Below are 69,322 nucleotides of genomic sequence, written 5' to 3'. Positions count from 1 at the left end.
ACAAAACAAACAAACAAAAAAAATCAGTGTGGTGGCACACACCTTTAATCCCAGCACTCGAGAGGCAGAGGTAAGAGGATCACTGAGGGTTCAAGGCCACTCTGAGACTATAGTTAATTCCATGTCAACCTAAGCTAGAGCGAGACCCTACCTCAAAAAAAACAAAACAAGCAAAAAACACATATATGAAACAGCAATCAACTCCGGGCTGGAACACAACAATATTGGCCAACAGGCCACCTAAGTTGGGCCCTTTAAGTCTTCACCCTGGGCAAAGTGGTTGCGAGCCCTGTCACCGTGGCGTCAGGTCTGTGCTGCACCCAGCCAGGCCCACACCAAGCTCACCTTGCTGGGAGATCCGTTTCACCAACAAGTTAAGCTGCTCCACCACCACCTTCTTCTCGCTCCTCATCAGATGGGTAAAGCAGCTCCGCAGAGCAGAAGCCATGGCCTGGGAGTCGCTGCCCAGGCTCTGCCTCAGCTGTGTGGTAGCATCATCTCCAATCAGGAACTGGAACTCGGGTACCTCTGCAGGAAGGCCAGATCAAAGGCCATCTCAGGAGTGGTGAGAGGGAACCCTCAGAAGTGAACACTTGGAGAGCTGGAGAGATAGCTCAGTCAGTAAAGTGCTTGCTTTGCAAGCATGAGGATCTGAGTTCAACTCCTGGTACCCATGTGAAAATGCCACACATGGGATGTGTGCCTGTGAAGGGAGAGAGAGGCAGATACTGGGAGCCAATTGGCCTGACAGTCTAGTCTAATTGGCTTCCAGCCAATCACAGACCTTGACTTAAAAAAAAAAAAAATAGGGCTGGAGAGATGGCTTAGCGGTTAAGCGCTTGCCTGTGAAGCCTAAGGACCCCGGTTCGAGGCTCGGTTCCCCAGGTCCCACGTTAGCCAGATGCACAAGGGGGCGCACGCGTCTGGAGTTCGTTTGCAGAGGCTGGAAGCCCTGGCACGCCCATTCTCTCTCTCCCTCTATCTGTCTTTCTCTCTGTGTCTGTTGCTCTCAAATAAATAAATAAATAAATTTTTTTTAAAAAATAATAATAATTATGGGCTGGTGCTTGCCTGCAAAGCCAAAGGACCTCGGTTTGATTACCCAGGACCCACATAAGCCAGATGCACAAGGTGGCTCATGCATCTAGAGTTTGTTTGCAGTGACTGGAAGCCCTGGAACGCCCATTCTCTTTCTCTCTGCCTCTTTCCCTCTTGCAAATAAATAAATAAAAATAAAAATGTTTGAAAACAAATGGAAAAAACTAACTAAAGAAAAAAAATGGTGCTGGGCGTGGTGGCACATGCCTTACACGCCTTTAGTCCCTACAGGAGGATGAGGTAGGAGATCATTGTTGAGTTCAAGGCCAGCCTGAGACTAATGGTCAGCCTAGGAAAGAGCGAGACCCTACCTCAAAAAAAAAAAAAAAAAAATCTCCCGACATAAAAGGCCTGGATATCCATGACCTCATAGTGCCTGGCACTACCTAAACAAGATCATCATAAGAGGAGGAAAAGATCATGACATCAAAATAAAAGAGAGACTGATTGAGATGGGGAGGGGATATGATGGAGGATAGAGTTTGAAAGGGGAAAGTGGAGGGAGGGAAGGTATTACCATGGGATATTTTTTATAATCATGGAAAATGTTAATAAACATAGAGAAAAAAAAAAAGACTGAAGATATGGCTTAGTGGTTAAGGCTTCTGCCTGCAAAGCCTAAGGACCCAGGTTCAGTTTTCCAGAACCCATGTGAGCCAAATGCACAAGGTGGCACATGTATTTGGAGTTCTTTTGCAGTGGCTAAAGGCCCTGATACACCCATATTCTATTCTCTTTCCCTCTCTCTCTCAAATAAAGGCTGGAGAGATAGCTTAATGGTGAAGGTACTTGTTGGCAAAGCCTAGGGATCCAGGTTTGATTCCCTAGTACCTACCTAAACCAGATGCACAAGGTGGTACATGCGTACATGCAGAGGCTAGAGGCTCTGGTGCACCCATTCTCATTCTCTCTCTCTCTCTCTCTCTCTCTCTCTCTCTCTATATATATATATATATATATATATATATGCCTCTTTCTCTCAAATAAATGAATAAAATAGTAAAAATAAATAAATATTTAAAAGCTTTAAAAATAGAGGGGCTAGAGAGATTGCTCATCTGTTAAAAGCATTTGCTTGCAAAGCCTGACAACCCAGGGTTCCATTACCCAGTATCTATGCACAAAGTGGCATATGCATCTGGAGTTTGTTTGCAAGTGGCAAGAGGCCCTGGTGTGCCTGTAATCCTTCTCTCTCGGCTTGCAAGTAAATAAAATATTAAACAAAAAGAATGAGGACGGGGGGGGGGAGGGTGCTCTCAACCCATCCTTAGCCAAGGAGCCAATCCCGGGCAAACCCTGCAGTGCAAACCGTTCACCACCCGCACTCAGCAAGCACGCCTGAGTGCACTCTCACTCATCTGGCCCACTGGCTCCAAAAGCCATCTCACAAGGCCAAGCAACCTTCAGTTCCTGGGACATTCAGCCTCTGTTCTCTGTCACTGTTCCTTCCCACTCTGGCCTGGGCTCCTCACACATCGCAGGCCTGATTCAGATACATGCGCCTTCAGCATCGGCCCAACCTTACTCTTCAGGAAAGTCACAATCTCCTCAACTGGCCGGAAGCCACACAAGCCCTGGAAGGAGGTGAGAGCGATGGCCATCTCTGGCTTGTGGTTGGCATCAGGGTAGTGCTGGGGCGCCTGGTGGTGCAGTTTCTCTGCCAGCGCCTGTGGGTGGGCAGTAGAGGTCAGTCAGGGTGCAGCCATCACCCAACAGGAGTGCCAGTCCCACCAGTCCTTATTGAGTCCATTCCAGATGCCACACAGAGGTACTCATCTCTGCCCTGGACCTGGTAAAGGCATCATGCAGAAACTTGAGATTCAGCTAATTTGGGTGGGGAAATGGGCCAGAGCTAGACAGACCAAGAAGGCTGGCTTGTGGGTCAGAAAACCTAAACAAGAGGCCAACTCTGGCACAAGCTGTGTGAATTTGGGGAAATCCCCCCCCTTCTCTGGATGTTACTTTTGGGGAGATAGGGCCAGGAGGATTGACAATCAAAGTCATCTCAGCTATATTATATAGTGAATTTGAGGCCAGTGTGGGCTACATGAAATCCTGTCCCCAAAACCCCAAACAGGGCTGGAGAGATGGCTTAGGGGTTCAGGCATTTGCCTGCAAAGCCAAAGGACCTGGATTTGATTCCGCAGGACCCACATAAGCCAGATGCACAAGGTGGTGCATATGTCTAGAGTTCGTTTGCAGTGGCTGGAGGCCCTGGCACAGCCATCCTTTCTCAAATAAATAAATAAATAAACAAAGGCTGAAGAGATGGCTTAGTGGTTAAGGCACTTGCCTGCAAAGTCTAAAGACCTGGGTTCAATTCCCTAGTACACACGTAAGCCAGATACACAAGGTGGTGCATGTGTCTGGAATTCATGTGCTAGAGGTCCTGGCATGCCTATTCCCCTCTATATCTGCCTCTTTCCCTCCCTCTCTCAAAATAAATAAATAATAAAACATTAAAAGAAAAATCCCAGCCAAGCACGGTGGCACACACCTTTAATCCCAGCACTCGGGAGGCAGAGGTAGAAGGATCCCCATGAGTTCGAGGCCACCCTGAGACTACGTAGTGAATTCCAATTCCAGGTCAGCCTGGGCTAGAGTGAGACCCTACCTTGAAAAACAAAACAAAAAGAAAAAAGAGGGCTGGAGAGATGGCTTAGCGGTTAAGCGCTTGCCTGTGAAGCCTAAGGACCCCAGTTCTAGGCTTGGTTCCCCAGGTCCCACGTTAGCCAGATGCACAAGGGGGCGCACGCGTCTGGAGTTCGTTTGCAGAGGCTGGAAGCCCTGGCGCACCCATTCTCTCTCTCTCCCTCTATCTGTCTTTCTCTCTGTGTCTGTCGCTCTCAAATAAATAAATAAAAACAAATTAAAAAAAATAAAAAAAAGGAAAAGAAAAAAGAAAGAAAGAGAAAGAAAAAACCCAAACAAAAATAATAATAGGATAAGAGTTGGGGCAGATTGCTCAGGCTGGGCTGAGCCATGGGTGGAGTTAAGGCAACAGGTAGGGTGCCTTCCCTGCCCTAAAAGTTGAATTCATCCTAGACAAGGGGGGAAAGGGCAGATATGAATAGACCTGGATAGAGTAAGGAGAGGCCAGGAACAAGTCCCTAAGAATAAGCTTCGAGAAGCTCCTCTGGCATAGGCCAGTTAGCGTTCCAGTTAGGCTGTGCCATTTGTTACTAGCAGCTGGCCCTGAACAACCAAATTGGGAGTGGTCAGACCCGGATTTAGCCCTGGGCTGGAGCCTGGTATGGGCGGGGTGAAAGCTATGAAAGGGCCTCAACCTAAGCCTGTCTACTCTGACCTCTGCACCCCTCTGATCCTTTACCTTGTTAGGGTGTGCCTGGATAGACAGGGCTGTTTCCACCGAGAGCACTTTGAAAAGGAAGGGCAGCTTGCCATTAAAGGTCTCTTTGACCTTTGGACCCAAGCAGTCCTGGTTTTCGGCAATCCACTGGCCTAGGGTCTTCTGGGAGATGTGGTTGTCAAGGATCTTGGCATCCCCCCGGGGGTGTGTGCCCATCCACAACTGGAAAGACAGGAAAATTGAGAGAGGAGAAGGCAGGTGGCACTCCTGGTTTGCCTGTCCCAAGTCATACTGCACTTCCCACAGGGCAGCTGGGTCCTGAGACAGGCCTGGGCACATGTTCACACCATCTCACACACACAAAGGGAGAGAGGGGATCTAGGCCTTAGTCCAGGCCCCGCCTCTCACCAACCGTAGAGCCTTGGGCTAATTATGTCTCTTCTCTAGTGTTGGTGTTCTTATTTATTCACTTGTCTATTGTTGTGCTGGGAGTCAAACCCAGGGTCACACACAAGACTGGCAAGCACTCTACCACTGAGCCACACCACACTCTAGAGTTAGTTTCCCCATGTCCAGTGAGGAAAATGGTACCTTCACAGTCACTGAAAAGCCATATGCTTCTGACAGCTCAATGAGGCTGATCAGATTTGTGAGTTCAAGCTCATCTTTGGCTCTAAAGCAAGTTCGAGACTAGCCTGTACTGCATGAGACCTTGACTCTAAAAAGCAAACACAAATATTCAGTAAGGGGCTGTAGAGATAGCTTAGCAGTTTAAGGCACTTGCCTGCAAAGCCAAAGGACTCAGCTTCAATTTTCTAGTACCCACATAAAGCCAGATGCACAAGGTAGCGCATGTGTCTGGACTTTGTAGTGGCTAACAGCCCTAGAATGCCCATTCTCTCTCTCTCTCTTTCTCAAATAAATAAATAAAATATTTTAAAATATATTTATAAAAAAATATTTAACCAAGCGTGGTGGCACACACCTTTAATCCCAGCACTCAAGAAGCAGAGGTAGCAGTATCACCATGAGTTGGAGGTTACCCTGAGACTACATAATGAATTCCAGGTCAGCCTGAGCTAGAGTGAGACCCTACCTTGAAAAAACAAGAAAAAAAAAAAATCAATAAATGCTGAGACTTATTGGGCAAAGGAGGGTTCTAGTAATCTCAGACTTCTTTTTTTTCAAGGTAGGGTCTCACTCTAGCCCAGGCTGATCTGGAATTTACTATGCAGTCTCAAAGTGGCCTCAAACTCACTGTGATCCTCCTACCTCTGCCTCCCAAGTGCTGAGATTAAAAGAGTGTCACACTCAGCTCCTTTCTATTTTTTTAAAATATACTTTATTTATTTGACAGAGAGAAAGAGGCAGAGAGAGAGAGAATGGGCGAGCCAGGGCCTCCAGTCACTGCAAACGGAACTCTAGATGCGTGTGTCCCCTTATGCATCTGGCTTACGTGGGTCCTGGAGAGTCGAACTGGGATCCTTTGGCTTTGCAGGCAAACACCTTAACCACTAAGCCATCTCTCCAACCCCCTCTCTGTTGTTTTTGTTTTGTTTTGTTTTGTTTTTTTGAGATACAGTCTTGCTATAGAGACAAGGTTGGTCTTGAACTCTGTATGATCCTCCTGCTTTAAACTCCCCAGTGCTAGGATTATAGGGCCGATCACAAACTGTTAAAACTTTTGGCGTCCCAACTTGTCCATTAACTTGTACCGGTCTGAAGGGCCCAGCGGGCTTCCTCCAGCTGCCCAGGCCCTTCCCAGCTGATTCCTGTAGTTTTGTCTCAGGTCTCACCTCTGCATAGGGCTTGTCCTCTGCAATCTGGGCCAGCGGGTCACTGCTGGCCAGCAGGCGTGCCACTTCGCTGTTGGAGCCCGTCTTCCCCCAGGCATACTGCTGCACCACACAGGAAAGTGGGAACACTGTGGGTACAGACAGACCGTCAGCTTCCACTCAGCTCCTCCGACCTGGCTCTAGTGTTGGGAGAACTAGAAATGGGTGGGGCCGGGGAGGGGGAGGGATGGCTTAGCAGCTAAGGTGCTTGCTTGCAAAGCCAAAGGATGGGGTTCGATTCCCCAGGTCCCTCTTAAGCAGGGTGCACAAGGTGGCACATACGAGTTCGTTTGCAGGGGCAGGAGGCCCTGACATGATCATATTTTCTCCCTTTCTCTCTCAAATAAGTATTTTTTTTGTTGTTGTTGTTTTTGTTTTTCGTGGTAGGGTCTCACTCTAGCCCAGGCTGACCTGGAATTCACTATGGAGTCTCAGAGTGGCCTCGAACTCACAGCAATCCTCCTACCTCTGCCTCCCAATGCTGGGATTAAAAGGCATGCGCCACCACCCCCGGCCTCAAATAAACAAATTTAATTTTTTTTTTTTTTTAATGGAGCTGGGTGTGGTGGCACAGGCCTTTAATCCTAGCACTCGGGAGGCACAGGTATGGGATCGCTGTGAGTTCGAGGCCAGCCTGAGACTCCATAGTAAATTCCAGGTCAGCCTGGGGTATCCTACCTCGAAAAACCAAAAGAAGAAAGAAAAAGATCAGGAATGGGTGGAAGGTGCTGACTAGGGATGGAGCCAAACAAGGGCGCGCAGGTTGTTGGGTGGGACCCCTGTCTTCTACAATCCTGGAAGTTTTCATCTCTAAGAATGGTGAGCTCCGACAGGGCTGGTCTCCCTCCCGCGAGCTATCCATTGCACTGCACCCCGTCCCTCCCCACCGCACCCCGGGGCTGCAGTCCCATCACAGGTCCTCTCCTCTACCCAGAGCCCACAAATCTTCAGGCGAAGTCCCGTGGGTGGGCTCGACCTCGCAGGTCATGCCGGAATTAGCGTGTACCCCCCGCCCCGCCCCTGGACGCGAGCACCACCAAGCTCGTCGACATCTAGCCAACGGCTCACCTCGCTGACCTGCCATCCCAGCCGCCGAAGACCTAGCTCTGGGCACGTAGGTCCTTCCCAGCAGCCCCCGCTGCCTTTCACGCAGAGCTTCACGGGAATTGTAGTTCCTGGCGCCCGCCCCCCCCCCACTTCCACGGATCAGGATTCACCAGCAACCCAAGGCATCTTAAGTCTAACCATGCCTTTCTGCATCCTCACGGATTTACTGAGCTCATGATAAGTACCACACAAGATAGCACTTCCATGCCTTTCAGAGCTTTTCTTTCGGAGAAGAGAAAACAAACGGATGCAGTAAGTAAATCATACAGTCTTTTGCTTGTAAAGCCTGACGGACCCAGTTTGACTCCCCAGTACCCAAGTAAAGCCAGATACACGAAGTGGCACATGCATCTAGAGTTCATTTTCAGCCCATTCCCTCCATCTCCTCTCATCTTTCTCTCCGTCTCGCTTTCTCTCTCCTTGCAAATAATTAATTTAAAAATATTTTAGGGCTGGAGGGATGGCTTAGCAGTTAAGGTGTTTGCCTGCAAAGCCAAAGGAAGCCTCTACCATGTCCAAGGGAAAAGGAGTCTGCCAGGGTGTAGATATCAACCTCCCCTGGGGTCCTCTGGTTTATATAAATCAAACTACCCTTCAAAGAAAGCTTTCTCATACATACACTAGAAAAGTAATAAACTGGTAGAGGACTGGAAAGATGGCTCAGTGGATCAAAACACTTGCTAGCCCCTGCTCTTATCCCCAGTGCCCACATTAAGCCAGATGCACAAAGTGGCATATACATCTGGAGTTCATCTGGCCTGGCACACCCATATTCTCTCCTTCTCTTTCTCAAATAAATATATAAAATATTTTAAATATCTTATTTTATTTTTTATTTAAGAGAGAAAGAAGCAGATAGAGAGAATGGGTACACCATGGCCTCTAGCCACTGCAAAGGAACTCCAGATCCATGTGCCCCCCACATGCATCTGGTTTACATGGGTCCTGGGGAATTGGAGCTGGGTCCTTGGGCTTCACAAGCAAGCTCGTTAACTGCTAAGCTATCTCTCCAGCCCTAAATATGTAAAAATATTTTATAAAAAGAATTGTAGCCAGGCATGGTGGTACATGCCTTTAAACCCAGCACTAGGGAGGCAGAGGTAGGAGGATCACAGTGGGTTCAAGGCCACCCTGAAACTACATAGTGAATTCCCGGTTAGCCTGGGCTAGAGCAAGACCCTACCTTGAAAGCCAAAAGAAAAAAAAAGACATTTTGTTTTGTGAAACATGTATTTGATCTTCATCCGCCCTTTCTTGGTCTAAAATCCTTGGACTCTCTTAAGTGATAAGTGCCTTTTGTGATGCTAATGAATGTATATTCTGGATATTAATCCTCTGTCAGATGTATATCTGGCAAAGATTTGCCAAGGTCTCCTGGTATAAACCTGCTTAGGGCTGGTTCCCAGAAGAACCAGCCAAGTGATTAGAGGGTTGGAACTTTTAGCCCCAATCCCTGAGCCTCCAGGGCAGGGAGGCAGGCTGAAGACTGGGTTGATCACCAGGTGGTCGATGATGTGACCAAGCTAACCTACATAATACAGCCTCCATAAAACCCAAAATAAGAGCCGGGCATGGTGGCACATGCCTTTAATTTATCCCAGCACTCAGGAAGCTAAGGTAAGAGCTTTGAGTTTGAGGACAGCCTAAGACTACATAGTGAATTCCAGATCAGCATGGGCTACAGTGAGACTCTACCTTGAAAAACCAGCCCTCCCAAAGCCTACCCTCCCCAAAACAAATAAGGACTGGGTCTGGGGAGCTGAACCTGAAGAGGTTTTTGAAGGAAGGGTGCTTGACAGAGGACTTGGAAGCTCTGTAGCCTTTTCCACATGCCTTGTCCTGTGCATGAATTTCATCTGGTCATTACTATGAGATCCTCTATAATAAACTGAAAAATGGGAGATTTTCCTGGCTCTGTGAGCCACTCTAGCAAATCTATTAAACGCAATAAGGGGTTATGGGGCCCCTTATGTAAGACCAGTGTGTCAGAAGTACAGGTAACACAACCTGGGGTTTGTGGTTGGCATCAGAAGTGGTGGCCCATCTTGTGGGACTGACTGGCAGGGACTCACCTGGGACACCATTTATTTCCAGGCAAATAGCTTCAGAATTGGATTGGGTTATAGGACACATAATTGGTGTCTAGCGGGGTATTACTTAGTGTGCAAAGAAACAACTTCCAAAATCTGGTGTCAGAAGTATTGTGTTGAATGACTGGGAGAGTGAAGAGAGAAAAAAAGTTGCTTTTCTTCAATTTTTTTTTTGGGTTTTTTTTTTTTTTGGTTTTTTCGAGGTAGGGTCTCACTCTGGTCCAGGCTGACCTGGAATTAACTCTGTCATCTCAGGGTGGCCTTGAACTCATGGCAACCCACCTACCTCTGCCTCCCGAGTGCTGGGATTAAAGGCATGCACCACCATGCCCGGCTTTTTTGTTTTTTTTGAAGTAAGGTGTTGTTAATGATTCTTAAACTTTTTCATAAAATAGAAAAGGAAGGAATATTACTAAAGACCCTCTATGAAGTCAGCATCACCCTGATACCAAAACCAGACAAAGAAAGAACAAAAAAAAAAGAAAATTATAGACAAATCTCACTCATGAACATAGATGCAAAAATTCTGAACAAAAATATTAGCAAACAGAATATAAGAAATATCAGAAAGATCAATCACCCCAATCAAGTAGGCCTTATCCCAGAGATTCAGGGATGGTTTAACATATGCAAATCGATAAATGTAATATACTATATAAATGGACTGAAGGACAAAAATCACATGATCATCTCAATAGATACAGAAAAGGCATTTGACAAAATCCAACATCTCTTTATGGTAAAAGTCCTACAGAAACTGGCAATAGAAGGAACATATCTCACCATAATAAAGGCTATTTATGGCAAACCTACAGCCAACATAATACTAAATGGGGAACAACTTGAAGCTTTTCCACTAAATTCAGGAATAAGAAAAGGGTGTCCATTGTCACCACTTTTATTTAATATAGTTCTGGAAGTCTTAGCTATAGCAATAAGGCAAGAGACACTCATAAAAGGGATACAAATTGGAAAGGAAGAGATCAAGTCATCATTATTTGCAGATGATATGGTTCTATACATAAAGGACCCTAAAGACTCTACCAGCGAACTGTGAGAGCTGATAAACACTTAGCAATGTAGCAGAATACAAAATAAACAATCAGTTTATTGTATATAAAAATCAGTAGCTTTCCTATACACTAACAACAAACATGCTGAGGATGAAATCAGATAATCACTCCCATTCACAATTGCCTCAAAAAAAAAATTTAAAAAGTACCTTGGGCTGGAGAGATGGATTAGCGGCTGGGATGTTTGTCTGCAAAGCCAAAGGACCCAGGTTCAATTCCCCAGGACCCACATAAGCCACATGCACAAGGGGCACATGCATCTGGAGTTTGTTTGCAGTGGCTACAGGCCCTGGCGGGCCCATTATCTCTCTGTCTGTCTGTCTTTTCTGTCTTTCCTCTCTCTGCTTGCAAATAAATAAATAAAATTTAAAAAAATAATTAAGTACCTTGGAATAAACTTAACCAAGGAAGTGAAGGATCTCTACATTGAAAACTTTAAAACACTCAATCTTTCTCTCTGTGTCTGTTGCTCTCAAATAAATAAATAAATAATTTGAAAAAAAATGACTTTAAAAAAAAAAACACTCAAACTAGAAATTACAGAAGACACAAGGAAATGGAAAGACATCCCATGTTCTTAGATTGGAAGAATCAATATTGTGAAAATGTCAATCTTACCAAAAGCAATCTACACATTTAATGCAAACCCCATTAAAATTTCAATGGCATTCTTCACAGAAATAGAAATGTTTGGAAGCATAAAAAACCTTGAATAGGCCAGACATGGCAGTGCATACCTTTAATCCCAGCACTTGGGAGGCAGAAGTAGGAGGATCACCATGAGTTTGAGGCCACCCTGTGATGACATAGTGAATTCCATGTCAGCCTGAGCTAGAGTGAGACCCTACCTCAAAAAAATAAAATAAAATAAATAAATAAATAAAATAAACCTTTAATAGCTAAAACAAATTTCAGCAACAAAAATCAGGCTGGTAGCATCACCATACACAATTTTAAGCTATGTTACAAAGCCATAATAACAAAAACAGCATGGTACTGGCAACAAAGGCAGACATGCAGATCAATGGATCAGAATAGAAGACCCAGATCAGATGTTAATCCAGGCAGCTACAACCATCTGATTATTGAAAAAAGTGTCAAAATTATTTATTGGAGAAAAGACAGCCTCTTTAACAACTGGTTCTGGGAAAACTGGATATTTGTATGTAGAAGGATGAAAATAGACCCTTGTCTTTCTCCATGCACAAGAATCAAGTCTAAATGGATCAGGGACCTTAATATGAGACCTGAAACTCTGAAACTGCTACAGGAAAAGGTAGGGGAAATCCTTCAACATATTGGCATAGACAATGACTTTCTGAATATAACCCCAGTTGCTCAGGAAATAAAACCACTGTGATCTCATGAAATTACAAAGCTTTTGTACAGCAAAGAACACTGAATAGAGAGACAGCCTACAGAATGGGAGAAAATCTTTGCCAGATACACATCTGACAGAGGATTAATATCCAGAATATACAAAGAACTCAAAAAATAAAACAATAAGCAATCAAACAACCCAATTAGAAAAAAAAAAAAAAAAGGGCTGCCGGGCATGGTGGCGCATGCCTTTAATCCCAGCACTTGGGAGGCAGAAGGAGGAGGACTTCTGTGAGTTCGAGGCCACCCTGAGAATACAGAGTGAATTCCAGCTCAGCCTGGGCTAGAGTGAGACCCTACCTCGAAAAAACAAAAAAAGAAAAAAAAAAGTAAGGTGATGTGTTGCTGTAGTCTGGAATTCACTGAGTAGTCTCAGGGTGATCTAGAATATATGGCCAATTTACCTTCCTACCTCTGTCTCCTAAGTGCTGGAATTAAAAGCATGTGCCGCCATAACCAGCTTCAATTCTCTCTCTCTCTCTCTCTTTTTCTAAGATACGGTATTACTCTAGCCCTGGCTGACCTGGAATTCACTGTGTTGTCTCAGGATGGCCTCGAACTCATGGCGATCCTCCTACCTCTGCCTCCCGAATGCTGCAAATAAAGGTGTGCACCACTGTGCCCAGCAGATTTTTTTTTAAATGTATTTTTTTTGCAAGCAGGGAGACAGAGACAGAGAGAGAATGGATATGTCAGAACCTGTAGTCACTGCAGATGAACTCCAGACACATGTGCTACTTTGTGCATCTACTTTTTCAGGGGTGCTGGGGAATTGATCCGGGCCACTGCCAGGCAGTATAAGCAAGTGCAACTACTGGACCATCTCTCCAGTCCTTCCTTCCTCCCTCCCTTCCTTTCCTTTTTTTTTATTTTTCAATGTAGAGTCTTACTCTAGCCCAGGCTGACCTGGAATTCACTATGTAGTCTCAGGGCGGCCTCAAACTGACAGCAATCCTCCTGTCTCTGTGTCCTGAGTGCTGGGATTAAAGGCGTGCCCCACCATGCAGGGCTTCTTTCTTCCATTCTTTTTTAGATTTTATTTTAATTAATTTATTTATTCATTTATTTAAGAGAAAGGGAGAGAGAGAGGGAGGAAAATAAAGAGGGAGAGGAAGAGAGAGAGAAAATGGGCACGCCAAGGCCTTCAGCCACTGTAAACAAACTCCAGATGCATGTGTCACCTTGGGCATCTGGCTTACGTGGGTTCTGGGGAATTGGACCTGGGTTCTTTGGCTTTGCAGGCAAATGCTTTAACCACTAAGACATCTCTCCAGCCCTCCTTTCTTCAGTTGTTAAGACCACACTATCAGGTAGATACTGTCACAGCCTCATTTTAGAGATGTGAAAAATGGGGCTCTGTCAGGGGTAGTAACTGGTCCAAAGCATAGAGCTCCAAGTTGCTATATCCTTCCATGTTGAATGAATGAATGAATAACTACATGTATGTCACAGGGAAGTGGACAGATCCTAGGATTTTCAGAGGCAGATGGGTAGGTAGTCTTCACATTGGTTATAGTCAAATTCTATTCCTTCTCCCGCCCAGCGCTGTACTGGCCATGGCACATGAAGCGGGGGACAGACAGCCTCACGTCCTTTGGATGGACTGTTCTCCTCTGAGGATGTAGACAGCTACTGCAGCTGAAAGCTAGGGGACACACGTGGACCCCTTTCTCATCCTCCCACCTTCACGTGGACACTAAGGCCAGCCTGGATAATTAGGACTTGGACAGGGGAGAGGAAGGTAAGGCAACTTGATCAGAGGAATGATCAGTAGATGCCTACTAAATGCCTGTCATTCTGGCAGCAGCCAGAAATACAATAGTGAGCAAAATAGGCCCTTGTGGGGATTACTGACTGAGGAGGAGACATTTAGAAACAAATAAGCAGCTATACGAGTGTGCAATTACAGCCTGTAATAGGCATTACGAAGGAAAATGACAGGGCAATGTGAGAGTTTACGATGGAGGAGGGCTGATCAGATCTAGTGAAGGACAGCCACTTTTTTTTTTTTTTTTTTTGTCTTTTCAAGGTAGGGTTTCACTCTAGCCCAGGTTGACCTGGAATTCACTGTGTAGTCTCAGGGTGACCTTGAACTCATAGTGATCCTCTTACCTCTGCCTCCCGAGTGCTGGGATTAAAGGCGTGCGCCACCACGTTTGGCTTGGACGACCACTTCTTTTCTTGTATGTACGCATAGTGTGTGCAATGTGTGCATATGTGAGTGCAGACGCACATGCCATGTGCACATGCATGCAGAGGCCAGAGAACTCGGACAAGTGCCCTTATTTCTCTGAGATGGAGTCTCTCACTGAACTTGGGGTTCTCCATTTTTCAGTTAGACTGGCTTGTCCAGGGAGCCCCAGCAATTCTCTTGTCTTTGTGCCCCTCAGCACTTCGGTTACATGTCCTGGACTTTTTTTTTTTTTTTTTCAAGGTAGGGTTTCACTCTAGCTCAGGCTGACCTGGAATTCACTATGTAGCCTCAGGCTGGCCTCGAACTCACAGCGATCCTCCTACCTCTGCCTCCCAAGTGCTGGGATTAAAGGCATGCGCCACCACGCCCGGCTGTCCTGGACTTTTTACCTTTATGCTGGAGGCCAAGCTCAGGTCCTCCTGCTTGTGCAAGTGCTCTTACCTGCCGAACCATTCCCTCCACATTAATCTTTGCATTTCTTTTTATTTGCTTTTCATTTTTTTAAATATGTTTTTTCATTCATTCATTCATATATTTATTTAAGAGTGACAGACAGAGAAAGAGGCAGAGAGAGAGAAAGAGAGAGAAAATGGGCATGTCAGGGCCTCCAGCCACTGTAAACAAACTCCAGATGCCTGTGCCCCCTTGTGCATCTGGCTAACGTGGGTCCTGGGGAATTGAGCCTCGAACCGGGGTCTTTAGGCTTCACAGGCAAGCGCTTAACTGCCAAGCCATAGCTCCGGCCCTTTTTTCTTTTTTTTTGAGATAGGTTCTCACTCTAGCTCAGGTTGGCCTGGAATTTACTCTGTAGTCTCAGGGTGGCCTTGAACTTACTCACAGTGATACTCCTACCTCAGCCTCCCAAGTGCTGGGATTAAAGGCATGTACCACCACACCCAGAAATCTTCCCAGTTAAAAAAAAAAAAAAACTTAACTTGAGAGAGAGAGAGAGAGAGAGAGAGAGAGAGAGAGAGAGAGAGGGGAAGAGGCAGAGAGAAAGAGAGAATGGGCACACCAGCGGCTCCAGCCACTGCAAATGATGCATCTGGCTTATGTGGGTCCTGGGGAATCAAACCTGGGTCCTTAGGCTTCACAGGCAAATGCTTTAACCACTAAACCATTTTCCCAGGCTATTCTTCACATTTTTTTAAAAAACAAATCTGGGGCTGGAGAGATGGCTTAGTGGTTAAAGTGCTTGCCTGCAAAGCACAAGAACCCAGGTTCGATTCCCCAGATCTCACATAAGCCAGATGCACAGGTGGCACAAGCTTCTGGAGTTCACTTGTAGTGGTTAGGGGCCCTGGCATGCCCATTCTCTCTCTCTCTCTTTAATACTTAATTTTTTTGAAAAATCTGAGTATTGAACTCAGAGACTTGTGTATATTAGAAAGTGTCCTCCTACCCTAGAAAAGCCACTTCTGAAGAAGGGGCTTGAGCTTGTTTTTTTTTGTTTGTTTGGTTTTTGGGTTTTTTTTTTGTTGTTTTGTTTTTTTGGTTTTCAATGGTAGGGTCTCACTGTAGCTCAGACTGACCGGGAATTCACTGTGGAGTCTCAGGGTGGCCTCAGACTCATGGTGCTCCTCCTACTTCTGCCTCCCGAGCGCTGGATTAAAGGCATGCGCCTCCAAGCCCAGCCCTTGTATTTGAAGGATATGTCTAATAGAAGATAGGCATGGGTGTGTTAGAAGGAACAGTATGTGTAAGGGGGTAAGGGAGGCCGGAGGGATCTAGGAAAAAAAAAAAAAAAGCAGCAAAGAGCTGGGCATGGTGGCACACACCTTTAATCCCAGCACTCAGGGGCAGAGGTAGGATTGCCATGAGACTCCATAGTGAATTCCATCTCAGCCTGGGCTAGAGTGAGACCCTACCTTGAAAAAATAAAACAAAACAAAAAAGCAACAAAGCATGGAATGGAGAGAGAGATGGCCCAGTGTGTGTTGGCTTCCCAAGACCCTCATTAAATGCCAGGTAGCGCCCCCTGTAATTCTAGTGCTCAGGAAGCCCAGACAGGGAATCTCTGAATCCCTGGGGCTCATTCCCTTGCTAGTCTAGTCAAATCAGTGAGCTCTAGGTTCAGTGCAAGACGCTATTTTAAAGAATAAGGAAGACAGAGACTGAGGAAGACCACCAACATCAGCCTCTGGCCTACACACACACACGTGCACGCCCATTTGTACACACACATGGACACATGCAGCTACACACATATGAATACATGCATCACGCACATGCATGTACACGCAAAAAGAGAAAGAAGAAAAGCTGAAAGATACGGATGAATAATTGAGTTGGTGGGGAGTGGATCAGCTGCCTCATCCTCCAGTGTGGCTGTATTTCTGAACTTAGTGAAAGTTGATGACCACTTGAAAATCTCCACTCCCTGGGCCCAAGGATCTTCATCCCTAAACTTAACACCAGAGGGCGGAGCCTAAAAGAAGTGGGGCTCAGCAAGAGTAGGGAGCTGATGTTTCTGCAGCATGGTTCTTTTGAGAACTCTGCTTAACCAATCACCCCTGCCCTTTGCACCTACAAATATGTGGGCTTCCCAAAAAGGATCTCTAGTAAAGAAAGGCATTTAAATTTCTTTCCTCCTGTCTCTCTCTCTTTTTAATTTCTTTCTTTCTTTCTTTTCTTTTTTTTTTTTTTTCCTCGAGGCAGGGTCTCAATCTAGCTCAGGCTGACCTAGAATTCACTACGCAGTCTCAGGGTGGCCTGGAACTCACAACGATCCTTCTACCTCTGCCTCCTGAGTGCTGGGATTATGGTGTGCACCACCATGCCCGGCTTTTTTTTTTTCCAAGTGGAGAGAGAATGGGCCTGGGCTGGGAGAGATGCAGCAAACAACTCCAGATGCATGTGTCACTTTGTGTATCTGGCTTTGCATGGGTACTGGGGAATTGAACTCAGGCCGTCAGGCTTTTCAAGCAAGAGCGTTAATTGCTGAGCAATCTCTCCAGCCTGGTTTTTTTTTTTTTTGTTTTTTTTTTTTTTTGGTTTTACAAGGTAGGGTCTCACTCTGGTCCTGGCTGACTTGGAACTAACTATGTAGTCTCAGGGTAGCCTCGAACTCACTGCGATCCTCCTACCTCTGCCTCCCCAGTGCTGGGATTAAAGGCGTGCGCCACCACGCCCGGCTCGTTTAAATTTCTTGTTGTGTGCCTGTTTGGTGGATTTAGAAACATAAGTTGGAAGACATCAGACTGGCAGCGTTTGGGAACAGCTCCCAAATGCTTATAAGCTCTCCAGGGCTGGAGAGATGGCTCAGCCGTTAAGGCATTTGCTTGAGAAGTCTGCTGTCCAGGGTTCGATTCCCCAGTATCCACATAAAGCCAAATGCATCTGGAGTTCGTTTGCCTTGGCAGGAGGCCCTGGTGTGTCTGTCCTTCTCTCTCTCTCTCAATCTCTCCCACTTTCTCCTGGCCAGTAAACAAAGAAATAAGTAAAATTAAAAAACAGTCCATCTGTGCTCCTGAGACTCCCAGAGGTAAGTGGATGGAAAGGAGCCCAGTAGCCCAGCTATTGTGAGGTCCTGGGTTCCATCCGCAGCACTCGAATAACAACTTAAAACATAAACAAAACAGTGGATGGAAACAGAACGCCCACCAGCTGCCCTCCCGCGGGCTGGGCGGGGGGCGGAGCGGGCCTCTGTGACGTCACAGCGCCACGCCTCCTCGGAGGGTGCTGCGCCTGCGCCAGAACGGCTGCTTCGCTCCCGGAAGTGGAGGGTCCGCGCCGAGCGCCGCTGGGTCTGGGCGTCCGAAGGCAGCAGCGCTCGCGGAGCTCGCCGGCCGGCCCCCGATCATCATGTCGGCCTTCGATGCTAACCCCTTCGCGGACCCAGTGGATGTAAACCCCTTCCAGGTAGACCCTCCCCAGCTACTCCGCAGATCTCTTTAGGGCCACGGGCCGAGGCCCGAGCCTCTTTCGCCAGAGCCGGGAGACGTGGCGTAGGAGGGACAGACTGTCTGCCCAATGGAGAAGCGCGGGATGTGAAGGCGGGCCTATCATAGTGCGGAGGGGGCGGGACTAGCAACAGGTGGCACCGCGGCCAGGGGGGCGGGGTGCTGGAGCCTGGGAAGAAGTGGGGTCTTAAAGCACCTTGCGGTGTGGCCCCCTTTGGGTATTGCTGGGTAAGGGGACAAGTCACCCTCGGACTCTTGGAGGGCCCCTAGCGTCTGGAAGGGAGGCGAAATGTGAGTGTCACGTTTCTGGGAAGACACCTGTCTTGTCATCTTGAGAGAGGCCGACACAAACATAATGAGGAAGTCGAAGTCTGGTGGGATGGAGAAATGTGTCCACAGCCCAGCAGCCCTCCACCACCGGCAGCAGGGAGACTAGCATGTAAACGATAGGAAAGTCCCTGAGGTTTAGTAGAAAAAGAACCATGGTAAGAGGGTAAGGCCATAGCCCAAGCTGAAAATGGCCTGTATCAGAATTCTGCACCTCGGTCATGAGTGTCGTCTGGGGCGGTTTTTATTTTTATTTTTTGTTTTTTCGAGGTAGGGTCTCACTCTAGCCCAGGCTGACCTGGAATTCACTATGTCTGTGTGCCTATATGCCAGGCTGGTCTCGAACTCAGGGCGATCCTTCCTACCTGTAACTCCCGAGTGCTGGGATTAAAGGCATTTGCTACTATGCCCGCCTGGAGGCCAGATAGGAGAGCCCAGGTTGGGAGGAGGAGAGGCATCTCTTGAAGCCCAAGGAATGATCTACCTGGGGGTGGCCTGGTTGTTGAGATGCAGTGACCTGTTAGCTGGCCCGACCTTTGGAACAGGGAAGAAGAAACAAATCTTCTGACTCAAAGCCAAAACTTTCCTGTCTCTGAGAGAAAGGAAACACAGGAAGTATTTTTCTTTTGTTGTTTTGTTTTGTTTTTCGAGGTAGGGTCTCATTCTGGCTCAGGCTGACCTGGAATTCACTATGTAGTCTCAGGGTGGCCTCGAACTCTCGGAGATCCTCCTACCTCTGCCTCCCGAGTGCTGGGATTAAAGGCGTGCGCCACAACGCCCGGCTCAGTATTTTTTTTTAATATTTTCATTTGAGAGAGGGTGGGAGGAGATAGGCAGAGACAGGGAATATGGGCACACCAGGGCCTCTTGTCATTGCGAACAAACACCAGACACACCCGCCACTTTGTACATCTGACCTTACATGGGTACTGGGGAAATTGAATCCAGGCCTGCAGGCTTTGCAAGCAAAGCACCTTTAACTGCTGAGCCATCTCCCCAGCTCCCCTCTCCACTTTTTTTTTTTTTTATGGCGAAGGGCTGGAACTCCTGTTTGCGCCAAGAAATCTGCATCTCTTCTTTCATGACTGCTCAAAAACTCGTTTGAGGGAAGCGTGCTTGTGCTGACTGGTGATTTATTAACCAGCTGTTTCTCCTCAGTCAGGATGTCACCAAGCACATTAACTTGTCCTGCTGGTACTTTGTTGTTGTTGTTGTTTTTGAGGTAAGGTTTCACTCTAGCTCAGGCTGACCCGGAATTCACTATGCAGTCTCGGGGTGGCCTTGAACTCATGGTGCTCCTCCTACCTCTGCCTCCTGAGTGCTGGGATTAAAGACATGTGCCACCACGCCCTGCTCCTGCTGATACTTTTGTTTGGTCATCCACAGCTTCAGAGTTTCTTGCAAGTGTTGGGGAAGTCCTCCAAGGGACAGCCTCTCTCTCCCCAACACACACACAGCATAAGCTTTCCCACCCTGAATCCAGTCAAGGGTCAGAGCAAAGGCAAAGGGGACTTGAACTAAAAGAAAGTATGTACAGTCAAGAGAGTGGAAATTGTTATTTAGTAGTAGTAGGGATCGAACCCAGGACCCTGCACATGCTAGGAAGACACTACACATTTCAGAGTGGCACTGAGCTACATACCCAGCCCTTGGTTTATTTGAGACAGGCTCTCTCTGTGTAACTCAGACTAGCCTTGAACTCCCTATGTGTCTCACCATTGCCGTGAACTTCCTCTGCCTCCTGAGTACTGGGATTACAAACGTAGGCTTACATGCCCAACCTAGCCGAGAGTAGAAATTTTAAACTTCTTTCTTGGTTTCAAGGTGACTTAGCCAGTGGGTCCTCGTTCCTTGTGACACTGGGGAATTCTGAGCATTCCTCTTGTGGCTTAATGTTTCTTGACAGAGTCTTTGCAAGGACCTTGTCTCTTATGTAAGACAAACAAACAGTCATCTCTATTTAATTGAGTGAGGAAAGAGCATTTGCAGTTTTTTCCCGTTTAATGTGTTCTGGTAAGACTTTTGATTAATTACAATACTGTTCTCTAATACTTGGATTTGGGCCTTAGCAAGAATCTGGTGGACTTTGGAGTGTGTGGTATGTGACAGTATTTGGTGGGTTTTGTTCTGTCAGAATCTAACACAATTTCTGCTGACATCAGTGAGCTTTTCTTCAGTCCTAGTGGTGGACAGAATCTGCCTTAATAGCCCTACAGAAGTCTTAAAATACATCTCCTGCCCCAGAAATGATTGTGCAAAGTGTGGGAGAAGTAACTTCTGCATTTAAGGAAGACAGTCCGTCCGTCAGGCAGCCCCAGGATATGGGACAGGAAGCAACTGTTGGCCCGTAAACCAGCAACATCTGGTGGGGAATCCTGTGTGGAAAGAAGAGGGCTGGCTGACTGTGATATGCTCCCCCTCATCCTGGGTTGAATCGTCATAGTTGGCACCCAACTGTGGAGGGAGCGGACACTCCCGCGCTCCTCCTGGTCAGAGCTGCCCTCCCTTCCCTTAGGATAGAAGTGTCTGCTTCCTTGACTGCCAGGGCTGAGACACGGGGAGGGTGTAGTTCTTGGTGACCGGGTGTGAACCCAGCCTCATTTACTCAGGGTGTTGGCATAGAGCTCAGGAGGGAGCAGGTGGGGAGGTGGTAGACTCAGAAACGGTCACACCTAGTCAGTCTTGAGAACAGTCTCTTTTTTTTTTTTGTCACATCATATAATGGTACATTGCAAAAATATACTTAGTGTTCAGTCTGTGGCTGACTGTTAGAACTGGGAACATTCTTAGAATATCTCTTCTAACATTTTCAGTTCAATGATAAGGAAGCCAAGATCTTAGTGAGGATGGGGCATGCCGGAATTAGATCAGACCTGGATCTCATTCCCCCGACAGTGCTCTTTTAAACACTTTGCAATGTCAGACATTTGTGTTAAAAGGCCTTGGGGTTATTTTAGGCCAGCTTAGGAAAGAATGTACATTGTCACCCTGGTCATCATGTTTTGTGTTTGAGACAGAATCTTTCTTTGAAGCCCTGACTGGCCTCAGGCTTGCAGTAATCCTCTTGCCTCTGCATCCTGGGTATATACCAGGCTGTCCTTGTCATTCTTTTTTTTTTAAATTTTTTAAATTTTTTGGTTTTTCCAGGTAGGGTCTTACTCCAGCCCAGGCTGACCTGGAATTCACTATGGAGTCTCAGGGTGGCCTTGAACTCACGGCAATCCTCCTACCTCTGCCTCCCGAGTGCTGGGATTAAAGGCGTGCACCACCACGCCCGGCTGTCCTTGTCATTCTTGAAATGAAAGTGCTGGCATTCCCTAAAGTTCTTTCCCTACCTCCTGCCCTCCTCCCCATGTGTGCAGGGAGAGAATAATGACGATTTTACTGTTGTTTTTTTGTTTTGTTGCTGGGGATTGAACCTAGGGTCTCATGTATGCTAAGTAAGTGCTGTACCCCTGGGATACATCCCTAGACCCTTATAGCAAGTTTTTAGACAGTGCTTTGAAGCAATATGTGTTTTGTGCTGGAGAGATGGCTGTTGCAGTCAGGTTCGCATTGCTGCTAGAAATCACCCAACCAAAGCTGGGCGTGGTGGCACACACCTTTAATCCCAGCACTCTGGAGGCAGAGGTAGGAGGATTACTTTGAATTCAAGGCCACCCTGAGACTACATAGTGAATTCCAGGTCCAGCCTGGGCTAGATGGGCTAGAGCGAGTCTCTACCTCAAAAAAAAAAAAAAAAAAAAAAGAAAAAGAAAAAGAAAAGAAATCACCCAACCAAGAGCAGCTTGTGGGAAAAAGAGGTTTATTTTGGCTTTCAGGCTTGAGGGGAAGCCCCACAATGGCAGGGGAAAACGATGGCATGAGCAGAGGGTGGACATCACCCCCTTGCCCACATAAGGTGGACAAAAGGAACAGACAAGTGTGCCAAACCCTGGTGTGGGGAAACTGGCTATAACACCCATGAGCCCACCCTCAACAGTACACTGCCTCTAGGATGCTTTAATTTCCAATTGCATCAGCTGGGGAACCTGGCATCCAGAACACCTGAATCAAACCACTGCAATGGTTCAGTGGTTCAGGTACTTGTTCACACAGTCTACCATTCTGGATTCAATTCCCCACATAAAGCCAGACTCACAAAGTGGTACATACATTTGGAGCTCATTTGCAGTGACATGAGGCCCTGGCATACCCATTCTTTCTCACTTTCTCTCTCTCTTTCAGAGTTTTTAAAATTTATTATTTGAGAGAAAGAGGTGGGGGTAGGGGGAGAATGAGCATGCCAGGGCCTCCATATACGCCACCTTGTGCATCTGGCTTATGTGGGTACTGAGGAATGGAACCTGGGTCCTTTGGCTTTGAAGACAAGTACTTTAACCACTAAACCATTTCTCCAGCCCCCTTTCTTTTTAAAAATTTAAGTTTTTAAAAATTAATATTTTATTTTAGTTTTTTGAGGTAGGGTATCACTGTAGTCCAGGCTGACCTAGAATTTACTATGTACTATGTAGTCAAGGTTGGCCTTGAACTCACGGTGATTCTCCTACCTCTGCCTTCCAAGTGCTGGGTTTAAAGGTGTGTGCCACCTTGCCCAGATAAATTTATCTATTTATTTTTTTAAATATATATTTTTAAAATATTTTATTTTTATTTATTTGACAGAGAAAGAGGGAGAAAGAGATAGAGATAGAGAGAGAGAGGATGGGCACACCAGGGCCTCCAGCCACTGCAAACGAACTCCAGACGCATGTACCCCCTTGTGCATCTGGCTAATGTGAGTCCTGGGGAATCGAACCTTGGTCCTTTGGCTTTTCAGGCAAGTGCCTTAACCACTAAGCCATCCCTCCAGCCCTTATCTATTTATTTTATTGACAACTTCCATAATTATAGACAATAACCATGGTAATTCTCCCCCCATTTTCCCCTTCATAACTCCACTTTCCATCACATTCCCTCCCTCTCTCAATTAGTGCCTTTTTTATTTTGATGTCATCATCTTTTCCTCTTACTATACTGGTAGTATCAGGAACTGTGAGGTCATGGGTATCCAGTCTATTTTGTGTCTGGAAGAGTGTGCATTGTAAGAAGTGGTCCCCTTCCTTTGGCTCTTACATTCTTTCTGGCACTTCTAACGCAACGGACCCTGAGCCTTGGAAGTTGTGATAGAGATGTTTCAGTGCTGAGCACTCCTCTGTCACTTTTTCTCAGCACTGCGGTGCCATCTGAGACATCCCAAGGTCACTACCATCTAAAAAAAGAAGCTTCTCTAACCAGAAGTGAGAGTAATATTAACATATGGGTATGAACAATAAGAGAAGTGCTTACCAGGCAGTTTGGTGAGCATAGTATAAACATTTAGCCAGACACCTGCAAGCATTACACCCCTAGGGCTCATGACTTCCCCCATCACAGTTTTCAGTATGAGGCATGTATTCGCTCCTGTGGAGAGGGCCTCCAGTCCACTTAGAGAGTAATTGGTTTCTCCCATAACAGACATGCCCCTATTGCACCCATTGGCTCATTTGGCCTGACTGGCCACATTTAAGGCGTACAGTCTGTCTCTCTCTGTCTCTTGGATTTTCGATGCAGGGTCTCACTCTAGCCCAGGCTGATCTGGAATTCACTATGGAGTCTCAGGGTGGCCTTGAACTCATGGCAATCCTCCTACCTCTGCCTCTCGAGTGCTGGGATTAAAGCCGTGCACCACCACACCCGGCTTCTCTCTCTGTTTTTTAATATGTATTTATTTATTTGAGTGAGAGAGAATGGCACATCAGGGCCTCTAGCTACTGCAAACAAACTCCACATGCATGTGCCACCTTGTGTATTTGGCTTTACCAGGGCACTGGGGAATTGAACCTGGGTCCTTTGGTGTTGCTGGCAAGTGCCTTAACTGCTAATCCATCTCTCCAGCCCCCTCTCTTTTTTTTAAAAAATATATTTTTATTTATTTATTTATTTATTTATTTTATTAGAGGAAAAAAAAGAGGGAGGGAGGGAGAGAGAGAGAGAATGGGCACACCAAGGCTTCCAGATACTGCAAACAAACTCCAGATACATGTGCCCCCTTGTGCATCTGGCTTATGTGGGTCCTGGGGAATTGAACCAATATCCTTTGGCTTTGCAGGCAAATGCCTACATTGCTAAGCCATCTCTCCAGCTCCTTAAAAAATTTTTTTTTCCTTTATATATCCATTTTTATTGTTGGGCGTGGTGGCACACACCTGTAATCCCAGCACTTGGGAGGCAGAGGTTGGAGGATCTTCAAGAGTTCAAGGCCACCCTGAAAGTACATAGTGAATTCCAGGTCAGCCTGGGCTAAGTGAGACCCTACCTTGAAAAACAAACAAAACCAAACAATAAAAAAGAAGTGCTCCAAGAACTCCTACAGTGATATCTGTTCAACTTCACTTGACCCACCACTTCTCAAGAGTTGCTCAACAGTGGAGCCCTGACTCTGTTCACTTTGACAAAAGCTAGTGAAACTCCCAGGGCATCTTTTTAAAAGTTTATTATTATTATTATTATTATTATTATTATTATTATTATTATTTGAGAGAGACAGGGAGATAAGAGGAGGCAGATAGAGAGAATGGGCATGCCAGGGCCTTCAATCACTGCAAATGAACTCCAGACACATGCACCACCCTGTGCATCTGGCATGTGGGGAATTGAACCTGGGTCCTTTGGCTTTGCTGGCAACCGTCTTAACCACTAAGCCATCTCTCCAACCCCTGCTTTTAAGTTGACTTCCTCATCCAAGTTCTTTGTGAAGCCCTGATTCCCACCCCTGCTGCACAGTATGGTCGGCTGCTTGCTTGACTCCTTCCTTGCACACAGGTATAGTTGAGATTATTAGAAAACTTCCTGCAAAGTAAGAACTTTAAATGAAAAGTTAAGTCACAAGAGTGTGACAGAGGCTTACAAACTAGAGGAAGCAGGAAACTGAACTCCAAGCGTTAGCGATTTCTCAACCTCCACTGGCACGCCCAGGTCCCTCTGTTAACTGTGGCACATCTGCTCTTTCCCCCCTGGAAGTTTGGGTCCTTGCTTTGGAATGATTCCAGAAGTTTCTCACTAAGTCTTGTGAAGTGGTGCAGGGGTGGAAAGCTAAAGCGAAGCAGTGTACATTTTTATTTTATTTTATTTTTTAGCAGCCTACTGAAAATCAGACCACCCAGGCAAATGCCAGGGCTGCTTTCGTCTGCCAGATTAGCCCAGAGCACTGGTCCCATGAGGGGGCGTGGAAGGAGTGGTGGTGCTGAACAGAGGAAGTCTTTCAGGGTTCCGTGTTGCCAAGTCACACAATCACACTTTCACACATTGCCTCCTAGCAGTTTAAAGATAATCTCAGCACTGTGGCTGCTTCCCGAGGATTTGAAACATTTCTCTGCTGTGTGAGGCGGAAGTGATGGCAGAAACATGATTTGTGTATGAAGAACTTTACCTGAAGTTCCCTATGTAGGCACTGGGGAATTTTCTGCCTCCTACAGAGGGTCTGTGCTTCTAGCTTGACGATGACCTTGGGGATTCTCATAACCACTAGATGGACCTGGAAGAACATTTTATGGAACAGGAAGCATCGTATCAAGAAATTTAAAAATGGGGGTTGGAGGCCAGGCATGGTAGCTTTTAGTCACAGCACTTGGAAGGCAGAGGTAGGACGATCACTCACTCAAGTTCGAGGCCACCTTGAGGCTACATAGTGAATTCCAGGTCAGCCTGGGTTAGAGTGAGGTCCTTCCTCAAAACAAACAAACAAAAACATTTTTTAATGGGGGGGGGGACTGGAGAGATGGCTTAGCAGTTAAGATGCTTGCCTGTGAAACCTAAGGACCGAGGTTCAATTCTCCAGGTCCCACGTAAGCCAGATGCTCAATGGTGGCATCTGGTGGAGTTCATTTGCAGTGGCTATAGGCCGTGGCATGCCCATTCTATGTCTCCCTCTGTTTCTAATAAATAAATAAAATAAAAAAGATCACCTGCTGGAGAGATGGCTTAAAGTAACCTTAACAGGAGCTTGAATGTGAAGCCTAAAGAAGGACCCACATAAGCCGGATGCACAAGGTGGTGCATGTTTCTGGAGCTGGCAGTTGCTAGAGGTCCTGGTGTGCCCATTCTGACTCTCTCTCTCTCTCTCTCTCTCTCTCTCTCTCTCTGTCTCTAACATACAAAAAATAAAAAAAAAATTAAAAATTTTAACAAACAGGAAAAGTTGGGCGTGGTAGGCACTCGGGAGGCAGAGGTGGGAGGATCACCGTAAGTTCAGGGCTACCTTGAGACTACATAGTGAGTTCCAGGACAGCCTGGGCTAGAGTGAGACCCTACCTCGACCCCTCCCCCCCAAAAAAAATAGGGGAAGAAAGAGATTTATAAATGGCAAGAGTCTCAAAACTTAATGCTGACTATAGATAGCTACCCTGCCTTTATGCCTGGCACCTGGAGCCAGGCTGGATGTTAGAACTTGGCTAGGAAGCCATGCATGGTATTGTACGCCTTTAATCCCAGCTCTCGGGAGGCAGGGCCAGGAGGATCGCCGTGAATTCAAGGCCAGCCTGGGACTACAGAGTGAGTTCTGGGTTCGCCTGCCCTAGAATGAGACCCTACCTCGAAGAAAACCAAAAAACCAAAAACCTGGGGACTCAGTTGAGTTGGACTCTGCACTTCTGTTACATTTTTGTTGGCGTCACTACCCATAGATTTATACTCTGTTCAGAGGATGGTAATATTTAACGAGGACAGATTCATTCTGAGAAGAGAGCTTGTGCACTTAAGGTGTGGCCTGGCCTGGCAGGGGCAAGGGCAGCACAGCACGGGTGGGAGGGGGTGCAGAGGGTTGTGAGGGGTCTGGGGAGGAGGGGCAGAGCCCTGCACTGGAAGCTGTCTGAGCTGGGCGCAGTGAGCCCGACACATGGGAAGAAAGTGACAGCAAGACCTCAAAGTGACTCCTGCATGCTGTCTCCTCTGTCACCCCTACAGCCCCAGGCACACTTCCTCACTCGTAGATCTTGCAATCTCTTATCTCTTTTTCACCCTGTCTTTCTTTCTGGTTTCTTTTTCTTTTGAGACAAGATCTTACGTAGCCAGACTGCCTAGAACTTGATATGTAGCTGGAGATAAACCCAGAACCTCCCGATTCTCCTACCTCTGCTCAGGGCTGGGTTACACATGAACACCACCCTGACCCGCTCCACTGCTCTCTTGCCTGCCCATCCCTCTCAGAGGTCTCTCTAGATGATACCCTGCCTCTCTCAGCCTGTTTTGTTTTGACTTTTGTGGTAGGGTCTCACTCTAGTCCAGGCTAGCCTGGACTCTGTAATCCCAGGGTGGCCTCAAACTCACTGCGATTCTCCTACCTCTACCTAAGTATTGGAATTAAAGGTGTGCGCCACCATGCCCCACTCAGCCTGTTTTTTCTTTATACATATGTATTTCTCTACAGATTTTAAGTATTTTTAATTATTTACTTGCAAGCAGAGAGAGAGGGAGAGACAGAGAATGGGCATGCCAAGGCCTCCAGCTGCTGCAAATGAACTCTAGATGTGCCACTTTGTGCACTTGGCTTTCTTTTATTTTTTCAAATATATTTTATTTATTTGAGAGAGAAAGAGAGAAAGGGGGAAGAAGGGAGGGGGGAGAGAGAGAGGGGATGGATGCACCAGGGCCTCCAGTCACTGCAAACGAACTCCAGATGCATGTGCCCCCTTGTGCAGCTGGCTTACATGGGTCCTAGAGAGTCGAACCGGGATCCTTTGGCTTTGCAGGCAAATGCCTTAACCGCTAAGCCATCTCTCCAGCCCTTCATCTGGCTTTCTGAAGGTACTGGGGAACCAAACCCAGGTCTTCAGGCTTTGCAGGCAAGCACCTAAACCGCTGAGCCATCACGCCAGCCCCCTACCCCCCCCCCGTTTTCACTTCTTTTTTTTTTAATTTTCTTAACTTTATTTTATTTATTTTCTTTTTTTTTAATTTTTAATTTTTAAATTTTTATTAACATTTTCCATGATTATAAAAAAAATCCCATGGTAATCCCCTCCCTCCCCACCCCCACACTCTCCCCTTTGAAATTCCATTCTCCATCATATTACCTCCCCATCACAATCATTGTACTTACATATATACAATATCAACCTATTAAGTATCCTCCTCCCTTCCTTTCTCTTCCCTTTATGTCTCCTTTTTAACTTACTGGCCTCTGCTACCAAGGATTTTCCTTCTCAGGCAGAAGCCCAATCTTATGTAGCTGGGATCCACATATGAGAGAGAACATGTGGCGCTTGGCTTTCTGGGCCTGGGCCCGTTTTCACTTCTTGTCTCCTCCACTTAGTAGGACTTCAGAGTGCTCTCCTTGACCTTGTGCTCACTTTGACATTCGCCTCAGTGCTCTCAGAAGAGTGTCCACACACAGCTTGATCTAGATCTCTAGTTCTCAGCTCTCTCTTGAGCTTCTAACCAGTGTCCCCAGTCCTCAGCCTCACCTCTCCAGACATTGTAGCCAGATGTAGGGACAGAGATCTGGTCTGATGAAGTCTGCTCTGACCCTCCCACACCTGCCACACCCAGCCTGAAAAACCTGCTTCCCTCCCGGCGGGGCATCACCTCTCCTGTGATGGCAGCACTTGTACCAGTCACGGGGGCCAGCCCCACTGAACCCCTCCTGTCCTCTCCAGTCCCTGCCCTGCAGACTAGCCTCCCTTTCTTTCTTCTTCTTCTTTTCTTTTTAATAAATTTTTATTTATTTATTTGACAGCAACAGACAGAGAAAGAGGCACATAGAGAGAAATAGGGAGAATGGGCACACCAGGGCCTCCAGCCACTGCAAATGAACACCAGATGTGTGCGCGCCCCCCTTGTTCATCTGGCTAACATTGGTCCTGGGGAAAGGAGCCTTGAACCGGGGTCCATAGGTTTCACAGGCAAGCGCTTAACCACTAGGCCATCTCTCCAGCCCCACCCTGCAGACTTTTCATTCCCGACTACCCCAAAGTTGCCGAGCCTGTGACACTGACCCTAGAAGGTTTCTGAAGGCTCTTCCTCCTCCTTCCCAAGCTGCCATCCATCAGCTTAGTCCTGTTGCCCATATCAACAGTCAAGTCCCTGACGTTCACTGTCCTTTCTGTGTGTTACCTGCTAATCACTGGGACCAGCGCGGTCATGGAGTGACCTGCCTGCACTTCTGCAGCTGCGTCCTCTGCTGGTGAGGTCATGTCCAAGCTTCTCTGCTCTGGCTCTCGTCAGACTGCATCCTCTCTCTCTGTGTACCCACCTCCACAAGCCTCCCTAACCTTCTCTCAGGATGACTTTGGTGGTGCAAGCCAGTAATCCCAGCCCTTGGGGAGTAGAGACAAGAGGATCAGAAGTTCCTGGTCATCTTCAGCTACATACCAAATTTGAGATCAACCTGAGTGCAGGAGACTCAGTCTTTGTTGTTGTTGTTGAGGTAGGGTTTCACTGCAGCTCATGCTGACCAGGAATTCACTATCTGATTCAGTCTTTAAAAAAAAAAAAAAAAAGCCGGGCGTGGTGGCGCAGGCCTTTAATCCCAGCACTCGAGAGGCAGAGGTAGGAGGATCACTGTGAGTTTGAAGCCACCCTGAGACTCCATAGTGAATTCTAGGTCAGCCTGGGCTAGAGTGAGACCCTACCTCAAAAAATAAATCCAAAATAATAATAATAATAATAATAATAATAATAATAATAATAAAAAGCTAGAGACATGGCTTAGTTGTTAAGGCACTTGCCTACAAAGCCAAAGGACCCAGGTTGGATTCCCCAGGACCCACCTAAGCCAGATACACAAGGGGGCGCATGTGTCTGGAATTCATTTGCAGCGGCTGGAGGCTCTGGCATCCTATTCTCTCTCTCAAATAAATAAAAATTTAAAAATACATGTTTAATGGGCTGGAGAGATGGCTTAGCGGTTAAGCACTTGCCTGTGAAGCCTAAGGACCCCTGTTTGAGGCTTGATTCCCCAGGACCCATGTTAGCCAGATGTACAAGGAGACACACGCATCTGGAATTCGTTTGCAGTGGCTGGAGGCCCTGGCGCACCCATTCTCTCTCTCTCTCTCTCTCTCTCTCTCTCTCTCTGTGTGTGTGTGTGTGTCTGTCGTTCTCAAATAAATAAAAAATTAAAAAATATATTTTTAAAATGCATGTTTGATAAAAAGAGGTTGGGGTTAGCTCAGAGGATGAGCATTTGCCTAGCAAGCACAAGGCCCTGGGTTTGATCCTCCACTGGGGGGAAATAAGGCTCATTTGTAACCCTACCATTGGGTAGGCTGAGGTAGGAGGATTGCTGAGTTCAAGACTAGCTGGGCTACAGAGTGAGTTACAGGTCAGCCTGGGCTAGAGTGAGACTGTCTCAAAACAAAACAAAACAAAGCAAAGCAAAACAAAAAACCCAAGCCTGCGGTGGTGCTGCACGCCTTTAATCCCAGCACTCAAGAGGCAGAGGTAGGAGGATTGCTGTGAGTTCGAGGCCACCCTGAGACTACATAGTGAATTCCAGGTCAGCCTGGGCTAGGGCACACATCTGTAGTTCGATTGCAGTGGCTGGAGGCCCTGGCACACCAGTCCCCCATCCCCCCCCTTCCCCCCCTCCCCCCCGTTAAAAATAGAAATAATTTGAGCCGGGCGTGGTGGCACACGCCTTTAATCCCAGCACTCAGGAGGCAGAGGTAGGGGGATTGCTATGAGTTCAAGGCCACCCTGAGATGACAGAGTTAATTCCAGGTCAGCCTGAACCAGAGTGAGACCCTACCTTGAAAAACCAAAAAAAAAAAAAAAAAAAAATTAAAAATAAAAATAATTTAAAAAAACATTTCTTTATTTGACCCAAGATATTTATTTTTTTAAATTTTTATTTATTTATTTTGACAGTGACAGACAAAGAGAGAAAGAGGCAGATAGGGAGGGAGAGAGAGAATGGGCGCTCCAGGGCCTCCAGCCACTGCAAACGAACTCCAGACACGTGCGCCCCCTTGTGCATCTGGCTAACGTGGGTCCTGGGGAATCGAGCCTCGAACCAGGGTCCTTAGGCTTCACAGGCAAGTGCTTAACCACTAAGACATCTCTCCAGCCCTCGACCCAAGATATTTAATGTGCTTGTTTGGAGCCTGAAATCAGCCTCACGTTTAGAACTTGGGAGTGGAGCTTAATATCTCAGGCCTAGGCTCAGTCAAGACCTATAAAACACGTTAGTCCCCACACCTCGGAGGCAGAGGTAGGAGGATTGCTATGAATTTGAAGCCAGCCTGGAGCCTCAGAGCTCCAGCTCAGCCTGGACTAGAGTGAGACTCTAACTCAAAATAGCCCCCTGCTCCCCAAATACCCCCATAAAACACATGGAAAGAGATTTCCTTCCGGAATCAGTGAAGATGAGTACGTTCCATAGCCCCTCAGAACAGCGTCCTGCTTCCTTCCCCAGGGCCTCCACCCTAGCTGAATGGAAATGCTCCTCTGCCCTGCTGGGACCTCGCTGCCTGGACCTTTATTGCTTTCTTCCCTTGGAGGTATCTCTCCTCTTGTCATCACACTGCAGTTCACCCAGCACCCCCTTGGGATGTGTCCCCTTATCTCAGCTACTGAGGACTGTAGGAACTACAGGAGCTATGTCCTGGGCCTCTTGGTGTGTTACTTACATTGTGACTTCTCTGAATGAAAAGAGCTGCATTTAGGAGTTTTTTCCTTGTTATAAATTCAGTAAGGGGCATTAGCTAGCCTGAGCAGCCGAGGGAGTTTTAGGTTACTTTTCCTTTGTAGGTGAAACTTAGACCTCACTATCCTTTTAAATAACTACTTGACCCATTTAAGAGCCAGTTGAACTGGGGTGGTGGTGTATACCTTTAATCCCAGCAGTCAGGAGGCAGAAGCAGAAGGATTGCTGTGAGTTCGAGGCCACCCTGAGACTCCACAGTGAATTCCAGGTCAGCCTGAGCTAGAGTGAGACCCTACCTCGAAAAACAAACAAACAAACAAACAAACAAACAAACAAACAAACAAACAGCCAGTTGATACTGATGAGTGGAAAGGGTTAATGCTGGTGACTTCGTGTTTGTAACTTATAGTGAAAGTTCATGGTCATCTCCAGGCTGGTCACTGTGGTCCTTACTTGAAGGAGTCCCTGCATGTTTACTAATCAAAGATGTTCCTCAACAACCAGCTCTTTGAAGTCCTGTAAAGAAGCAAGTAGAAGTGCTTGTCAGTACCTTGCACTGGATGGGGCTTGGGGAACCTTGCTCTCTCCTGTTTTAGTGTCTCATGGCCCTGGAGACAGACAAGGGCTCAGGATCTGGCTTAGCTACTAGTCCTGAGATCTTAGATGAGCTACTGGCCCCCTCTGAGCTTCCGCTTTTCCAGCAGTTTCCAGAATGCCCATCTCTCATAGTCTCATAGGACTGTGGTGAGGGTTATAAGGAAGTTTGTGGCTTTCCTAGCTAGGACTTCTCAGCAGAGTCACTGAACACATAAGTTGACTGGAGTGGCTTTTCTTAAATCTTACCAGGATTAAATATGAGTACATTCTAGACATATAGAGTTGGGTACAGTTGCACATGCCTATAATCCCATCTCTGGCAAGGCCAGGGCAGAAAGTTTGTATGTTCAAAGCCAGCCTGGGTTGCTCAGAGACTGTCTTGGGGGGCGGAGGGGATGGCACATGGCTATAGATAGTGGATTCCTTCGGGCAGTGTAAGCATAAGTTTCTCATAGAACCAGCTGGAGACAGGATGGTCTGACCTTCCTTTCTTACGACTTAACACAGTGGCCTGTTCTGGGGGTAACTAGAACTTCATAGTAGCGTCATTGTGTGATAGACAATCAGTAAATTGTCCCTTCTTCCCTCAGTGTCCCCCTTCCATCCTTTCTGTCACCTGCTCGCAACCTTTCTTAAAGCCACCCACAGCTTCCAGGGACAGCCTGGGTTCCCTTAGATGGGAAGCATCCCATGAATCACAGAGTGTTTTAGGTTCCTCTTCCCCAGGCACGGTGCCTCTGTCTCCTTGGACCACTGCAGTGCTATAGGTCCTTAGCTTTAGTCAGTGTTTCTAGAGAAAGAACACGCCCTACAGTGTGTGACTTTTATTCCCAAACAGTCCCTGTGCTTGCTGCTCTGCCTCAAACCCCTCGCCTGAAGGATGGACTAGATCTTACATACACCTGACGCAGCGCAGTCCCAGCCTGCTAGTGGGGGACAGGATCTGTTAGTTTGAGCCTGGGAGGTCCCAGGACCATACCTTAAGACTTCAGCACAAGGAAGAGGGATCAGTGTGGATAGGGTAGTCAACCCCTCCCCCTCCATCCCACTTCCAGAATCTGCTCCCTGGCTGTCATTGGTGATGGGAATGATACCTTGCCATGGGCTACAGGTTGCCTGTTAAATGTGTACAGCTTGACCAGGTGTGTATGTGCCACCACCTGAGACTGCCAGAGCAACCCCTCAGTTCCTTGGTCCTGTGGTGATGCACACTGCAGCAACCAGTTCCCTGGCTGGTGGATCTGATTGAGCTCCACACTAGCGGGTATCTTCTGGCTCCAAAAGAGGAACAGATACCTAGCCGGTTCTTTCCTGCAGGCAGCCAGCTAGTTTTGGAGAAGACTGATAGTGGTTAAGTCAGGAAATAACCTCAGCACTAATCCCCTCCGCTTTGGATGACCTCCAAGACCTAACCTTGTCAGTTTGTAGGAGCCACCAGAGCAGAAGTAAGAGTCCAGCAGAAAAGATATGGTCACTGTGTCTGGTGAAGTGGAGGGTGGGCCAGTGGAAAAAGGGATGAAGGGCTGGAGAGATGGCTTAGCAATTGAGGCGCTTGCCTTTGAAGCCTAAGGACCCATGTGCAATTCTCCAGATCCCACATAAGCCAGGCTTACAAAGGTGAGGCAAGTGCAAGGTCCCACATGACCACTAGGTGGCACAAGCGTCTGGAGTTTGACTGTAATGGCTGAGGCCCTGGTGTGCCAATCCTCCCTCCCTCCCTCCCTCTCTCTCTCTCCCTCTCTAAAATAAATATAAATAAATAAATGAAAATGGGATGAAAGCTCCAGGCTAGAGACATGACTTAGTGGTTAAGAGCATTTCCTCTGCAAGCATGAGGATCTGAGGAGACCTAAGAAGGCTTGAATTTGAACCCCCAGTCCTACACAAACAGCTGGATGTGGCCATGCACATCTGTAATCCCAGAGGGAAGCAGAGAGCAGAGAACCAGCAAGCTCAAGCACAGACAGCAAGCTCCATGATCAGCTCTGGCTCAAGTAAGAATGGGTGGCCAGGTGTGGTGGCGCATGCCTTTAATCCCAGCATCCATGAGGCAGAGGTAGGAGGATTGCCATTAGTTCTAGGCCACCCTAAGACTATATGTGAATTCCAAGTCAGCCTGGGCTAGAGGGAGACTTTATCTTGAGAAAAGGAAAAAAAAAAAAAAAAAATGGGCAGGAGAGCCATGGAGTGGGTCACACAATATTCCCCTTTGGACATTCCAGGCATGGACACAGGACACAGGTGCATCTGCCGCACACAGACAAACACACACAAAAAATAATAATAACTGGGGGCTAGAGAGATGGCTTAGTGGTTAAGTCACTGGCCTACAAAGCCAAAGGACCCAGGATCCATTCCCCAGTGCCCATGTAAGCCAGATGCATAAAGTGGCATATAAATTGTAGTCTAGAGTTTGTTTACAGTGGCTACAGGCTGTGGTGCACCCATTCTCTCTCTCTCTCTTGTCTGTCTCTATCTGCCTCTTTCTCTCTCTTAAACAAACAATAATAACTGGGTGTGATGGTGGTGATAACTGCGTACATGCCTTTAGTCCCAGCATTTGGCAGGCTGAGGTATTAGGAGGATTGTAGTGAATTCAAGGCCATTTTGGAGCTATATAGAGTTGTAGGTCCGCCAGGGCTAGAGTGAGACCCTGCCTTGAAAAAATAAATAAGAGAAAATTCAGGACAAGGCAGTGTTCTGAGGACTTGACCTTGGTTTTGTTTGGTTTGTTGAGACAGGCTCTTATATGTCCTAGAACTTAATGTGCAGCCCAGGCTGGCCTCAAACTCTTAAGATCCTAATCCTCCTGCCTCAGCCTCAAGCGTTCTGGGATTATAGTCATGTGCTACCGCACCCAGCTGTGAGAACATTTTTTGAAAAGAATAAAAAAAAGATGTTCCTGGCTTTTCATCTGTGTCCTCCTTTTCTCCTAGCAAGTGTGCCTGATTTAATAAAATCAGCACTGGCAGCCAGCAGCGTGTTCTGATCCCAGGACCTTTAACTGTCCTCTAAAATAATAAGCGGAAGAAATGCTTTCTGTAGAATCAGAAATAAGCAGAGAGTTGGGAATTTAAGTGGTAGAATGCTTGCATAGTAAGCAAAAGGCCCTGGGTTCAATCCTAGCACTAGGAAAACAAGAGGAGGAGGAAAGGAAGGGACAAAGGAGGGAAACAGGAATGTTGTAAAGTGACAAGTCTCTACCTTCCCCACCCCTCTCACACCCCTCACAAGAAAAGCTCCCTGGAGGTGAGCCCTTTTGAGTCTGTAGGGGGCTGAGAGCATGGAGCTCCCCCCCCCCCCCCCGCCCCTCTGGATAGTCAAATTTGTTGCAAGCCAGTGGGGCTGCCTGTTTCCAGAAAAGGTGAAGGGATCTGGGCTGTGATACGGCAGGGTGGGTGAGAAACTTGTACAGAGCTGCCTGTTCGTTGGGAAGGTGATCAGCTTTCCTGTGGCTGGGTATCACAGGGTTTGCCTGCTGGCCACTGGCCAGGGCTGTCTCTTCTTGCCAGCGTCTCATGCCTTTTTTTTCCTTCCCAGGATCCCTCTGTGACCCAGCTGACCAATGCCTCTCAGGGTGGCCTGGCTGAATTCAATCCCTTCTCAGAGGTTGGTGAGCATGTCCTTTCTCTGAATTCTATGGTCATGCGTGTGTGTGTGGGGGGGGGGGTCAAGCAACATGACAGAATAAAGAGCAGCTCTAAGAAGTTGCAGTCCTCAAACAGACAGTCCGAATGTGAACCCGGGGTGAGGTAAGGGTAGGGATGGCATGAATGAAAGGTCTCTCAAGTTTTCTGTGGCTTGTTCTGTGACTTGGGCCCCTCCCTGGGGGCAGGGCTTGAATATTGGGTTAGGCACCATTGTGCCCTAGGCCTGATCCTGGTTGGTCAAGAAGGCACAGAAGTAGTCTTCTCTGTGGGGTTGCCACTGTAGAGCCCACTCATTTCCCTTCTTTGATCATCCCACACAGACAAATGCAGCGACAACGGTTCCTGTCACACACCCAGGGCCCTCACAGCCAGCAGTTCTCCAGCCCTCAGTGGAACCAACGCAACCATCACCCCAGGTACTGGGGACAAAAGAACCTTTTGGTCTCTCCTGTCTAGGGATGGAATTGAACCCTGAAACTAGAGGCAGTTATCAGGCCTTCATCTGTGGCTCCCCTTCATGGCCCCTTTTGTAAATTTCTTTGGAGCTGATCACTTGCAAGGGAAGTGGCTGTTTTGCCAACCAGTATCCTTACCCCCTGCTCCCATCTACTGCCAGTACCATGAATGAGAGCCAGGAGAGAATGGGTGTGCCAGGGCCTTTAGCCACTGCAGAGGAACTCCAGATGCTTGCTCCACCTTGTGCATCTGGCTTTATGTGGGTACTGGAGAATCAAACCAGGATCCTTAGGCTTCATAGGCAAGGGCCTTAACCACTAAGCCATCTCTCCAGCCTTTCCTCTCATTAAAAATTTATTTTTTTATTTATTTATTTATTTATTTATTTATTTCAAGGCAGGGTCTCACTCTAGCCCAGGCTGACCTGGAACTTCAAGCTGACCCCAATCCATCCCCGGTGCTGGGATTAAAGGCATGTGCTACCATGCCCCACTGACTTCATTTATTCCTGCCTTCATTCTTTTATGTATTTATTTTTATTTTTTGTTATTTTAAGTAGGGTCTTGCTCTAGCCCAGGCTGACATGGAATTCACTATGTCATCTCATGGTGGCCTTGAACTCAGGGCAGTCTTCCTATCTCTGCCTCCCAAATGTTGGGACTAAAGACCACCACACCCAGCCTCTCTTTTATGTATTTTTATTTTTCATGAGAGAGAGAGAGAGAATTGGTGCACTAGGGCCTCTAGGCACTGCAGTCGAATTCCAGATTGCGCACCACGTTGTGTGCATGCGTCACCTTGTGCGTCTGGCTTATGTGGGTTCTGGGGAGTTGAACCTAGGTCCTTAGACTTTGCAGGCAAGCGCCTTAACCACTAAGCCATCTCTCCAGGCCCCCTGTCTGCATTCTTACTTTCCTTTGTCCCTTCACCAAGTCTGCTGAGTCCTGTCTGTCGGTCTGTACACGATGCTCTCTTCTGTCACCTCCCCACGCCCCGTACCTCACACTCCTCCTTGTCCCAGTGAGCACGGCCCAAAGTGGAGTTGTGTGTTGCAGCTCCTGCTTAGGCAGGCCAGCAAGTTCCTGCCTGCCCGATTCCTGGCAGCGGGTGAGCCCTCAGAGAGGCAGATGCTGCTAGGAGGAGATAGTATGTCCAGAGACAGCTACATGCGAAAGCTTCCGAAGGTAGGCCCAGCATAGATGAGCAAGAGGGAGGGCTGGGTACCTGGAGCCTGTCCAGGCTGGGTCTCAGCACCCTGAGGTGAGACCAGTCCCACGTGCAGGGTGACTTTACATTTAGCGGGGCGGTGTGGGTTGCAGAGACCTTAGTTCTGCTCTACTTGAACGCATAGACTTGGGGAGAGGAGGCCAGGTCCTCAGTGTAGTACTGTGTGGTCCGTTCTGCCCCTGCGTCTGCCACCAGTGCCTCAAGTTCACCTCCGGGGGCAACCTTAGCTCTCTGAAGAACTCCTGCGGTGAGTTCTGGCGTGTGCACATGCCTAGCCTGGCCATGACAGACTATGCTGCCTGCCCCCTGAAGAGGACCCCAGTCTCCTTCAAGAAGAAGCCAAGCTAAACAGTGGTGGCAGGAGCAGGGTCCAGACCCATTCTGCTCAGCCGCACCCGGGAGTCGCTGAGCTGCCTCACTGGGAGGCTGGGCTTTGCCTGTAGAGACGAAGCTTGGCCTCTGCCCGCTATGGAAGCCAGGCAGAGCGGATCCATGCCCCATGGACTGTCCTCAGAGTGGCCAGTCACAGTTCTGGTGGACTGAACTTGGGGAGCAGCTCCTTGGGAGAAGCAGGTGGGGAGGGTCCTTCAGGAAGGATCCTTGGGGTCTGTGCCCATAGCTGCCTTCAGTGTCTCCCCTCTGCTCACTGCCGACAGCTTTGCTCCGTCCTCAGCTTGCACACTCTCCAGGCTTTTCCCATTGGCCTTAAGTCTCGGGGTTTCTGGCTTCAGGCTGGTCTCTTTGAGATCCTTCCCTCTTTGCGGTTACCTCAAAGGACACTATAACTCAACTCAGAATGGATGTGAACGACCAGAGAAGAAGCCATGGGGGTAGTTTTCCTATCTCGGGCTTTGGGGAAAGGGGAGAGAAGAGCCCTGGTATCGACTAAGGAACTAAAGGCCGCATAGGTGCGGAGGGTGATGGGTCACTTTAGCATCTCCATGGTGCTTATTGATACCCAAGATACTCTGTGGGGCTAGGACTGTCTTTGGCACTCCCTGCTGGCTCTCCCTGCCTGGGCGAGTCACCTTTATCCACCTGCCTAGGTTGATACTGTTTCTGTTTCGTGTCCGGCTGTCCCCTGTCCCTGTTCTCTGCAGGCGGTGGCCGCTGCCGCCCAGGCCGGCCTGCTCCGGCAGCAGGAGGAGTTAGACAGGAAGGCTGCCGAACTGGAACGCAAGGAGCGCGAGCTGCAGAACACCGCGGCCAGCTTGCATGGTAAGGGTCAGCCTGTCCTGCCCACACAGGGGGTGTCCTGAGCCCTGCACACGCCCCCTCAGCACCCACCTTTTTACTGGGGATGCTCCCGTGCTTGTGACTTCAGAAGGGTGCTGGCTCTAACAGCCTGGCATGGTGACAGTGCCTGTAATCTTAGCACTCGGGAGGCAGAGGCAAGAGGATCACTGTAAGTTCCAGGCTAGTCTAGATCATATACCGCAAAACCGTCTCAGAAAAAGAAGGCTCTCTCACTCTTTCTCTTTCTTTGTCTCTAATAAATAAATAAAAATAAAATCTTTAAAAAAGGGGGGGGGGCTGGAGAGTGGTTAAGGTACATGCCTGCGAAGCCTAAGGACCCAGGTTCAATTCCCCAGGACCCATGTAAGCCAGATGCACATGATGGCACATGCATCTGGAGTTTGTTTGCAGTGGCTAGAGGAGGCCCTGGTGCCTATTCTCTCTATGTGTGTCTAATAAATAAATGATAATAAAATCTTTTTTTTTTTTAATAAAAAAAGGAAGGACAGATCTGGTGTGGTAGAGCACACCTTTAGTTCCAGCCCTTGGGAAGCAGTGGTAGGAGGATCGCTGTGAGACTACACAGTGATACACAGTGAATTCCGGGCCACCCTGGACTAGCAAGACCCTACCTTGAAAAACCAAAAAAAAATAAAATAAAATAAAAGGAAAGGAGGGCCAGGCACAGTGGCACACACACCTTTAATCTCAGCATTTCGGAGGCAGAGAAGTTGGAGTATCGCTGTGAGTTTGAGGCCAGCCTGGAGCTATAGTGAGACCCTACCTAGGAAAAACCAAATAAATAAATGGGAGGGAGGGAGGGAAGGAGGAGACTGGTTTTAGGGGGAGAGCATTAAGGTCGAAGTAGGAGCCCTGTGCTGTAGTCCCAGCAAAGAGAGGGGTTTCCTCTGCATTCCTTCCCAACTCTGAAATCCTTTGATGCCATTGGAGACACTGGGCCCCATAATACTTTAATCATAGATCACTATGACTGTTTGTCCTGTTTATGGTCTAGTTGTTAATAAATATAATCACTTGGGGGCTGGAGAGATGGCTTAGCAGTTAAGGTGTTTGCCTGCAAAGCCAAAGGATCCTGGTTTGTTTCTCTAGGACCCATGTAAGCCAGATGCACAAGGGGCGCATGCATCTGGAGTTCTTTTGCAGTGGCTGAAGGCCCTGGTGCACCTATTCTCTCTCTCTCTCTCTCCCTCTCTCTCTCTCTCTCCCCCCCTCTTTCTCTCTCTCAAATAAATAAATAAAGGATATTTGAAAAATAATCACTTGGAACTGGGCATGGTGGTGCACGCCTTTAATCCCAGCACTCGGGAAGCAGAGGTAGGAGGATCACTATGAGTTCGAGGCCACCCTGAGACTACGTAGTGAATTCCAGGTCAGCCTGAGCTAGAGTGAGACCCTACCTTGAAAAACCAAAAAATAAAAATAAGAAAATAATCACTTGGACTGAAGAGTGGCTTAATGGGGAAAGTGCTTGGCTTGCTGTGCCAACATGAGGATTTGAGTTGAGATCCCCAGCACCCATTAAAAGCGGGGAATGGTGGTGCCCCCTGTCATTCCAGTGCTGGGGAGACAGAGGAGGAACCTTTGGCCTTGCTGGGAATCTGGTTTAGCTGAATAACTGAGCTTTAGGTTCAGTGTGAGAGAGGGCTAGGAAGATGGCTTAGTAGTTAGAAGCACTTGCTTGCAAAGCCTCTCAGCCAATGATTCGATTCCCCAGTACTCATGTAAGGCCAGATGCACAAAGTGACACATGGGTCTGGAGTTCATTTGCATTGGCAAAAGGTCTTGGCACACCCATACTTACACTTTCTCTTTCTGTCTCAAATAAATAAATAAATAAAAATACATTTTTTTTTCTGGGCATGGTGGTGCACACCTTTTAATCTTAGCACTTGGGAGGTGGAGGTAGGAGGGTCACCATAACTTTGAGGCCAGCCTGAGACTACTTTGTGAATTCCAGGTCAACCTGGGCTAGAACAAGATTTTACCTTGAAAAACAAAACAAAACAAAACAAAAAGCTTAGAACTTACAGCTATCCATCCTCCTACCTCCACCTCCTGAGTGCTAGGATTAAAGGCATGCCCCACCACACCCAGCTAAAAATACTTTTTTTAAAAAATTTTTTAAATTTATTTATTTGAGAGTGACAGACACAGAGAGAAAGACAGATAGAGGGAGAGAGAGAGAATGGGCACGCCAGGGCTTCCAGCCTCTGCAAACGAACTCCAGAAGCGTGCACCCCCTTGTGCATCTGGCTAACGTGGGACCTGGGGAACCGAGCCTCGAACTGGGGTCCTTAGGCTTCACAGGCAAGTGCTTAACTGCTAAGCCATCTCTCCAGCCCTAAAAATACTTTTTACAAGAAGATGTAGAGTAGGCTGGAGAGATGGCTCAGTGGCCAAGGCACTTACCTGCAAAGCCTAAGGACCTGGTTTCACTTCCCTAGTGCCCACATAAAGCCAGATGCACAAAGAGGTATATGTATCTAGGGTTCATTTGCAGGAACTGGAGGCCTTGGTGTACCCATTCTCTCTTTCTCTCTCTCTCAAATAAATATATAAATAAGGTATAGAGTGACTGAGGAGGACACCGGATGTTGACTTCTGACCCATATGTATACACACATGTACACATGTGCACTTACACATACATGTACACCCACACATGCAAGCATACATACATGTGTGTGTGCACAAGCTGATTAGGCCATGTAGCTCTCTATTGCCTGGTGCAATTGGGGTCCATTATCTTAGAGTAAGCTTTTGGTGTCTCTCTGGGTCCTTCTTCCATCCCACCTTAAGCTGTATGAACCCTTAAGCCCTTCTTGCTCAGGCCTCTGCAAGCAGGTCCTAGTTTGCCCATAAACCGGCCCCGGGTTGGTATGTGTTCTCCTCCACGCCACTTCTGAGGCCGGTTCCCTTTCCACAGTGCGAGACAACAACTGGCCGCCCCTGCCCTCGTGGTTCCCTGTCAAGCCCTGCTTCTACCAGGACTTCTCCACCGAGATCCCTGCTGACTACCAGCGGATATGCAAGATGCTCTACTACCTTTGGATGTGTGAGGCTCGGCTCCTGCTCTTGGGGTTCCAGGCTGCATTTGGTGTGGGGAGGGGGAGGGTGTTTGCTCTGGGCATTCCTCCTGGGGTGAAGACCTCCTGCAGACTCCGGCCTTCCCAGTGTGGGGTGGGGCTGATACCGGGAGGTCCCTTTTGCCCACAGGCGGTTCCCTGTATGGGAGTGTGCTCCAGAGGGACATCTGGACCACTGAGCAAGTGAGATGGCACTAGCCAGAGACTTTGAGTCCTTGTAGCATTTGTTACACTGGAAGACTCACCTTGGGTGAAGGCTTCCGCTCCCCACAGGCCACTTCTGCAGCTCCATTGTGAGCCATGCCACCCCCACCCCCAGACCTGGGTCTGTCACCTCTAGAGAACTTGGTTTGGTAGAAAGCTAGCCGTAAATAAGTACAGATGGAGGCGCTCCACCGTTTCGCAGCCACGCGCACAGTGTGCCCCTAGAGAGCAGCTCACCCTGTCTGGGAGCCTGCCCTTCCGCCATCTTGGCTCAAGTCTCTCTTCCTTCCGCCCTCCCCAGTGCATTCGTTGACTCTGTTTCTGAACCTGCTTGCGTGCCTGGCCTGGTTCACGAGCGATGCGGCCAATGGAACAGCCTTTGGCCTCTCCATCCTGTGGTTCCTGATCTTCACCCCCTGTGCTTTCCTTTGTTGGTACCGACCCATCTATAAGGCTTTCAGGTGAGTGGGTCCGTGCAAGGGATGAAGGGAGCATTGACATCTCACGAGCAGGCGATGAACCCCGGGTCCTCGGCTCCATCCTGGTCCTAGCGCACAATAGAAAGGAAGGGAACCCACTTTCCTGTTCCTACCCAGACAGAGCAGGCGGATCCGTACTGTTTTTTTTTCATCTGTAGCTGAAGTCAGCTCGGAGCCTGTTCTTGGACAAGCTTAGGAGAACCAGAGAGGAGACAGGGATCTCACTTGGCCCCACTGCTCGTAGGTGGGCTTGACAGGCAGGACTTTCAGTCGCTGGGAAGAGAGCCCCTTTCTGAGGCTCTGAGGGTGTCAGGCGAGTGCTGTCTGTGGCCCACCTTGCATGCTCGCCTGTGGGCTCAGGCACCCGTTGCATGCCAGTTCTAGACTAGCTCCTGTGAGCATAAGTTGATGGCCCTCACAGACCCTAGGGTTTTGGAATTGCACTCATGCTTGAAGCTTTTAGGACTGGGAACCTGGTAGGCCTGCAAAGAAAGGAGAGGAGGCGGCTGGATTACCTCATGCATCTAGTAGTCTTCAGTGGCATAGCCTTTGAGAAAATCCAGTTTCCCCAACTACCTTTTCCTGCACCCTGGCGTACAGAGTTTTGTTTTGTTTCTTTTGGTACTATGGATTAAACTCATGATCTTTACACAACCCCATCCCTAAACCTACAAGCAGACATTTGTGTCTTTGGCTTAGTTACTTGCTCCAGTGGATGGAGAGTTCAGCTCTTTATATTGCTCTCTGGGGGATTGGCTCAGTCAGCTCTCTGAGGAGGGAGTCAGGTCCTGCTCAGTGGAGAGGTAGTGAAAGGCAGCCCTTCCTGACTATGGTGGATGGAGGTCATGTAGTACTCGTGTGTCCATCCATCCTTACGGACAGTGTGGCTGGTCCCTGAGGTTCTCTACCTACTGACTGTCCCCTGGCTCTTAGGAAGATGTTGCACCAAGTGATGAATGCTGAGGAGCTTGTCCCAAGCTCTTGCCTCACTTATCTCTCTCTTTCTCTCTCTCCCCACAGGTCCGACAACTCTTTCAGCTTCTTCGTGTTCTTCTTTGTATTTTTTTGTCAAATAGGGATCTACTTCATCCAGTTGATTGGCTTGCCTAACCTGGGAACAAGGTGAGGCCTGGGCCCTTTCTGGGTTTTTACTTTTTTTTTGTTTTGTTGTGAGCTAGGTTCTCACTCCAGCCCAGGCTGACCTGGAATTCACTATGTAGTCTCCGGGTGGCCTCGAACTCTGTGATCCTCCTACCTCTGCCTCTTGAGTGCTGGGATTAAAGGTGTGCGCCACCATGCCCAGTGAAGTTTTTTTTTTTTTCAAGGTATGGTCTCTCTCTTGTCCAGGCTGACTGTGTAGTCTCAGGGTAGCCTCAAATTCGTGGTGATCCTCCTACCTCTGCCTCCCCAGGGCTAGGATTAAGGCGTGCACCACCATACCTGGCATTAAAATATATTTTTAAATTTTATTTATTTCATTTGGAGGAGGAGGGCAGGCAGATAGGGAGAATGGGCATGCCACAGCCTCTAGCTATCACAATGAAACTCCAAATGCATATGCCACCTTGTGCATCTGGCTTACATGGATACTAAGGAATCAAACCTGAGTCCTTAGGCTTTACAGACAAGTGCCTTAACCACTAAGCCATCTCTCTAAGCCCTTGAATTAAAAAAAAAATATTAAAAAATTTATTAACAACTTCCATGATTTTAAACAGTATCCCATGGTAATGTCCTTCCTCCCCCCACTTTCCCCATTGAAACTCCATTCTCCATCATACCCCCTCCCCCTCTCAAATTGGTCTCTTTTATTTTGATGTCATGATCTTTTCCTCCCATTATGGTGGTCTTGTATAGGTAGTGTCAGGCACTGTGAGGTCATGGATATCCAGGCCATTTTGTGTCTGGAGGAGCACGTTGTAAGGAGTCCTACCCTTCCTTTGGCTCTTACATTCTTTCTGCCATCTCTTCCACAATGGACCCTGAGCCTTGGAAGGTGTGATGGAGATATTGGAGTGCTGAGCATTCCAGTCACTTCTTTCCAGAACCATGATGCCTTCTGAGTCATCCCAAGGTCACTGCCATCTGAAAAGAGAAGGTTCTACCAAAAGTGAGAGTAGCATTAATATAAGGGTATGAACATTAAGAGAAGTGCTTACTGGGCAGTTTGATGAGCATAGTATATACATTTAGCCAGACATCAGCAGATGTTACACCTCTAGGGCTCATGACTACCCCTGTTGTAGGATTTCAGTATCAGGGATGTAGTCCCTCCCATGGAGCAGGCCTCTAGTCAAATTAGAGGGCGGTTCGTTTCTACCATGACAGACGTGCCACAGCCCTTGAATTTTTTTTTTTTGAGATTTTGTAGTCCAGGCTAACCTCAAACTCCTGATGATCTTGTGCCTCAGCTTCCAGAGTGCTGGGATTACAGACGTAGTCACCCTAACTAGCTTGGCTGATTTTTTTTTGGGGGGGGGGTTCTTGAGGTAGAGTCTTGCTGTAGCCCAGGCTGACCTCTATCTCCTGAGTCCTGGGATTAAAGGCATGTGCTACCATGTGATTCAGCTTGGCTGAATCTTTATATACATAGACAGACAGACAGATAGATAGATGGAGAGAGATGGAGAATGGGTGCCCCATGGCCTCCAGCCATTGCAAATGAACTGCAGATGCATGCACTACCTTGTGCATCTGGCTTATGTGGGTACTGGGAAATTGAACATGGGTCCTTAGGCTTTTCAGACAAGTGCCTTAACTGCTAAACCATTTCTCCAGCCCGTGAGTCTTTTTTTTTTTTCAAAATTTTATTTATTTATTTTTTATTTTTTAAAAATAAAATATTTTTATTGTTAATTTTATTTTTTTTTAATTTTTATTAGCATTTACCATGATTATAAAAAAATGTCCCATGGTAGTTCCCCCCCCCCTCACTTTCCCCTTTGAAATTCCATTTCAAAAATTTTTTTTCAAGGTAGGGTCTCACTCTAGCCCAGGGTGACCTGGAATTCACTATGTAGTCTTAGACTGGCCTCAAACTCACAGTGATCCTCCTACCTCTGCCTCCCGAATGCTGGGATTAAAGGCATATGCCACCATGCCCAGCCCAAATATTCTTAAGTTTTATTCATTTATTTGAGTGAGAGAATGGGTGCATCGGGACTTCTAGCCACTGCAAACTCCAGATGCATGGGTCATCTTGTACATGTGGCTTCTGTGGGTATGGGAAATTGAACCGGGGTCCTTACGCTTTGCAGGCAAGTAGCATAAGTGCTGAGCCATCTCTTGAGCCCTTGGCTGAGTGTTTTTTTGAGCTGTGTCTGGCACTGCATTACATCTTCCTTCTGTCCTGCCACACCCTCCTCGAGACAAGGAATACCTGACTTTCGCAGTGACAGGTCACACCTTCCCTTTCTCTCAGGCCTTTCAACTACAGGAGATGGGGCCGGCCTCCCTGGATAGGCTTTTTGCTGTTCTTGAGCATATGGCCGCCTACCTCAGTCCTCAGTGCAGAGTTCGCTCTGAAAGGGAAGCTGGTGGCTGATGTTTTCCTTTCTGCCCCAGTGCACAGGGAGCATTGCAGAAAGGTCAGGGCTGGCACGGGGCTGACAGCCTGAGCCCAGAAGGGTTGGCACTATTTTGGTCCCCTCCCTGCAGCAGAGCTAACAAGCCCATCGTGTGAGGAGAGGGCTGGCTCCCCTGGCACTCTGAACCCAGGCACGTTGTCCTTGTACCACCCTGCTTCCTTCTCGTTCTTTTTTTTTTTTTTTTTTTTTTTTTCAGCTCTGTTTGTTGGATGGTCCAGTTTCATTATTCACTGAATAATGAATGATGTCTTTCCACCTTGATCAAGATCTTGGTAGAAAGGATGTGGTTAGCAGGGCATGGTGGCACATGTCTGTAATCCTAGCACTAGGGAGACTGAGGCAGGAAGATTGAAATTTTAAGGCCAGCCTAGACTGCATACAGAGACCTCATTTCTCGTTTCAAAGAGGAAAAAAGGAGAGAAACTAAAGGCTGTGATTACTAACAGCTGTTTGCATTCTGGAGTGGGTGCCTGAGGTTTGAGCTCCGGCCCTGCCCTTGCTAGGGTGCACCTAGGTGAGTTGACTCTCTGTGGCCCTTCCAGCAGTTTTCTTTCTCTCATTTATAGTTCCCCATTTTCCTTTATTAGCAGAAAATAATTAGTTGTTGAGGGTTGGGGGGAGGAGACAGAGAAAGAATGGGTGCACCAAGGCCTCTAGCCTCTGCAAACGAATTCCAGACACATGCACTACCTTGTGCAGCTGGCTTACGTGGGTACTGGGAAATTGAACCTGGGTCCTTTGGCTTTGCAGGCAAGTGCCTTAACCACTAAGCCATCTCTCCAGCCCTCTCTTTTATTTTGATGTCATTATCTTTTCCTCCTATTATGATGGTCTTGTGTAGGCAGTGTCAGGTACTTTGGGGTCATGGATATCCAGGCCATTTGTGTGTGGAGGAGCACGTTGTAAGGAGTCCTATTCTTCCTTTGGTTCTTACATTCTTTCTGCCACCTCTTCCGCAATGGACCTCGACCGTGGAAGGTGAGATAGAGATATTGCAGTGCTGAGTACATCTTTATCACTTCTCAGCACCATGGTACCTTCTGAGTCATTCCAAAGTCACTGCCATCTAAAAGAGAAGGTTCTATAGCCAAAAGTTGGAGTAGCATTAATGTATGGGTATGAACATTAAGAGAAGTGCTTACTGGGCAGTTTGGTGAGCATAGTATATACATTTAGCCAGACAGCAGCAGACATTACACCCCTATCTACCCCTGTTGTAGGTTTTCAGTCTCCGGGATGTATTCCATCTCATGGAGAGGGCCTCTAGTCAAGTTAGAGGGCGGTTGGTTTTTAACAGACATTCCACTATTGCACCTGTTGGCTCATTTGGCCTGGCTGGCCAAACATAAGGCTTACAGTGTCCACTGTTGATTATCTTCACTGGTGATTTCTCTCTCCCCCATTGAACTGCATGCAGCGTGGCTTTTTCCAGCTTTCTGTTAGCTGGTCTACATGGAGGAGGTTTTCAGCACAGTTCCAGCAGGATTTCTCAGTGGCCTTGCAGCCCAAGTATGTGGAGTCTGCAGCAATAGGGTCTTACCATCTATTCCTGGTGGGAAACCAAGGGCCTTGGCAATGGCCTATTACAATGTTTTGGGGGCATCAGGTTTCTTTCTTTCCTTCTTTCTTTTTTCCTTCCTTCCTTCCTTCCTTCCTTCCTTCCTTCCTTCCTTCCTTCCTTCCTTCCTTCCTTCTTTCCTTCCTTCCTTCCTTCACCTTATTTATTTGAGAGAGAGAGAGAATCTGCCCACCAGGATGAACTCACTCTAGACACATGTGCCACCTTGTGCATCTGGCGTATGTGGGGTACTGAGGAATTGAACCTGGGTCCTTCGGCTTCACAGGCAAGTGCCTTAACTGCTAAACCATCTCTCCAGCCCTTTGTTTTAATGGTTTAATTGAGACAGAGTCTCTCACACTGCTTTGGGATGATGTCCAGGTGGCGGCCAGGACAGTGGCCATTGGGAGAACAGCCCTCTTGGGGACTTCTGAGAGCCTGTTTTTTGTTTTGTTTTGTTTTGTTTTGTTTTTTTGTTCATTTTTAAAATTTATTTATTTGAGAGCGACAGACACAGAGAGAAAGACAGATAGAGGGAGAGAGAGAGAGAATGGGCACGCCAGGGCTTCCAGCCACTGCAAACGAACTCCAGACGCGTGTGCCCCCTTGTGTATCTGGCTAACGTGGGACCTGGGGAACCAAGCCTCGAACTGGGGTCCATAGGCTTCACAGGCGAGTGCTTAACTGCTAAGCCATCTCTCCAGCCTGAGAGCCTGTTTTTATCTTGCCCCTCTGGCGTCCTCTCCTTCCATAGTGGCTGGCTGGCAGCTCTGTCTCCACTGAAGCAGGGATATGTGGCTGTGTCCATCATCATGATGGTTGTGGCTGGCTTCTTCACTCTCTGCGCTGGGCTCTCACTCTTCCTCCTGCAGCGGGTAAGTTTGGGGGGGGGGAAGGGGCTGGGCCAACAGCAGGCACAAGAATATGTCCCTCTCTTCTGCCTGCACCTCGAGATAATCCTCACCTCTGCATTTGGGTCCTCAGTAGCCTAGTACCTTTGTCGACGGCTTTGGGCAGCCAGGCATGGGCGAGACTCTCATGGGTCCCTTCAGGAATATCCCCTGGATGCCTAGGGTCACACTGGACTCCTCTCACTGTGGCCTCCTTCCCTAGGTGCATGCCTTATATCGCCGGACGGGAGCCAGCTTCCAGCAGGCTCAGGAGGAGTTTTCCCAGGGCATCTTCAGCAACAGAACCTTCCGCAATACTGCCTCATCTGCTGCCCGGGGGACCTTCCAGGGGAACTAGTCCTTCTGACGCTCCTCCCCGCTGCCCCGGCCTCTTCTGTTGCCTGCCTTCTGAGCTGCACTTTCCGCCTGTGCCTTATGCAGTGGTTATGCTCAGCACAGAGCTGGCAGGGGTCTCGGCATGGCTCCTGCTCCTTCCTCAGCCACAGTTCTCCCTTCCCCCTGAGGAAAGGGAGTGGGGGAGGGCCAGAGACTTCTTTTTACAGGAGAAAAGAGAAAATAACAAAGCTGTCTTTCCTTCTCTGGTGGTGGCCTGGTAGAATTTTGTCTGGAAGCAGGCAGACACACACACACACACACATCATTGGCTGGCCTGGACTCAAGGCACCAAGAATTTTCTGCAGGCATTCTGTAGACTCCACTCCTTCTTTAGCAGATCTGGCCTGTATTGGAGTCTATAGACAAGAGCCTGTGATCTCCCCAGCCCTGCCCTGTCTGAGCAGGCTGGGGTAGGCCTCTCCCAGGGCCTCCATATTAGGCAAGCTGCAGTGTGGGTGGGTAGGTGGGTAGCTGTCCCTGATCACCCTGCAGTGATCTCTTAAGCTTGCAGAGCCTCTAGTTTGGGTAGCTTCTCCCCTGCCTCCTGCTCCTCACTACAGATCCGTGACCCTTCATGCACTCCCTGCACCTTCCGGCCGGGCTAGCACCTTGTGCCCTCCAAGGCTCTCCCTGGCCCTTCTGTTCAGACTTCCTGAATGTATAGTGCGGTTGGTTGGGACTTTGGGATGGGAAGGGACAGAGAACAATGATTTGCATTGTCCTGCCCAACCTTCAGCAGTCTTCTGAGGGTGGGTGTGACTGTCCAGGTATAGTTTGTTCCCCTTTGTTTTGGCTTCCTCTCCTGAGGGGCGACTACCCTCTGCCTTAGCCTTACTTCAGCCCCCCACCCTCAGCAATATTCACCTCCTACAACTCCTAGGGAGAATGCAGGAATCTGTCCAGAACTAGGTCCTGCAGGCAGGGCCACTGAGCCATCTTTCTGAGGGGTTCCTCCTATATCCATGGCAGATCCTAGGCTCCTTCCATGTGCCCTGGGGGAGTCCCCACGTCTGTCACTAGTGACCACCCAGGAGTCCACCATTAAAGCCTGCGCCCTGTGCTGCAGAGGCTGCAGGAGCCAGTGCGTGGACCGAGGGAGCTCACTGGTGGCCAGCCTCCTGCCTCTAGCACCTAGGCCCTCAGGCTGTCAGTCTGCTCAGGCCTAGAGCTACTGAAAGATGAGGACAGCCACCAGGGTTTTATAAACTTTCTGGTATTATTTCCCTCCCTGTACAAATGTAAATGTCATGTCTCAATTTTTTTGTGCTTAAATAAAGACATTTTCAGACAGCACTGGCCTTGATATGTCTGATGGACTTGGGAGAACTGGGGGACATCAGGTGTTGATTGAGAGAACCTTCTACTGCACTTGGGGGTAAAGTAAGGTAACAAACAGCCGGCTGGCATATGACACGTGGTCAAAGCACCTTACCCCTGGGGAGGAGTCCTTTCAAGAGTGAAGAGGGACCCTACCTAAAAAGAGCAAAAAAAAAAAAAAAAGTTAAGAGGGAGGCTGAGGAATGATGGCATGTCTCTTCCAGGGGCTTTTTTCTTTTTTTAATTTCGAGATAGGGTCTCACTCTAGCCCAGGCTGACCTGGAATTCATTATGTAGTCTCAGGGTGGCCTTGAACCTCACAGTGGTCCTCTTCTGCCTCCCGAGTGCTGGGATTAAAGGCGTGCGCCACCACGCCCGGCTTCAGAGGCATTTTCTTGTCCACTACTCCTGCTTTTGCAGCTTCGGGGTTTACCGGGTTTCCCGAGCGTCCACTCCGGGCAGCAATCCCACCCGCCCACCCTCCCGTGGGTGGTCCCCTAGGACGCCGTCCGCGCGTGGAGGGGCTTGCCCCGGGACCGCCCCGGCTCGCGCCCCCCTCCCCCTCCCGTCCCCGCGCAGCAGGACTCGGCCGGCGGAGGGGGCGGGTCCCCGGGCTCCCGGCGCGGGCGGGGGCGGAGCCTCGCTGCGCTTCCGGCGGGCGGAGCCCCGCCCCGCCGCCCCACGCGCGTCCCGCTCGGCTGCGGGCCGGAACCGGCGGCACGGGCACCCCCGGTCCAGGAAGCGCCTGGTGGCGGGGCGCGGGATGGCCGGCTCCGGCTGGGGTCCCCCGCGGCTGGACGGCTTCATCCTCACCGAGCGCCTGGGCAGTGGCACGTACGCCACGGTGTACAAGGCCTACGCCAAGGTGGGTGTGGGCGGGCCGCTCCCCGCGGGTGGGGGGCTCCGGGCCAGCACGAGGGGATCCCCCCGGGTGAAACCCGTGAGGGCCCGTGATCTGCCCGGCCCGTGCCCGGCCTCGCTGCCCAAGGTGGGAGCCGACCGCCTCTTGGATCTTAAAAACAAACCCACACGTTGCGTCTGGAGAAGACGACTCGCTGGGGGTGAGACCTCGGGGTCAGTGGCTGCAAACCAGGCTCCGGATGGAAGTTGCTGGTGGCCTTGGGAGAGTCTGCAGGCGGACCCCAGGAGGCAGGGCCAGCTCCGGAGCGAGCCTTTGCAGCCCCTCAAGAATGCATTGCAGTGGGTTTGGAGACTGGGTGGCGGGGTGGGGTGGAGTGGGGGGGATGTTGGAGAACACCTGTTCTTTGGAAAGCCAGCATTCCAGAATCCAGATGTGTCTCATGGACCCTACAAGGGGAAGCTGGGAAACTTGGAGGCCCCGTTGTGACATGCGTAGGCCACCCAGGCAGGGGGGACGGGAGCAGAGGGACCCCAGAATCCCCCAGATGTTCTGTCTCACAGAAGGACACTCGGGAAGTGGTAGCCATAAAGTGTGTGGCCAAGAAAAGTCTGAACAAGGCCTCGGTGGAAAATCTCCTCACGGAGATTGAGATCCTCAAGGGCATTCGGCACCCCCACATCGTGCAGCTGAAAGACTTCCAGGTGCGAGCTGCGGGTGGGGCTCCCCCCTCCCCGAAGTGAGTTGGGAGGAGGGACCCTGTCCTCAGGCTGCCTCTACCCCCTAACCACAGTGGGACAATGACAATATCTACCTCATTATGGAGTTCTGCGCAGGAGGTGATCTGTCTCGCTTCATCCATACCCGCCGGATTCTACCTGAGAAGGTGGCTCGGGTCTTCATGCAGCAGTTGGGTAAAAGTCCCTTACCCCAGCCTGACACCCGTGATTCTTTTCTCCCCATCCCGTTACTTTACAGTTGCCTGGTGCCCCTCTTGGATTCTTTTATTTTTATTATTATTATTTTTAACTTTTGTCATATATTTTATTTATTTATTTATTTTGGTTTTCTGAGGGTAGGGTCTCACTCTATCTCAGGATGACCCGGAGTTCACTATGCAATCTCAGGGGTGGCCTTGAACTCATGGCGATCCTCCTACCTCTGCCTCCCAAGTGCCAGGATTAAAGGTGTGCACCACCACACCCGGCCCTGTTTTTTTGTTTTTTTTTTTTAATATTTTATTTACTTATTTGAGAGGAAGAGGCAGACAGAGAATGGACACGCCAGGGCCTCTAGCTACTGCAAATGAACTCCAGATGCAAGCACCACCCTGTGCATCTGGCTTTACTTAGACACTGGGGAATCAAACCTGGGTTCTGTGGCTTGCAGGCAAGCGCCCTAACTGCTGAGCCATCTCTTCAGCCCCACCTTAGATTTTTCAGGGCCCTCTCTTTCCCATGTTTCCCATTCCTAGCCTCTGTGAGAGAGTCTACAGGCTTCCACCCGTGGACCATTATAGAAGAGCCCTGTAGAACCTTCCAGGGCCTAGTAGGTGGAACACACATATTTTAGCAAGAAAAATTGGAAATCCTGAAGGGTTTGATCATCTACGAGGCTCCTGGGAGGAGGGGGAGTCTCACGAAGAGTTCGGGAGGAGGTAGGGGGCTGGCAAGTTCAGATGTGACAGGAGCCTGCTGCGTTCTGTAGACCAGACAGGCCAAAGCTGTGGTTGCTAGCTGGAAGGTTCGGGGTGGGGGTGGGGAGTGGGTGGAAGGCGAGGGAGACGGGCAAGTCAGGGACGCTGACCCCTCCGCCCGGGGCTTGCTTCCCAGCTAGCGCCCTGCAGTTCCTTCACGAACAGAACATCTCTCACCTGGATCTGAAGCCGCAGAACATTCTGCTGAGCTCTTTGGAGAAGCCCCACCTGAAACTGGCAGGTCTGACTCTGGAACGGCCAGGACGGGACGTTTTAGGGCGGGTGGGCAAAGGGCTCTGGCTCCCTCAGCCGCCTGGTTCTCTGGTCCTTCCCTCTGTTGAGACATCAGCGTCAGGTCCCGTCACCAGAGGGTAGAACCGTTGCTCAGACTGCGCGCACTCAAGCCCAGCCGCGTTATGGTTGGGTGGTGTTAGGGCTCTGTCTGTGGTCAGAGTTGGGGTTCAGTGTGGGTCTAGGTTTAGGACTCAATTTGAAATAATGAAACAGCACTGGGACCAGCTAGTATGTAGCCAGCACCAGAGATCAGTCCGTGATGAGGCACTCCATTTAAAGTCAAGCTTTTTTTTTTTTCTTTGTCAGCTTTTTTTAAAGACTTACTTTTAATTATTTTATTTTTTGGTTTTTCGAGATAGGGTCTCACTCTGGCCCAGGCTGACCTGGAATTCACTGTGTAGTCTCACGGTGGCCTTGAACTCATGGCGATCCTCCTACCTCTGCCTCCCAAGTGCTGGGATTAAAGGCATGTGCCACCATGCCCAGCTTTTATTTCTGTATTAGAGACAGTGAGAGGGAGAGAGAGAGAGAGAGTGAGTGAGAATGGGTCTGCAAACTCCAGACACGTGCATCTGGTTTACGTGGAACCTGGAGAATCCAACCTAGGTCCTTAGGCTTTGCAGGTATGTGCCTTAACCACTAAGCCATGTCTCTAGCCCAGGCTTTTTTTTTTTTTTCCTTAATTTTATTTTGAGAGAGAAAGAGGCAGATAGAGAGAATGGGTGTGCCAGGGTCTTTAGCCAATGCAGATGAACTCCAGACGCACGTGCCACCTTGTGCATCTGACTTATGTGGGTACTGGAGAATCGAACCTGGGTCCTTGGGCTTCACAAGCAAGTGCCTTTAACTGCTAAGCCATCTTTCCAGCCCACGCACTCCATTTAGCCCATCGTCAAGATCGGGGCTCAACCTGGGCCAGTTTAGGAGGGCTTGTGGTGGTGGATGGGTGATTGCTGCCCCTGGTAAGATCTGGACACGAATGAGCCTGAATGTGGAGGCCAGTGAACATGAGATAGCTTAGGCCTGATAGAACAGTGAGAGGTGGGCCCTTTCTATACAGCCCACGGGGTCAGGTGGGCTTCCTGAGAAGAAGATGCTGAAGGCCTGTGCTGAATGAGTGGAGTTTTCGCCTCAGAGATGCAGGAGAGTGTGGAGAGCGTGGGGGCGGGGAGCAGGCAAGCAGGAGCTTGGAGTGATCCTGATGAGTCTGAGGTCTTGCAGACCGGGAGTGGAAGCAGCTGGAACTGAAGCCTGCTGCCTGGCCTTTTGCCTACAGACTTCGGCTTTGCACAGCACATGTCCCCGTGGGATGAGAAACATGTGCTCCGTGGGTCCCCACTCTACATGGCCCCCGAGATGGTGTGTCAGCGGCAGTATGACGCCCGTGTGGACCTGTGGTCTGTGGGGGTCATCCTGTATGGTAAGATCTCTGTCCCTGCTGCTCCTCCACCCCAGGGACTGTCCTGTGTGTCTTGGTGCCTCTTCTTGGGTTCTTTTTTGTATTTATTTATTTATTTTTAATTTTTCGAAATCGTGTTTCACTCTAGGCCAGGCTGGCCTGGAATTCACTATGTAATCTCAGACCAGCCTTGAACTCACACCAAACTTCCTACCTTGACCTCCCAAATAATGGGATTAAAGGCATGTGCCACCATGCCTAGCTTGGGATTTTTGTTGTTGTTGTGTTTGTTTTGGGGTAGAGTCTCACTCTAGCCCAGGCTGACCTGGAATTCAGTCTCAGGGTGGCTTTGAACTCATGGCGATCCTCCTACCTCTGCCTCCTGAGTGCTGGGATTAAAGGCGTGTGCCACCATGCCCGGCTTTATTTTATTAAAAAAAAATATTTTTAGACAAGCCCAATAGACTAGCCTTTTTGTATGTGAAGAGAGAAAGAAAGAGAGAATTGGCATGCCAGGGCCTCCAGCCACTATAATTAACTCCAGACACATGTGCCACCCTGTGTGCATGTGCCAGCCTTGCGCACTTGCATCACCTCGTGCATCTGGCTTAAGTGGGACCTGGAGAGTTGAACATGGATCCTTAGGCTTTGTAGGCAAGCACTTTAAACTGCTAAGCCATCTATCTCTCTAGCCCTGGTTTTTGTTTGTTTGTTATTAATTCATTTGTGTGTGTGTGTGTCATGCATGGACCGCTTTGCATCTGACTTGGTGTAGATGCTGAGGAATTGAACCCAGGCTGATGGGCCTTATAAACAAGTACCTTTAACCACTGAGCCATCTCCCCAGCCCTCTCCTTGGGTTCTAATGATAACTGAGGGGAACAGAGCCCTGCTCTGCTTGACCCCCATCCTTTTTCAGCCCTCCCTCCACCTTCTTCCACAGAAGCTCTCTTTGGGCAGCCCCCTTTTGCCTCCAGATCATTCTCAGAGCTGGAAGAGAAGATCCGCAGCAACCGGGTCATTGAGGTGGGTCTGGCAGGGCCTTGGAATAACTGAGGATGGATGGAGAGAGTTGGGCCTTTCAGGCTTTACACACCGCTGTGGTACAGGCTGCAGTGTGGGCTCCAGGCAACCTTTCCTTTATTTATTTATTCATTTATTTTATTTTTTATTTTTTGGTTTTTCAAGGTAGGGTCTTGCTTTAGCCCAGGCTGACCTGGAATTCACTGTGTAGTCACAGGCTGGCCTCGAATTCACGACTGTCCTACCTCTGTCTCGTGAGTGCTGGGATTAAAGGCGTGCGCCACCACGCCTGGCCAGGCTCCTTTTATGGCCATGGGTCATGCTCTGGAGTGGAAGCCAAGGATCTGGTCCATTCCTGGGAACCTAGGCTGGCCCCAGACGCCAGTGAAGGCCTTGCCTGGGGGGAAAAGCTGGGGATGAGTTAGTGTGTAGACAGGGCTCTCCCACAGCTGCCGGCAGGAGCCTGGGAAAGGAAGCCTGTCTGGCTTTCCACCTGCTCATCACTTGGACCCACCTTGTTCCTTCCAGGTCTCCAATCACCCAGCTGCCAAGCATATACGCCTGGCGGGCCTTGACAGGTCCCATGGCTTGGGGTCCAGGCGCCGGAGCAAAGCGTGACCTGTCCCTGTCCTACCCCTCCCGCAGCTCCCCCTGCGGCCCCCTCTCTCCCGAGACTGCCGTGACCTGCTGCAGCGGCTTCTGGAGCGGGACCCCAGCCATCGCATCTCCTTCCAGGACTTCTTCGCTCACCCCTGGGTGGACCTGGAGCACATGCCCAGTGGGGAGAGCCTGGCACGAGCAGTGAGCATGCCATGGTGGATGAGGTGGGGTGAGGGTGGGTCCCTTCTGGTGATGAACTGGTGACTGGCCCACAGAGGCAGAACAGGTGCGCTCAGCGGTGCTGATCCTGGCGGACTTGGAAGCAGGGAGTTAGATCTGACCGCTCATCCTCCTTCCCTTCCCGCAGACGGCCCTGGTGGTGCAGGCTGTGAGGAAGGATCAGGAGGGGGATTTTGCGGCAGCCTTACCACTCTACTGCAAGGCCCTGGACTTCTTTGTTCCCGCCCTGCATTGTGAGTACCACGCCATGCCTGTAGCCCTGAATGCCACAGGGGCATGGTGGAGGGGCAGCTCCAGCCGTGCTGATTCCAAAAGTTCCCCAAATGAAGCAGGGCTTGGTAGCGCACGCCTTTTATCCCAGCACTTGAGAGGCAGAGGTAGGAGGATCTCTGTGAGTTCGAGGCCATCCTGAGACTACATAGTGAGTTTCCAGGTCAGCCTGGGCTAGAGTGAGACCCTACCTCAGAAAACAAACAAACAAACAAAGTTCCCCATACAGTGTGAGGGGCAGCAAGGCTGAGGCTGAGGCTGAAGCTGAAACGTGGTGTTTAGGATTTGCAGCAGATTTGGTGTGCGCCCGGTCTTCCCCCAGAGTCCTCATACGAACCTTTACTTTCTGCAGATGAAGTGGATGCCCAGAGGAAGGAGGCAATTAAGGCAAAGGTGGGTGAGCTCTCCTGGGGGAAGTGGGTGGTGAGCTGAGGAGGGGAGAGGACCCAGTGATCCTAAGCCTATGGCTGATCACACACACACACACACACACACACACACACACACACACGCCATGGCACAAGTGTGGAGGTCAGAGGACGACCTTGGGGTGTCTGTCCTCACTGTCCACATTATGAGTCTTTCCAGTTCTTGCTATTGTGAATGAAAGAATAGCTGACCCACGTGCTTCAGAGTTCTCACGACTCTGCTTCCTTTTGCTGGAATTGTTAGAATAGCAGACACATGTGCTTCTTTGTCTTTTTTTATTTTAACAGTCCCATACAGGCTTTTAATTTTTATTTATTTATTTGAAAACGTCAGACAGACACAGAGAAAGAGGGGGTGGGCACATCAGGGCCTCCAGCCACTGCAAACGAATGCCAGATGCGTGCGCCACCTTGTGCATCTGGCTAACGTGGGTCCTGGGGAACTGAGCCTCGAACTGGGGTCCTTAAGCTTCACAGGCAAACACTTAACCGCTAAGCCATCTCTCCAGCCTTATTTTTTTTTTTTTCTTAATGTTTCTATTGGTTGGGCTTGGTGATGCATGCCTTTAGTCCCAGCACTTGGGAGACAGAGGTAGGAAGATCGCTGTGAGTTCAAGGCCACCCTGAGACTGAACAGTGAGTTCCAGATCAGCCTGGGCTAGAGTAAATCCTTACCTCAAAAAAAAAAAAAAAAGTTTTTAATTGAGCTGGAGAGATGGTTCAGTGGTTAAGGCAGTTGCCTGCAGAGCCTAACGACCCAAGTTTGATTTTCCAGCATGTACGTAAAGCCAGATGCACAAAGTGGCATGCATCTGGAGTGCACATTCAGTGACTAGAGGCCCTGGTGTGTGCCTGTGCCCATTCTCTCTTTCTGGGCATACCAGGGCCTCTTGCCACTGTAAATAAACACACCACTTTGCACACTTGGCTTTACATGGGTACTGGGAAATTGAGCCCAGGCCATCAGGTTTTGCAAACAAGCGTCTTTTACCCATGAGCCATTTCTCCAGCCCTATGTATACTTCTTGGGTTTGACTCTACTGGGCTCTTGGGATCTGAACTCTGGTAGTTAGACAAGTTCCAGGGGCCATCTATTGACCCCTGGAACTTCCTTTCCCATGGCATAGAACAGGAGGAGGGGTTAGGCCAACCTCATTTGATTTATTTTTATTTTTTGGCTTATTTGAGGTAGGGTTTCACCGTAGCCCAGGATGACCTAGAATTCACTATGTCAGGGTAGCCTCGAACTCACACCAATCCTTCTACCTCTGCCTACGCCTCCCAAGTGCTGGGATTAAAGGCGTGTACCATCATGCCCAGCTTCATTTGATTTTTTGTTTTTTGTTTTGTTTTGAGGTAGGGTCTCACTTTAGCCCAGGCTGACCTGGAATTCACTATGTAGTTTCAGGTTAGCCTTGAGCTCACTGCGATCCTCCTACTTCTGCCTCTGAGTGCTGGGATTAAAGGCGTGCACCATCACACCCAGCTTTCATTTGATTATTTTTTTTTAATTAATTTATTATTTTTGTATTAACAACTTCCATGATTGTAAACAATATCCCATGATAATGCCCTCCCTACCCCCACTTTCCCCTTTGAAACTCATTCTCCATCATATCCCCTCCCCCTCTTAATCAGTCTCTTTTTTACTTTGATATCATGATCTTTTCCTCCTATTATGATAGTCTGTGTAGGTAGTGTCAGGCACTGTTGAGGTCATGAATATCCAGGCCATTTTGTGTCTGGGGGAGCACATTGTAAGGAGTTCTACCCTTCCTTTGGCTCTTACATTCTTTCTCATTTGATTCTTGGCCTGGTTAGAATTTACAGCAATTGAGCTGGGCACGATGGCACATGCCTTTAATCCTGGTACTCGGGAGGCAGAGGTAGGAGGATCGCTGTGAGTTTGAGACCAGCCTGGGACTACAGAGTAAGTTCCAGGTCACCCCAGACTAGAGTGGGACCCTACCTTGAAAAACAAACAGAAACCTTACAACCCTTGCCGAGGGCCCAGAAGGAGAACTTGGAGGTAGGTGCCAGAGCCTGGGGGGACACAGCCCTCCTCAGCCCTCATCCTCCTACAGGTGGGGCAGTATGTGTCCCGTGCTGAAGAGCTCAAGGCCATCGTCTCCTCCTCCAACCAGGCCGTGCTGAGACAGGGGACCTCTGCTCGAGACCTGCTTCGAGGTGGGCACTGGTTCTTGGCCAACCTGGCAGACCCTGTCAGTCCTCCAGCCTCCTAAGACTGGGCTGGGCTCCCCCTGTCAAAACCAAGGCTGCCTGCCTCACCAAGATCTTTTCTCTCCAGAGATGGCCCACGACAAGCCACGCCTCCTGACTGCCCTGGAAGTCGCCTCAGCTGCCATGGCCAGGGTTTGTACTCAGTGGAGGGGTCTGCATGGGACAGGGAGGAATCTTTTAAGTCACAACCTGGAAGGACATTGTGCCTGGGTGGTTATATACAGGAAGAGGAGGTCGGCAAGGAGCAGGATGCCTTGGACCTGTACCAGCACAGCCTGGGGGAGCTGCTGCTGCTGCTGGCAGGTAAGGTCCCCACACCACCCCCGAAGGGCCCCCAGCCGCTGTGCCCTCACCCTCTGCCCTCTCTTTACAGCGGAGGCCCCAGGCCGGAGGCGGGAGCTGCTTCACACTGAGGTGCCCAGTGGGGTTAGGAGGCTGGGGGCGGGGGCTTTCTCCTCCCCTTGGCTCATGTCAGTGGGACCTGCTCGGGTTCCCTGTGCAATCTCCCCGACCTCAGACTTGTGAAGTCAGTTGCCCGGGGCTGCTCAGCTAGGAAGGCTTCCTGGAGGAGGGAGCAGACAGAGGATCAGAGGCAAGGCTGTTGTCATGGGGCAGAGGGTTCCAGAGAGCCCTGGACGAGGAAGCGCTTGATTTGAAGCCCTTCACCCCTGGGCATGTCTTTCCCTCCGCAGGTTCAGAACCTCATGGCTCGGGCTGAGTACCTGAAGGAGCAGATCAAGGTAGGCACAAGGGATTGTGGGCTCCTCCTCTCTGTGGCTCTTGACGTGGGTGCTGCGGCTCAAAAGCCCCACCCTTTGCTCTGTTCACACCCCGCAGATGAAGGAGGCTCACTGGGAAGCAGAGAGCCTGGACAAAGAGAGCCTGTCGGAGTCTGTCCGCACCTGTGAGTCCTGCCGGGGTCTGGCAGCCCAGCATGGGAGGGTGAAGGCTGGGCATGGGCCTGGTTTTTGCCTCCCACCTGAGCCCGACCTTCCCCTCTTAGCTTGTACCCTGCAGTGACGCGGGGCAGGGTGAGTGGATGGAACCAGGAGCCTCCTGGAGAGAACGGGTGTCCCGACCCAGGATGACGCCTGTGAACCTCTGAGGAGCTTCCTAGATGAATGGCTCTGAGAGGCCCGCAGCCCGGTTCCCCAGTGTCCCTTGAGACTCTCCACCCCCACCTCTGAGAGGCCCACAGCCCAGTTCCCCAGTGTCCCTCGAGATTCCCCACCCCCAAAGGGCCTAGCGGCCCACGTCCTGTGCTGGGAGCACTGAGGACAGGACTCTGAGCGGAGTCTCTTTCACGGGATTTCGTCACTGGGTGGCTGCTGGCCTGTGCCCATTGACTTCAGGACACCATGCTGCTTGTTCTCATCAGAGAAGAGGACAGTGGGACTCTGGGGTGCTTCTGCTCTCTGCCAGCACCTTCCTGAGAGCCCTTATTCCATCTTGCCTCCCTCCTGGCATTGGAATGGGACATTCCAAGATCCCTCAGGGACCACCCACCCCACAGTATGCACTCAGCCACCCCCACCCGAACTCCCCACTCTCCCCGGAGCTCACCCCCGCCCACCCCCTCAGTCCTCTTTAAGACAATCGTTTAAGCATGAAAGTCACGTCCTTTGTAGCATGGGGCAAGCGAGAATCCCAGGCTTTGTTTCTGCCCTGGCATGGGGGAGGGCCCCTCGACCACCCCACCTCCAGGCCTCTTTGGGAAACATGCCACAGTGGCCACAAAGTGGGACCTGGCTGGGCCTGGGTCTCCTTCTCTCCCATGGAGCCGCTGATTCCTCCCCGGCTTACAGCCTGGGCTCCTCTGAGGACAAAGCATGTTGAGCCCCGGAAAGAGTGCTCCTCCCTGGAGTTATTTGGGGGTATCATCTCAAAAGTCAGAGAATGTTGGTGATTTTTTTTTTTTAATTGAGAACTTGAATATATATGAGGTTGGTGATTTCTTAATTATTCTGCCTTTTGACTGCCTCCCTGAGGCCAGATTGTCCATCCTCCCTGAAGAAGGCTGAATGGAAAGAATGCAGTTCATGGTTTCTCTATTAAATTATTTTCCATACTTGTACGTCTCTGCTTGCCTTAGGGAAATAGGAAAGGTGGCCCTGTTCACAAGCTGGGGCGGGGGGCAAGAAGAATGGGGGAACCTGAGTCAGGCACATCTATCCCTTGGCATCAGGCCCTGGGGATCCCGAAGAGTTGAATTGACAGTACCATCTCTGCCTGCAACTTCGGGGGCCAGTGAGGAGTGGGGCCAGGCTGGAGAGGGGCAGCCAGGTCACTTCCCTCCGTGCCTCAGCTCAGTGGCTCGTGGCAGCGTTCTTGAAGTGCTCCGACCTCCACACCACCCTGTACGCTCTCTCCCGGCCAGCGTCCGCGACCTGCCACATCCCCTTACTCTGCCTGTGAGTGAGCAGTGGGTGGGCTGTATCGGGAAAATGATCATCTTTTGGGGTGTCTTCTCATACTTAGCTCCCAGAAGCCTTGTGCCCTTGGTGTCACCAGCTCTTGAGGGGCATCCTCAAGAGAAGGGAACACCCCAGACAGTCACCCAGGAACATTCCTTAGCCTTCCACCTATGCAAGACCAGCTTCTGATAGAGTTAGAGCCAATTGGAAACAAATGCATCCCAGACCAGTAGGCCAGGCCACTCGGGGGCAGTGTGGAGCAGTGTCCCAGAGGGCAGGAGGAGCCACTGAAGTCCTGGCTCTGCTCCTTGGCCCAAGCTTGGGACCCATCTATTAGGCTGCTAGATTCTGTTCCATGAGGATGAAGAGTGCCTTGTGAGGATTTTTCTTTTCCTTTCTCTCTCTCTTTTTTTTTTAGGGTCTCGCTGTAGCTCAGGCTGACCTGAAATTCACTATGTAGTCTGAGTGGCCTCAAACTCATGGCAATCCTCCTACCTCTGCCTCCTGAGTGCTGGCATTAAAAGCATGCACCACCTGCGGAAAGAATGTAAGAGCCAAAGGAAGGGTAGGACTCCTTACAACGTGCTCCTCCAGACACAAAATGGCCTCGATATCCATGACCTCACCATGCCTGACACTACCTACACAAGACCATCATAAAAGAAGGGAAAGATGATGACATCAAAATAAGAGAGACTGATTGAGATGGGGAGGTGATATGATGGAGAATGGAATTTCAAAGGGGAAAGGGGGGGGGAGGGAGGGTATTACCATGGGATACTTTTTTTTTTTTTTTTTTTTTGGTTTTTTGAGGTAGGGTCTCACTCTGGTCCAGGCTGACTTGGAATTAACTCTGTCATCTCAGGGTGGCCTTGAACTCATGGCAATCCTCCTACCTCTGCCTCCCGAGTGCTGGGATTAAAGGCGTGAGCCACCACGCCCGGCTTTTACCATGGGATACTTTTTATAATCATGGAAAATGTTTTTAAAAATTGAGAAAAGAGGGCCGGAGAGATGGTTTAGTGGTTAAGTGCTTGCCTGTGAAGCCTAAGGACCCCGGTTCGAGGCTCAATTCCCCAGGTCCCATGTTAGTCAGCTGCACAAGGGGGTGCATGCGTCTGGAGTTCCTTCGCAGTGGCTGGAGGCCCTGCGTGCCCATTCTCTCTCTCTCTCTCTCTCTCTCTCTCTCTCTCTCTCTCTCTCTCTCTGCCTCTTCCTCCCTGTGTCACTCTCAAATAAATAAAAATAAGCAAAAAAAAAATTTTTTTTTAATTGAGAAAAGACTTCTGGTTAAGATGGCAACGTAGGTACCACGCCAAAGCAGCCAAGGGAGGAAAAAGCCAAAAAAAAAAAAACCTCAACAAAATACACACTTTTACTAAAAAGTGAGGTGTATAGGAAATTGAAACGGAAGCGGGGAAGTAGGAGAGATCCAGAGCATCCAGAGCCCGCACTGGCCGGCAGAAGCGGCTCCGGCAGCTCCGCCAACCGCGGCAGCAGTGGCGGTGCACCGGAAAGCCGCCAGGCTGGGCTTGAGCCACAGGAAAAATTGAGAAAAAATAAAATAAGATTTAAAAAAAAAAAAAAAGCATGCACCATCACGCCCGGCCCTTGTGGGAATCTGTAATGACCTAGGCCCGGTATATAGTAAGAATACAATAAAATATTATTTGCAGATCCAGGGAGAGAAATGTACTTCGGGTTATCTGTGGAAATGGGCCAGAGTAACAGGCCTTAGTAGATGAAATGAAGGAAAGGAAGGAAGAGATGACTGGCTAGAGAGAGAGGGGTTGACCAAAGACAGACAGAAGGTCCCAGAAGGCTGAGGGAGCGATGTCCTCCAAGCCTCAGTTGTTTATTGTGATAGCTTCATCAGGTGGCTGGGAACTTAAGGGAGGCTGAGGTTCTTACACACATTTATATAGTGAGGAATGGGCCCCGCACAGGGGGGGAGTGGGTACCGAAAAGGCCTGGGAAGCCGGGTGTGGTGGCGCACGCCTTTAATCCCAGCACTCGGGAGGCAGAGGTAGGAGGATCACTGTGAGTTCAAAGCCAGCCTGAGTCTACATAGTGAGTTCCAAGTCAGCCTGGGCTAGAGCGAGACCCTACCTCGGAAAAGAAGAGACCAGGGAGACAGGCCTTGGAAAGGGGCCCTTCCTGGGCAAGGCGTTGGGTGGATGGCCTCCAAGCAGGTCATTTGCCAAGCCACCTGTGAAGCCAAGGGAGCCACACGAGGGTGGATGAGGGCTCTGTAGGGCTCTCCTAGTGGCATAAGCTTATAGGAAACATAAATCTGCTTCCCAAACATTTTTTTCCTCTTGGAACACGAGTTGTTTCCACCTCTCCCCTTCTGTACTTTGAAAGGGCCCAACACAAGGCAGATGTTCCTTAGCAAGATCCAGGGGCTTCACCCCTCCCTTGTCTTCCCACCTCCAGTCAGTCATCCAAGTTCAGAGTCAACACCAGGCCAAGCTGGGGAGAGCACCTGTGCCTGGGCCCCCAGTGTCCCCGGGGCAGCCTTGGGAGGTAGGCAGACCTTGGGACCCAGATGATTGTGGGCTTTTTTCTTTTTTCTTTTCTTCTTTTCTTTTTCAGCTTGCTGGGAAATATGGTGAAGGATATGGGATCTCGGTTTCTACAGATCTCCTGGGAGGACTCTTGTTCCAGAGGCCGAGTTGCTATATCAGCCCTCCCTAAGAACAAGATGGCCCCACTCTGAGTCTGGGGCAGGATGGAACACATTCCCAGACACTCACAGCTATCACTCGAAATCACACACACACACACACACACACACACACACACACACGCAACAAACACAGCCATAAAAAGCCACGTCCAAGTTCACAGGCATCTGAAGACCCCAACATAGACCTGGATTCGTGGTCCCAGGGGTGCTGGCACAACTTGTATTTTATTTATTTATTTATTTATTTATTTATTTATTTATTTATTTATTTATTTATTTATTTATTTATTTATGACAGAGAGGGAGAAACAAAGAGAATGAGCACACCAGGGCCTCTAGCCACTGCAAATGAACTCGGCTTACATGGGACCTGGAGAATCGAACCTGGGTGCTCAGGCTTTGCAGGTAAGTGCCTTAACCACGAAGCCATCTCTCCAGCCCACAACTTTTTTTTTTAATTTAGTTGAGAGAGAGAGAATGGGCACACCAGGGCCTCCAGCCACTGCAAATGAACTCCAGATGCATGCACCCCCTTGTACATCTGGCTTACGTGGGTGGTCCTGGAGAATCGAATCAGGGTCCTTTGTCTTTGCAGGCAAATGCCTTAACCACTAAGCTATCTCTCCAGGCCACAACTTTTATTGAGCGAGGCTAAGGTAGTCTCAATGGTGCTGCCTCCTTGGACGCAGGCCACCTGGCTCTCCACGCCTTACACAGATTCTGGGAACAGCATTGCCTGGCAAAACACTGAGTTAGAGTCAGGACAGTGAGCTGTATGGCTCCCCAGCCCTGTGGCAACCTCAGCTCTCAGCTCCGTGGTAGGGAGGACAGAAACTCCCGCCTCCCAGTGCTGAGTTGAGTGTCAGCTGGGTCAATAGGCACTGTCAGCAGCTCAGCTGGGCAAGTGAACATGGCCCAGATGTCCCCCATGCCTGCCCAGGGCCTCCAGTGTCTGAGGAAGGACCATCTGGCTGTTGGGGAAAAGGGAGATCCCGCGCTCCAATCCCTGGCCACCCTCCCCACCCCCGAGCTGGGGACCAGCCAGCCTCAGCCACTTGTTCTTCCAGATCCTTCTTCCCGCAGGGGAATGGAGCTGCTGGGATGGGCGGAAAGCAGGGAAGGGGAGCTAGAGGCTCCTTAAGGTGGCCCCGGGGGTGCCACCAATCTCTCCATCTTGTTCTCAATCCCTAAAAGTATATGGATGGTGGGCAACAGAAGAGCTTTCTTTTCTTTTCTTTTCTTTTTTTGAAGCAGAGTGGGAGATTTTATTAAAGATCTTTTTGTTCATTTTTATTTATTTATTTGAGAGCAACAAAGAGAGAAAGAGGCAGATAGATAGAGAGAATGGGCATGTCAGGGCCTTCATCTACTGCAAACTCCAAACACATGTGCCCCCTTGTGCATCTGGCTAACGTGGGTCCTGGGGAATCGAGCCTCGCACCAGGGTCCTTAGGCTTCACAGGCAAGCAATTAACTGCTAAGCTATTTCCCCAGCTCTTAAAGATATCTTAATACAGGCTGAAGCATGAGGGTTAGGAGAAAGAAGCGATGTTCATAAAGAGAACGAATCACACCCAATGGGGCTGGGAGAGGTAGTTCAGTGGTTAAAAGTGCTTGCTTACAAAGCCCGACAGCCTGAGTTCAATTCCCTAGCACCCACATAAGGCCAGTCATAAAGGGCACATGGCTCTGGAGTTGGTTTGTAGTGGCAAGAGACCCTGATGCACCCATTCTCTCTCACTTTCTCTTTCTCTCTCTCTGTCAAATAAATTTAAAAATTTTTAAAGTATCTTTAAAAATCGCTTTCTGTGCCCAAGTGGGTGCCAAATAAAAATTAATAATAATAAATGAAAAGCAATCACACCCAAGAGCATGGGTGTGGGCTCCTCTAAGACAGTCAGCCGGGCGTGGTAGCCCACGCCTTTAATCCCAGCACTTGGGAGGCAGAGGTGGGAGGATCGCCATGAGTTCAAGGCCACCCTGAGACTACATAGTGAATTCCAGGTCAGCCTGGACCAGAGTGAGACCCTACCTGGAAAAAAGAAGAGCTTTCTTACACCTCTGGACATTCCCTGTATCCTCCCCAGCTATGTGCCAGGGACAGAAAGGAGAAGGAAAGGGAAAGAGTGGAAGGAAAGAGGGCCTGAAACATCAGGCTCCAAACTGAGACACCCTAAGTGGGGGGGGGGGGGGCTTAGGCACTGTCGGTGGCAAGTAGCTTTCTTTGTGGCCTGAATGGCACAGAAGTGGGTGGGTCAGTATTAGAGCACATGACTGTGTCGAATGAGAGAGTGTGGAAGTGAGATCGGAAGTGTCGCGGTTCCATTCTCATTGCTGGGATAAAGCAACCGACTAAAAGCAGCTGATGGGAGGAAAGGGTTCATTTTGGCTTCCGGTCCTGAGGGGAAGCTCCATGATGGCTCGGGGAAAGCATGGCATGAGCAGAGAGGCTGGACATCACCTCTGCTCCAGCAGGTTGGAAAAGAGCAGGAGAGGGAGCCGAGCTCTGGCGAGGGGAAGCTGGCTATAACACCCCTATGCCCACCCCCAACAACACACCTCCCCCAGCAAGGCTCCACCCCCCCTCAACTTGCCAACCGGCTGGGGACCAAGCACCCAAAACGCGTGAGTTGATGGGGAGCACCTGATTCAAACCACCACAGGAGAGGGAGGGTGTGAATTGTCCTGGGCCTGAGGGCCTGGAAGGACCGCTGTGGGACAGGACCTCCAGCTAGGCCGAATCGGTGCCCTTGCGGAGGCATGAGTGCAGGCGGGCACCGAGCCAGGAATGAGGCAGAGGGTGGGGGACACAGATGAGGTCACGGGTACATGAGAAACGCGGGCAGCAGATGGAGCTGATGGAGAGAGGATGGGGAGGAGAGGAGACAGGATGGGTCCGCAGAGGCCCAGACCCTCAGCCTACCCTCCTTGCCCATCTTTGTCTAGGCACCCAGACTGGCTCGCATGCCCCAGAGCCTACTCTGTCCCTTTCCCGGAACACGGCAGACAGGTCAAGGCCTCTTGGAGTTCCCAAGCTGTGAGCGCAGAGCCAGTGCGAGGCGCAGTCCCCTCCCACTTCCCGCCCCCAGGCGCCACACAGCCCTGCTTTGACAGGGTTCAGCGAGTGTCCCCAAGCACCCCTACCGCCTGGCCTGCCACGCTGCCCTCCCTCTCAGCTTGCAAAGCACTCAGGGGGAAGGGGCTGTCCATTCCCATTAAACAGAAGGCCCTGGAGGGTGGAGGGCTGACGTGGACCCTGCTGCCCACACTGCGGAGGCGGCCCACAGCTCCCCGCCCCGAGTTTGGGGCTCCTCCATCTCTGGGAAGCAAAACAGCCAGGTGAGGTGGCGTGCACCTTTAATCCCAGCACTTGGGCGGCAGAGGTAGGAGGATCTCTGTGAGGTCAAAGTCACCCTGAAACTACATAGTGAGTTCCAGGTCAGCCTGGGCTAGAGCAAGATCCTACCTCAAAAAAAAAAAAAAAAAAAAGGAAGCTGGCCATGGTGGCACACGATTTTAATTTTAATTTTCATCCCAGCGCTCAGGAGACAGAGGTAGGGGGATCGCCGTGAGTTCGAGGACACCTTGAGACTACATAGTGAATTCCAGGTCAGCCTGAGCTAGAGTGAGACCCTGCCAGAAAAAAAAAAAAAAAAAAGCCAGGGGGTAGGAGGAGGCTGGAAAGATGGTTTAGCAGTTAAGGCGCTTGCCTATGAAGCCTAAAGACCCAGGTTCAATTTCCAAGTACCCACATAAGCCAGATGCATAATGTGGTGCATACATCCGGAGTTCCTTTGCAGTGGCTAGAGGCCCTGATGTGCCCATTCTCTCTCTCTCTTTCTCTCCCATATACATATATATATATAATATATATATATTACATACACATATGTTACGTACATATTATACATATATATTATACATATACATCTACATATATATATTACATATATATATATATACACCTATATCACCTATATATATTATTAAAAGGGGGTTCTGGAGAGAGGGTTCAACAGTTAAGGTGCTTGCCTGCAATGCCTAATGACTGGGGTTTGATTTCCCAGTACTCATGTAAGCCAGATGCACAAGGTAGCACATGCATCTAGAGTCCGTTTGCAGTGGCTGGAGGCCCGGTATGCCCATTCTCTTTTTCTATCTGCCCCTTTCTCTCTCTCTCTCTCTCTCCCTCTAGTTCTCCTAAGGTAAATAAAATATTCTTTATCCAGTGGCTGCTAGGCCCTAGGAGCAGCTAGGAGACTTAGGCATCTCCCTGGGATGTTTGGGGGAATGGGTCCAGCATAATAGCCCAGGAAGTCCCGTCTAGGGCCTAGGTCTGTTAACTTCTCTCTTTCTCCTGGGTCTTCCATCCTACATTACCCATTGTTCTGTGTTCTTGTTTTATAGGGAAACCTAAAGGAAACTTTGTCCATGAAAACACACCCTTAGACGGTCTTTCCTGCCTGTAACCCTGGATGGTTTCCCC

The 69,322-nt window shown here is 49.3% G+C and overlaps 3 protein-coding genes across 9 annotated transcripts in view; 2 read left to right on the top strand and 1 right to left on the bottom strand.

Moving 5' to 3' along the window:
* Mpi (mannose phosphate isomerase) overlaps positions 1–7,375 on the bottom strand; it is a 12,069-nt gene extending 4,694 nt beyond the window's left edge. The window contains exons 1-5 of one of the 2 annotated variants that reach the window (XM_004672840.2): positions 7,312–7,375; positions 6,205–6,332; positions 4,430–4,630; positions 2,624–2,765; positions 346–528 (exon numbers count right to left, since the gene is read on the bottom strand). In XM_004672840.2, coding sequence (XP_004672897.2) covers positions 346–528; positions 2,624–2,765; positions 4,430–4,630; positions 6,205–6,332; positions 7,312–7,327 — 670 coding nt within the window. In that variant the 5' untranslated portion in view covers positions 7,328–7,375. The remainder of the gene's footprint in view (positions 1–345; positions 529–2,623; positions 2,766–4,429; positions 4,631–6,204; positions 6,333–7,311) is intronic. The other variant, XM_045160189.1, reaches the window with a different exon arrangement.
* A 10,429-nt stretch (positions 7,376–17,804) lies between these two features.
* Positions 17,805–50,659, top strand: Scamp2 (secretory carrier membrane protein 2). Of its 2 annotated transcripts, XM_045160190.1 has the most exons (10): positions 17,805–17,948; positions 36,117–36,185; positions 36,547–36,642; positions 37,738–37,866; positions 39,010–39,127; positions 42,093–42,221; positions 42,758–42,917; positions 43,956–44,057; positions 48,835–48,955; positions 49,194–50,659. In XM_045160190.1, the coding sequence occupies exons 1-10, from the start codon at positions 17,892–17,894 to the stop codon at positions 49,326–49,328; spliced, it is 1,116 nt and encodes a 371-aa protein (XP_045016125.1). In that variant the 5' UTR covers positions 17,805–17,891; the 3' UTR covers positions 49,329–50,659. The 2 variants fall into 2 exon arrangements, with proteins under 2 accessions (XP_045016125.1, XP_004672898.1); XM_004672841.2 differs by lacking the exon at positions 37,738–37,866.
* Positions 50,660–51,403: 744 nt separating this feature from the next.
* Positions 51,404–61,801, top strand: Ulk3 (unc-51 like kinase 3). 5 transcript variants are annotated; one of them, XM_045160186.1, is made up of 16 exons: positions 51,404–51,548; positions 52,106–52,246; positions 52,336–52,456; positions 53,375–53,479; positions 54,809–54,952; positions 55,878–55,957; positions 56,600–56,755; positions 56,922–57,027; positions 57,417–57,457; positions 59,577–59,679; positions 59,801–59,865; positions 59,958–60,036; positions 60,107–60,147; positions 60,426–60,473; positions 60,571–60,637; positions 60,737–61,801. In XM_045160186.1, the coding sequence occupies exons 1-16, from the start codon at positions 51,447–51,449 to the stop codon at positions 60,751–60,753; spliced, it is 1,416 nt and encodes a 471-aa protein (XP_045016121.1). In that variant the 5' UTR covers positions 51,404–51,446; the 3' UTR covers positions 60,754–61,801. The 5 variants fall into 5 exon arrangements, 4 of the variants coding, with proteins under 4 accessions (XP_045016121.1, XP_045016120.1, XP_045016119.1 ...); XM_045160185.1 differs by having other exon boundaries at positions 55,875–55,957; XM_045160184.1 differs by having other exon boundaries at positions 55,851–55,957.
* The last annotated feature ends 7,521 nt before the right edge of the window (positions 61,802–69,322 follow it).

The sequence above is a fragment of the Jaculus jaculus genome, chromosome 10, assembly GCF_020740685.1.
Source record: "Jaculus jaculus isolate mJacJac1 chromosome 10, mJacJac1.mat.Y.cur, whole genome shotgun sequence".
Lineage (NCBI taxonomy): Eukaryota > Metazoa > Chordata > Mammalia > Rodentia > Dipodidae > Jaculus > Jaculus jaculus.
Note: the sequence above shows the minus strand (reverse complement) of the source record. Positions and strands in the feature narration are given on the sequence as shown.

Coding starts and splice junctions, on each gene's coding strand:
- Scamp2 (XM_045160190.1), top strand. CDS start 17,892: ATGTCGGCCTTCGATGCTAACCCCTTCGCGGACCCAGTGGATGTAAAC. Junction 42,222..42,757: donor GCTCTACTACCTTTGGATGT/GTGAGGCTCGGC, acceptor CGCCCTCCCCAG/TGCATTCGTTGACTCTGTTT. Junction 48,956..49,193: donor CACTCTTCCTCCTGCAGCGG/GTAAGTTTGGGG, acceptor CTCCTTCCCTAG/GTGCATGCCTTATATCGCCG.
- Ulk3 (XM_045160184.1), top strand. CDS start 51,447: ATGGCCGGCTCCGGCTGGGGTCCCCCGCGGCTGGACGGCTTCATCCTC. Junction 52,247..52,335: donor TGCAGCTGAAAGACTTCCAG/GTGCGAGCTGCG, acceptor CCCTAACCACAG/TGGGACAATGACAATATCTA. Junction 55,958..56,599: donor GCAGCAACCGGGTCATTGAG/GTGGGTCTGGCA, acceptor CCCCTCCCGCAG/CTCCCCCTGCGGCCCCCTCT.